A 72089-nucleotide genomic window follows, 5' to 3' on the forward strand; every position below is an offset into this window, starting at 1 on the left:
ATAAGATCATATCCCGAAAGGATAAGATCAAGATCCCTAAAAAGGGGGGATAACAATCGGTGCGGAAGGAAATGATGGGATTTCTTTCCTCCCACCTTTGCCAACGCCCCGATGGACTTGGAGGGCAAGAAACCAGCCCCTCCACCCCTATATATAGTGGGGAGGCGCATGGGAGCTTCACCCTTGCCCCTGGCGCAGCCCTCCCCCTCTCCAAATCCACCTCCTCCTCAGTAGTGCTTGGCGAAGCCTTGCCGGAGAACTGCGAGCTCCACCACCACGACGTCGTGCTGTTGGAGCTCTTCCTCAACTTCTCCTCTCCCCTTACTGGATCAAGAAGGAGGAGACGTCCCCAGGCTGTACGTGTGTTGAACGCGGAGGCGCCGTCCGCTCGGCGCTAGATCGGATCTTCCGCGATTTGAATCACCGCGAGTACGACTCCATCAACCGCGTTCTTGTAACGCTTCCGCTTAGCGATCTTCAAGGGTATGAAGATGCAATCCCTCTCTCTTTGTTGCTAGAATCTCCATAGATTGATCTTGGTGATGCGTAGAAAATTTTGAATTTCTGCTACGTTCCCCAACATTGTACTCCTATATTTGATGGAATGGTAGATATCCTTGTACGATGAGCCTTGCCTGCGTCAGCACATTCTGAACAGCCTCCTTTATCTGCAAAATGGATCACCCGGTAATCCAATGGCACATTAGTTTGATCACAGTCATTGGATCATTGATAGTTTTCTTTTCAAATATTATATCACTCCTACTTCTGCATATAGTCCAGAGAATAGCACAAATCTCAATGATCACAAGTTTCTTGTTCTCTTTAGGGAAGCTTATTTTCCAACTTCCAAAGCATTCATGCAAATTAACGTGAGTAGAGATCGAATCATAATCACACTTCAATAGGCTCCAGGTGAGACTAGCTACTGAGCATTTAAAAAACACTCATCTTGACCACTGAACACACACATCTTACTCCCATTCCAACCCCTCTTAAGTAGGTTGTCCTTGATAAGAATACTATTCCTGACCACCAGCCAGGGAAAACCCCGAATTTTAGAAGATATTTTAGTTTTCCAAGTTTTTTTCGCAAAATCTCACTTCGTTAAAAATCAAATTTTTATATAGGGATTTAACAGTAAACTTATTGTCAGCAATAAGCATCCACTTTATATTATCCTTGCCCCCTAGTATCTTAATTCTTCACATCTATCGTTAAGACTACTCCATAGATCTAAAGTATCACCAAGTAGAGCTCTCCTAAAAGAAAAACCACCCTATCCTTTCTCAAGAACCTCAGCCGTAGAGATTTTATGATCAAAGCAAAGATTGCATAATCTGGCATAAGTGATTTTAAGTGGTCTATATCCAACCCACCATCTTGTATTCTTTCCATCCATAATCACTTTCTTGCAATGTTGATAAAAGGGATCTTTAACATTTAGTAAGCTAGTCCAGAAATGAGAGTCAACGACTCTAGGTTTTATCCTAGAAATACAATATTTTTCACATATTTATTTAGAATCACATCTTGCCAATCCAAACTCGGTTTCTACATTCCAAAACCACTTGGCTAGCAGAACTTTATTCATGCACTCTAAATGTAGAATGCCTAAACCCCCTTGATCTTTAGTTTACAACAAGATTTCCGATTGACTAAATGATATTATTTTTGTTACCTTCATCAGCTAGACAGACTAATCTGGCTACGAAAGAAATCAATTATTTTCTAGGCCCAACTAGGATGGAGTAGAAGGACATCAAATACAAGGGCATATTAGTCCGACAAGCCCAAACTAGATTGATTCTGACAGCAATATTGAGTAGTTTCCCCTGCCAGCGTCCACACCTTCTTTTTCTATTTTATCTTCCACCCCTTCCAGCATCTACTTTTAATTCTGACATTAGAAACAGGGATGTGCAAATATTTCAAAAGTAGAATATACGTAGTACAAGTAAATATCTCTTGGTACATGTTAGATTTATTAATGGCATCTCCAAATAAGAGAAGTTCACTTTTTCTGAAATTTCATAGTTAGCCAGAAATTTATCCACATACATACAGAAAGAACTTTACGTTTGTAACACTATATTCATCACATTGCAAAAAAATGTATCATCGGCATACTAGAGCATATTAACTCCATGATTCAAAATCCATCCTAGAACTCCTTTCACAATTCCATTCTGCCTAGCTTTGTTTATGATAATGGCCGAAGCATCAGCAGCCAGGTCAAACAGAAGGGGACATAAAGCATCCCCTTGTCTCCGCCCTTTAGGATCTCAAGTTCCTATCTTGTCATTAACTTCATTCCCACATGTCCTCCCCTCATGATATACGAAATCCAATCACACCACTTACCAGAGAACCCCTTCAACTCAACCATATGATGGACAAAGGGCAATTTTATTTTATCACATGCCTTCTTGAAATCCACCTTAGACAAAAGAAAGTTATATTTATTTTGGTGGATAGAGTTCAAGGCTTCATGCGGAACCATAACCCTTTCTATTATATATCTTCCTTCAATAAAGGCAGTTTGTGTATTAGAAATAATTTACCCGTCTACACAATATGTTCATCAAAACTTTTGTGATGATTTTAAGCATGTGCATATGTCGTGAAGTTTTTACAAGTTTGTGGTTGTTAGTGGAGTTACCAATATAACGGAGATATAGAAAATTCAAATTTAGTAATAAGTTGTACAATCCTTGACACTTAAGCAACTTGCTTCTTACTTATATTCTAATGACCGATAATTACTGGTCTTAGAGTCGAGTGCAATCTCTTCACACGGGGCTTCTTGGTCCTAGCAATTTGGTCGGCTGGCCCAATAAATCCGGACAGAGAGAGTTCTCATTTATATCCAGGGCTTTAAACAGACTTGCCAATTGATTGGTTATTACACACAAGAATTCTAGCTAGGTAGCTAGCTTCACTTGTGTACTAACTAACGCTCAAAAATATTCATTGTCAAGGTCAAGCCGGATCCGGTAGAGGAGTGGCCACAGCGGCGCGTCGGCGTCTCGTTCTGGCGGCAATAGTGGTTGTTTGGAGGTCTTGAAACTCAATGTAATTTTTATTACGTTTGAGATGCCTTGTACGTCCTGTGAACTTTGATAATAGATCTTGATCATTTTCACACAATAAAAATATAGATGGATATATTTATGTTAAGTCAATGTAATTTTTATTACGTTTGAGATGCCTTGTACGTCCTGTGAACTTTGATAATAGATCTTGATCATTTTCCCAAAAAAAATAGATGGATATATTTATGCTACGTACACCATGTCGAAAGTCAAAATCTGTGCAAAGGTTGTTGTTAATTACAAGTTGACTCATAACTAGCACAATCATCTTGACTGATTCCACGCATAGATATTAGGACTGGACTAATTAAGCGAGTATGTCATGAATGTACATTATTGTCGCAGAGCGAACACCTTGTCGATCGGCTCCGTCATGTACCGTTGTCCAGCTCATCCTCCTCCCTGCTTACCCAAGTGAGATCGTGTAAATCAAAGTAGATGTGTTGCATATTTCTTGGTACATTCTCAACAACTTCCATGAGCACGAGTTTCGATTACCAATCGACACATGATCTAGTACTTGCAGGGTGTGGTGCCCCCACACTCTTGACCGCCGGATGCAAATCGTATGATGGGGGAACTATGCATCTTGGTGGGGTAGCAGGTGACATTCGGCCAGCAAGCTCTTATAATTTTCATTGAAAAATAAAGTTCCCTTTGAAATTTGATAGAAGAAAATGAGGGAGGTAGAAGAACCCTGTATCGAATATCTCCTTGAAATTCATTAAATTCCTGACAATGCCACTGCAAGGGAGCTCTCTAGATAAATCGCCTTATGGTCATCTCATGTCTGAGATTAAATGCCGTCTAGAACTGTATGGGCTTTCACTATGTAAGATTAACCGTGAACAGAATAGGGGTTGCCGAGTGTCTGACTATCCATGGAAGAACGGAGGTTAGGATAGCTTGTTGGCTAAGCCAAAATCCTCCATGTATCGAGCTGCTTGTTTTTTTTAGCATCAGTACAGACACAAGCGCTCATATACACGCGCATATACTCACCCCTATAAGCGCACACACGCACACCCTATCCCTATGAGCATTTCCGAAAGACTGAGCCGGCATATCATCTTGAGATTTACGAAGCAACCGTAGGCGCCTCGTCGTCGACGGGAACGTCTCCTCCCACTGAAATCGCATCGCCGGAAATCCTGAAATAAATCCAGGAATAATGCGAATCGAACTGCTTGTTAGAATGTACATATTCCGTTGTATTTAGTCTGGCACGTCCAGTCCTATTATTGTGGATCTCAACTATCGCCTGGCCTGCGTGCCTACTTCCTTGGGCTCTCTATATGTAATCACGGTTGTACTGTAATCTATCATTAAGGGCAATCATTCTATTGTCTAACTTGGTATCAGTGTCCCCAGGTCTCTCCCATGGCCGAAGACTCCTCCTCCTCCGCGGCCACCATGCTCGCTTCCTCGCCGGCCTCCCTCTCCTCGACAGCCTACTCCGGCTCGTCCTCGGCCACCGCCGCCGGCACATCCACGCCGCCGTTTGTCTTCGGCACAGCCCCGTCCCACCTCACCGGCACATCTCCTAACCCTAATTCTCAGTTTGCTCCTCTCTTCTCCTCCACCAACCCATAGCCGCCGCCACGAGCTCCACCCGCTTGCCACCCCATCCTCAATGTGGATCTCACTAGCCACATCAAATTCCTCTTGAATCCAGCTGAAAACAACTATCACAAGTGGAAATCTTTCTTCCTGATGGTCCTCCTCCGCTACGGCGTCACCTACCTCATCCAGCATCCACCACCACCCAACGCCGACAGCCACTACCATGAGCTTGACACACATGTCGTCCTCGCCATGTATGCCACCCTTACCGATCAGATCATCGACCATGTGATCGGCGCCACCACCACCTATGCCCTCTGGACTCGGATCCAGGAGTACTTCCTTGCAAATCGTGCGGCCCGATACATGATCCTAAATCGGCAGTACCACAACCTCAAGCAGGGTGACCTTTCTGTCGACGAGTACGCGCGCCGTATGAAGCTCATCACCGCTGGTCTCGCGGACATTGATCATGCCGTGACCGAGGTCGACCTCACCTCGCAGTTTCTCCACGGCCTCGACGGGCGCTTCGACACCATCCATGTGGTTCTGGGGGACACAGTTCCCTTGCCACCCTTCGAGACGGTCTTCTCGTGCGTCAAACCCGCCGAGGAGAACCAGGCTCAGCGCGCCTCCGACGCCAGCGCCACTGTGCTCGCCGTCCACGGGAGCGGCGGCACCCCCGACACCGGCAGCTCCTCCGGGCCCCCAAGCTTCCCCAACACCGGCTGCTCTGGCCACCGCTCCGGTGAGCGCATGGAACGGCCCTCGGATCAGGGCCCCAACCAGTAGCACGGCCGTGGCAACGGCCCCTCTCGTCACGGCGATGGTGGTGATCGCGGCCGCGGGCGCGGCCGTGGGCGCGGTCGTGGGCGCGGCGACTCGGGCGGTCGTGGTCATGCCCTGCCGGCCTACAACCCATACATGGGTTTCTTCGCCCCCTATGGGATGGCAATCCCTCCTCCACGCCCCGGCTGGGTTCCTCCCAACTCTGCGGGAGTGCTTGGGCCACGTCCAGGATCCCACGCCCACGCCTATCCGATGCAGTACTCGCCATACCACGCGCCCCCGCCATCCCAACCGCCGTCCTGAGATCACCTCGCCATGCTTCACGCCGCCTACAGCTCCCACGGCTTCCCCAACACTGGCTCCTCCAACGAGTGGTACCTCGACAGCGGCGCCTCCAACCACATGACTGGTAACTCTGGTAACCTCACCTTCTCGAATTCTCCCTCTAAGCATAATTTATCAAGCATTATTGTAGGCAATGGATCTCATCTCCCCATACATGCCACTGGCTCCACACGTCTTTCCCCACATAATTTTCATTTACGTGATGTTCTTTTCTCTCCTCACGTCACTACCAGCCTTATTCCGTTCGTCAATTTACTAAGGATAATTCTTGCTCTATAGAATTTTACCCATTTGGCTTTCTTGTGAAGGACCTTCGCACCCGGAAAATCATCCTGATCTCCGCTAGCTCCGGCGACCTATACCCCTTTCACGGCAGCAACAAGGCTTGGCGCATCGCTTTTTCAACTACTGTCTCCGATGGTGATGTGTGGCACCGCCGGCTCGGCCATCCTAGCCCTCATACCCTTCGTTCTTTAGACAATGATTTTCTTACTTCATGTAATAAATCTCCACATGCTCCATGTAGTGCATGCCAACTTGGGCGCCAACCCCGTTTAGCTTTTCCCTCATCCACTAGTCGCACGTTTGCGCCTTTTGATTTAATCCATTGTGATCTATGGACCTCTCCAGTTGTGAGTTTTTCCGGTTATCAATATTACCTTGTTGTGCTTGATGATTACCCTCATTTTTCATGGACATTTCCTCTACACCACAAATCCGACACATCAACTACCCTACACCGTTTCTTTGCTTATGTGAAAACTCAATATAATGTGATCATCAAAGCGTTACAATGCGACAACGGTGGCGAATTTATCAACTCGGATTTACGCTCTCTCTTCTCTACAAACGGCATAGTCTACCGCTTCTCCTGCCCTCACACTTCCCCCCAAAATGGCAAGGCCGAGCGTTTACTTCGCACCACCAACGATATAGTTCGCACACTACTCATCCAAGCCAAACTCACCCCTCCCTTTTGGGTAGAAGCCCTCCACACCGCCACCTATCTCCTAAATCGCCGTCCCTCGCGTGCCATTAACAACCAAACACCATATTACCGCCTTCATGGCCTCCACCCTACATATGATCACATCCGCGTCTTCGGTTGCCTATGCTTCCCCCAACCTCTCCGCCACTACACCACACAAGCTTGCTCCACGGTCCACATGATGCGTTTTCCTCGGCTATCCCCTAGAACATAAGGGTTACAGGTGCTACGACCCACTTTCCCGACGCGTTATAGTGTCTCGCCACGTTATTTTTGACGAGAACACATTCCCGTACGAGCCTCCCACACCATTGCCTACCGCTACCCCGCTCGTAGAAGATCCGGCCCCGCGATCCAGCTGCAGCGATCCGTCCCAGATCCCACCGCCCCGACAACCTCGGACGGGCCCCACCAAATCTCCCCCCACGCGCGGCCCTGCCACCCACCCCATGCAACCAATCACCGCGCCAGCCCCCCCCCCCCCCCCGCTCCCACCGCGCCATAGTCCTCGGGCGGCCCCACCTCCCACGCGCCCCCGGGTCGCCCTCGTCGCACGCGCCCGCCAGTCAGCCCCGCTCCCCTCGGGATCCCGCACCTGGCGCACCTGCCTCCCCACCTAGCGGCGCACCTGCCTTGGATCCCACGCCCGACCCCTCTTCCACCAAATCCTCCTCGGATTGTGCGCCTGACTCCAACCTGCCGCTCGCCAGCCCCACCAAATCTACCTCTGAATCCGATCCAGCCTATACCATGCCTCCACGTCAGCCCAAGCATGCAATACCGATTGCACCACCGCAAAACTCCCACAACATGCGCACTAGAGCCAAATCAGGATTTTGCCAACCAAAGCGCCTCTTTCTAGCCACCACCTCTACTTCCGCCATATCCCCCATACCACCCACCTATCGTTCTGCCCTCAAAGATAAAAATTGGTTGCAAGCAATGCGTGATGAATTTAATGCTTTGATGATGAATTCGACTTGGTCTTTGGTTCCAAAGCCTGCAGGTGTCAACGTGGTGACTGGCAAATGGATTTTGCGTCACAAGTTCAATCCTGACGGATCCTTGGCATGCTACAAAGCGAGGTGGGTTGTCCGGGGGTTCACCCAAAAGGAAGGTGTGGATTATGGGGAAACCTTCAGCCCTGTGGTCAAGCCCGCCACCATCCGCATTGTGTTGAGCATTGCAACGTCAAGTGCATGGCCCATTCATCAACTTGACGTCAAAAATGCCTTCCTTCATGGCGATCTCAAGGAAACGGTCTATTGTGCTCAACCATCCGGCTTCATCGACTCGTCGCGCCCGGATCATGTGTGTCTCCTTCGCAAGTCTCTCTATGGCTTAAAGCAGGCTCTCCGTACGTGGTTTCATCGCTTCCAGGCATTTCTCTTGACACTGGGCTTTCGTGCTTCCAAGACCGGCTCCTCTCTTTTCATACTCACCCACGGCACGTCTCTTGCATATCTCTTAGTCTATGTGGATGACATCATTCTCACCGCCAGTACGCCACACACTCTCCACCACGTCATCAACTCTCTCAAACGGGAGTTTTCCATGACTGACATGGGTGAGCTTCATCACTTTCTCGGGATTAATGTCAACCCGAATGCATCCGGTCTCTTCCTTAGCCATCAGCAATACACCCTAGAGATACTTGACCGCGCCAACATGCTCCATTGCAAGCCTGTTTCCACCCCCGTTGACACCACCGCCAAGCTCTCATCGAGCTCCGGCGAGCCACTATCCAACCCCACCACTTACCGTAGCATAGCCGGCGGATTACATTATCTTACTCTCACTAGACCGGATATTTCCTATGCCGTCCAACGATATGTCTCTTCATGCATGAGCCTCGTGCGTCACACATCCAACTCGTCAAACGAGTCCTTTGCTACTTGCGTGGCACATCCCACTTTGGTCTTCAGTTATACAAAGCCTCCTCGCTGGATCTTGTTGCCTACACGGATGCTGACTGGGCCGGCTGTCCCGACACACGGCGTTCCACTTCCAGGTTCTGTGTTTACCTTGGGCAGAACATGGTTTCCTGGTCTTCCAAGCGGCAGCCCACAGTGTCTCGTTCTAGCGCCGAAGCTGAATATCGCGGGGTCGCTAACTGCGTTGCCGAATCCTGCTGGATCCATCAACTTCTCTATGAGCTTCGGCGTCCTCCCTCCCGTGCCACCATTGTCTATTGCGACAATGTCAGTGCATCATATCTCTCAACCAATCCAGTACAACATCAGCGCACCAAACATGTTGAGATCGACCTTCACTTTGTTCGGGATCGCGTTGCTCTTGGTGAAGCCCGGGTTCTTCACGTTCCATCGAGCTCGCAGTTTGCGGATATCTTCACCAAGGGACTACCCTCACCGATCTACACGGAGTTTACGTCCAGCTTGAACATCCTACCAAACGGAGTACCAGCTGAGGGGGGGGGGGGTGTTAGAATGTACATATTCTGTTGTATTTAGTCTGGCACGTCCAGTCCTATTATTGTGGATCTCAACTATCGCCCTGGCCTGCGTGCCTACTTCCTTGGGCTCTCTATATGTAATCACGGTTGTACTGTAATCTATCATTAAGGGCAATCATTCTATTGTCTAACTCTGCTAGTGCCAGCTGATTGTAACCGTGTAATATGGATAAAACACACGGTTTCTGCAACGCACGAAAACTGGTGTCTGTCATGAAAATGTCCGTGCGAATGATTTGACATCTTAAGCAATTGGAAAATACTGGCGGTCGGATGGAAAGACGCAACGAATGGCGGATATGCTGGTGGTCTAATGGCATTCATGGCACCCAATGATTATGCTTACCAATTGATATTAGCGTTTATCTAGTCCAACTCTAATGAAGGAAGAGGTTCAGTACGATTGAACTGAAATACTCCAGAAAATAGATTTATCCAAAGCTACATAGCATTCATCTTTATTCCTCGATGCATGCATCGAATCGTGCACAACCTGAGTACAAGACACCACCGACCATGCACGCAACACATCCTAGCGAGCTAGCTATCTCGCCGGTATTTATTCCTGGAGGCAGCTGAGAGCGGCGCAGTCGCTGCTGCACGAGTCCCGGCACTGCATACAATCCGCGCAAGTTATCTTTGGCCCCGACGGTGGTGGCGGCTCTGGAGTTGCTGAAACCCGCACCTGCGGTGGTGGCGGGAGCGCCGGTCCCAGCGATGTACAACGCCCCGAGGAAGGCAGGACCAGCATGGAGAGAACGACAGCCAAAACGGCCGCCTTGAGAACAAGAGCGGCTGCACGTGAAGCCATTGTTGGGGACACAGCAGGGCCGGGCAAGCTTGCTAGCTAGGAGGAAGACCTGTGTGGGGTCAGCAAGAGAAGGATGCAGGGTACAATGTGTGATGACTCGCTCATACACATCGATGCTATTTGTAGGCGCCCAAGGAGATACTCGAGATCGATACATCATGGATGGATTATCTATGTAATTGCAGTACAAGTTGCAACTTGCAAGTCGAGATCTGCGCCATGCATGTTACCAGTTGACTTCGTGTATTACTCATCTTGACCGGGAAATTTTTGTTGAATCTTGAACAGTGGAGGAGAGAGTTAGGGGCAATGACTGACAGAATAAACGAGCCATCAGACCAGTCCTTCAAACTTTTTTCTGTCTCGCGTAAAATATAGGCACCATATAGAGGATATGTTCTTTGATATGTTCTGTCTTATATATGTTCCCCTGCGTAAATGTAAATGTCTTTTTCTGAACTATTTTCCACTTATGTGATACTGGAATCACACAAGGCCAAAGCCAAGCAACAATGTCTTCCATTAAAAATCCGTAAATAAATAGTACTCCCACTGTAAACTAATATAAGAGCATTTAGATTACTAAAATAGTGATCTAAACGCTCTTATATTAGTTCACGGAGGGAGTACTATTTACTTCCACACACTACTCCAATTTCCGAGCTTCCGTGGTGCCTGGAAACTTGGCGAAAGCCTATTCCGACTCGGCAACCAGATCTCGGCTAAGGGTACTTGGCCCGAAATCTTCAGGCAAAGACCACTTTGCCGAGCGGCGTCCATCAGGGACTTGGCAAACCCATGGAAATCACCAAATCACAAATAATTTGCATCTCCTTGCACTTGCACATGTAAGTTCCTGAGGCAATCCAATATATCCTCTACCCAATGGCATTAGTATCCCTGAAAGAAAGAAAAAGGTTGTCCCAGGATTCTATAAATATATGTAGTAGTGAAGATGGTGACACCTCGGAAACAATGTACTTAGTTCAAGTTAGCATGATGGATATTCATGTAGAACTGAGAAGGGATGATTATTTCACTACTTCATAGTTCATACTCCGCACAATTTTTTTAATTCATTTCACTACTTCACACAGAAGTCAATTTTTGCTAATCTAGATTTCATGTACTACAGATCATAGAGTTTGAATTATTGAAATGGTTTCTCATATAGCGGATTACCAAAGAAATTGCAAGCTCTTGCTCTCTTATTAGTATCTTAAATCTCTCCCAAGTTTTTTTTTTTGCGGGGAAATCTCTGCCATGTTACAGAGGACGTGGTGTTACAACTGACAAATACTACGCCATGTTGTGTTAAAAGACCTTAAACTCAAGATGATGCTGTCAAGTGTCAACTTGAAGCATCACTAGTCAAATACTAATCCAACGGCATAGTTCTGATAGGTGTTCTACCTAAAAAAAAGGTACACTTCTATTTACAAGCAAATGCATACATAATCAATGTAACTTGCTTCAAAATTTAGGGTATTAACCGTACCATAACGGTGGTCATTAGATCTTGAGCTTGAGCACCCACTAGTAGAAAACGAACCTTTAGTCCCGATTTCATAGGGCGTTTAGTTCCGTTTCTGCAGTCGGGACAAAACGATCGGGACTAATGTCCATTACTTTTAGTCCCGGTTGGCTTATGAACCGGGACTAAAGGAGCTCCACGTGGCCGCTGTCTGGAGCGCGGTTGGAGGACCTTTAGTCCCGGTTGGTGTATTTTTTCAATGTTTATTTTGAATTTTCTCACCCCTCATCACTAATCCAGCCTAAGCATGCTTAATCTCTAATCACTACTCAAGTGTGGAGCACTCATTCCAAATCGTCTAACTTCCCGGCCGGTCACCCATCCTCTCACTACTCTAGCCTAAGCATGCTTAACTTTCGAGTTCTATTCTCCCTAGTTTCCAGGTCTGCACTTTCCAAGTATGCACTTATTGTTTTCCTGACAATAGTAAGCTGCCAATCCTATTAACCCTTAGGTGTTGATGTCACATGATTTAATTTTTTGAATTCCAAACAATTATTAAAATAAAATAAGTATTACATCGAGATTTTCAGACCGTTGAACGACCACCACCGCTATCAGAACGAGCTGCTGGCATGCCACTGTCGCTGCTCCCCTACCGGAGTCCTTGTCGATAATAGCCTAGAAGACTTTGTGAATGTGCCCCTAAGGACCAGCGCCCTGGAGCCACAGTCGTCGCCATTCGACCCTTGAATAGATCTGACGTACCTGACACCAAATCTTGCCACACGACGAGAAGTTCTAACCTCACTGTTCCAAGGAGACGATAATAATATTTAAAGTCTACTCATGAATACAAATAATAGCCGATACAATATCTAGTTAGGTCAGGAAAACAACACTATTTATCTCAGTTCTGAGAAGTGTTCTCCTTGTCCGTACTTATTTAAATACATTATAACTAAGCACTTTTGGAGGCATCTCAGGCTATCAGATTCTCAACCCTCCGTTCTCGCGATCAAATGGTTCAAGGTCGTCGGATCCCTCCAGCGCGTCGTGGAGCGTGATTAGCGATTCGGAAAGGGCCGCTACTCCCGTAGCATTTTTGGAGGCCCATGGTTCATCCGGGTTCGTGTACCCGTTTGGCCCCATCGAGCATGCCCTTCTCCCCCAGTCCCGACTCGCTCGACTCAACCCTAGCCGCCAGTGTGCCGTGGGGGTCGGGCCGCCCGCCGACGAGACGAAGCACCTGGCCACGCTGCCCCTTCCCAGACGCCCCGGTCGAGACGCCCCGTGCGAGCGCCATTGCGACGAGCACCTGCTCCATCTCCCTCCGTTGCTCCGTTCGAGCGCCGCCGCGATCTCGACATGCTCCAGCGAGGCCGCCCCGACCGAGCTCCTTCGCCACCAGGAAGACCTTCACCTCCGTCTTCCTCTGCCGCCACCAGCTCTTTCTTCTATTCGCCGCCCCGGTCGCCATCGCCAGCAGGACGTGCTCCAGCGACGCGGCCCCGACCTAGCTCATCCACCTGCACGTCCTCCACCCGGGAGGTCTACTTCTTTATGCTGAGAGAGCTAGAGGTAGTACAAGAAAGCTACACACTGATTTGCAAGAGGACTTCAAATTTCAGGTTCCATCCTTTTACGATATTCTTCGTATGTTGTAGTTCTATTGCAAGTGATTGATCGAAGAACTCTTTTTTTCTTGACACTATGGAAAGCCATTAAGTTTCTAAAATTCTTAGTTGGACATAATGAATCTTAGACGACCCAAGTTCTTTTGTGTGATTCCCGATGAGATCGTTGTCTACTGCATAATAATAGAAAAGAAGTTGCAAATCTGATGAAATGGACACTGCATGTTCTGTAACTAGACTATGCCGGTATCATACGCTTTTACTTTCAGACAAGAGAAGCTGCTTACTGTGTTTCATTGTTCTTCTGATGTCCCTTTGAAGAAATACAACATAAATTTCTTTTGCCAGGTTTACTTGACATCATTATAGTGTGCTCTTGTTGAACTGGTCTCATGATGTCTATGATGACGTGCAGGAGGGGGATGACCCACACGGCCATGAACATGTTCTGCCCGTCGGCAAAGCAACTCCAGGTTCTTGCCATCCGTCACCGAGCCCTCCCTTCGTGCCTACGGCTGACAGTTCATTGAGGAGGCCAGCATCCTTTTCGAAGTGTATCCCCCCTCCTCTTGCTTTAACATTTATCAAGGTGAGAAGCATCCCCATGTCTCAGTTTTCTTCTTATTTCAGGTTTTGACAACGGAAGATTATTCACTTTTTACTGTTACTTTCACCAGCAAACCAATGATCACTATATGATATTGATATATCCTCAAAGTTTATCTTAATTTTGAGCAATACACTTTTTGTTTATATGCAGAATCTATGGAGTGTGCTTTTGCATGTATTGACCTTGCTTATGAATTTTTTGTACAACTCATTCCATGTAAAGCTAATGCTTTCGTTACATAAATATCCGATTTAAGAATTATATGCTCGCTTTTTCCTAAAAACATTTTTCCTAATGTATCGTGACAGTGCATGTATGATTGATGGGGAATGGTTATGTATCATGACCTATCTTCCATAATATATTTTATATGAATGTGAGTCATGTTCTTTTTATATTGACATAAATGCTTAGTTATTCATTTTCCAGTATTTTATTTCGTGTCTTGATTCTGCAAAGCTAACATATCATCGCAATGGAGTATGTACCTCTAGAATTTTTGTTTGGATCTGTTTAGATTTGTATACATAGTCTTTCCAGTTCATGTTGAGCCATAGTAGTATAAAGTATTAACATCGAATTTTCCGGGTTATGTAATTTTAGAACCTAAGATGGAGTACAACCAGTGGCTGCATTTAATTTTCCATTTCATTATTATTTTCTACCTATCCTTATTTCTTTTATGAAGTACTCATGTGCTAAGTTGTAAGCTGACTTTTGTGTTAACCGTTTATTTCTTTTTGTCCTTCAAATCTTTTTATTGTGACTAGAGGTACCTCCTAACTCGGGTGGCTGAATCTCCTTGTATACTATAACTTCAAGTATAGCTATGGTACCTTCATAGTTATAGTCTTACAAAATAGATATTGACCATTTTCACTTATTTCAATTATATATGTGTGTACATTCTAGCCACTATTGTTGCTTTTGTGATGGCACTAAGTGTCTGTCAAAATTGGAAATTACCAAATGTATGTGTACCCTGTACCTTAATGGTGGCTATTGCAACATGTTTGCGCTAATTATATTTTGCTATTGGATTTGGCAATGGTTTTGTTTATGTCACCTCCAGAGATATCTTGATGCATCATTGGTCTTCATTTTCACACTTGTTTACATTGATGCAAATTAACTTCTGATTTTTGTGTCTCCAAAAAATAATAAAAAACACATACCATTTTATAGACAAAATAGAAGGGCGCAGCAACGCGCGCCATAATGATCTAGTAATTGTGAAGACAAGCGACGAACTCTGATCTGGGGAAGCCACCGCCAATGGGAAGGGCCACCGCAGGAATGGGCCAAGTCTGCAGGGGCATTGGCTTCTACCATCCTGTAGGCCAGCGACGAGTGGCAGTAGGAGAAGACGAGCCCCAGTTACCTAGGTGAAGATTCCTGTCGGTATTATTTTGTTTCTTTTCTTTTTCTTTTTATGCTTGATTGAGTCATGTAGATGTGCAATAACTAGGACACATCCTAGACATGCATGGCCATTACTTTTCAGTTTTGCTAAAGCACATCTAGATGTGCCGTAATTATTGCACATCTAGATGTGCCATAAAATGGAGGGAGTATACCGGTTAACACGGTCCAGACCAGGGAGGACACTACAACCTAGTGCCAACAGATCTGGAAAACACAGTGATGCAGAAGGCCAAACAAGACCAGGACAAAGATGAACTTTAAGTTGACCAAATCAAAAAAGGATGGAGATTGACGGTGACGAAGAGCTCAAACCCAAACGAAATCGATGCCAGAAACAAAGAGAAGAGGACGAAGGATGCATGCCCAGGCAGATTTGGCCGGGGAAGGCGATCTTGCTGTTGAGGAAGACGAAGACAAGCCGCTACTACCATGGGGATACGAGAGAAGCTCGCCAAAGGGACACATGACCACACTAGACAAGAAGGAACGAGCTACCACTACATCCAGACAAAGATCAACGCTGCAACAATTATAGTGGGCAATTCTCTTCTTAATTAATCCACAAGGTAAATCTTTTGTTTCCATTTTAAAAACATGTGTACATTTGATTTTATTGAATAGTTTTGCTAAAGCACGTCTATATGTGCCATAAGTATTGCACATCTAAATTCTATGTCATTTATCTTACGTGAAGATTCCTGTCAGTATTATTTTGTTTCTTTTCTTTCTTTTTTTATGCTTGATTGAGTCATGTAGATGTGCAATAACTAGGACACATCCTATACATGCATGGCCATTACTTTTCAGTTTTGCTAAAGCACATCTAGATGAGCCGTAATTATTGCATATCTAAGTCCTATATCATTAATTTTACATGAAGATTCATGTTAATATTTTCTTTTTTTTCCTTTTCATCTTCCTTTCTATGCTTACTTGTGTCACATAGATGTGCAATACTAGCATCTAGATGCGCCCTAGACAAATCCTCATTACTTTTAGCTGGAATTAGCATTTAGTATCCGCAGTAGCAGACCTGCAGGTGTATTATATATTTGATCGATGAAAGCCCCCGCCAGGTCTATTATTAGTATTTTATTAGGAAAATGTATTTATTTTTTTGTAAAAGATATTCCATTTCTCTCCTGGCCTCTGCATGCGCCAAGATGACCCTCACTGCATTATATAGAGAGAGTTCTTACATCTATAAAGAAACATCATTGTACACGGAGTGGAACCAACAGTCAAGCAACAATGGCAGAAACTTAATAGCAACTGCATCATGCATGTGAACCGTTCAAGTGGCATAGGATGTTCCACAGCGAGAACATGTGAGGGGATGAGACGCATTGGGAATGTTCGTTGAAGTTATTCTTGGAGAGCATGTACTGCGTGTGATGGAGCGGGTCCATGGTAGTTCATTTCCACCATGGCGTTGTGGAGATGAACCAGCCAGAGTTTTATTACCTCGTACACGCAATAAAAAAGAGAGTTTAATTACCTCAATCACCAGACGCCGGGATCAGCGGTTCCACCAGATCAAATTTGGTAGGAGACGAGCGTGCACCTTTTCATCAGGTGGCAGACGAGCCCGTTGCTCTACTAAGGGATCGTGATGCATTTGACATCAAACTTTGGAATGTTTGGAAGAGTCCGGACATCCACCTGGTTCGCTGTTTGTTGGATCGCATCTCCCCACAGCCTATATATGTGTCTCACTCATCTTCTTCTTTTTTTCTCGGTCCATGGACATATCCACGGACATTTGTTGTCGTCCGTGAACCAGCGATGGAGTTGCCCTTATCTCCCGAAAAACCAAACGAAACGCAAAAAGGTTAGTCCAGCCACATGTCAAACCAAGAAGAGCAAACCGGTATCCTGGACCAGAGGCAGTCGTGTAGTACAGCTCAAGTTTGTTTTTGGTTTTTTTTTTTGAAGCGCCAACGGTCGAATAACGGTTCTATAGTATTTTCATTAATATCAAAAATAATAATTAGAAGCAATATAAGAAAAGAAAAACCATACAATGCCTTTTTGGGGAAACGTAAAAAACCTAATGTGGATACTTGAAAAATTCTGCCAGCATCACATATGTGCAGTAATCCACTCCTCTAGCTTTCTTAGATTCTTGGCTTTAACTCTAAGAGTAGAAGATCTTCTTTGAGTTTGAATTTCCAGCAATTTATACTTGGCACTTCTTTCCTAGAAATCTTGTCATTTCTCTGTGTCCAAATTCTCCAACAGCCCTGAATAATGATGTTCATTGCAATCTTCTGCTGGCAACATAGCATGGATGAACATAATATCGTCAAAGCATGGGATGCCAGGCTTTCAGGATGGGAAAATACTGTCCAAGCAGTCTTGGGCAAAATTCAATCCCAGGATAAGTCTCTCAGAGTATCTTCAGTAGGTTCACTGCAAAGCACACAATCATAGGAGTCCAGATGCATGTTTTTCATTTTGAGAAGGTTTTTGGTGTTTACTCTATCGTGCAGCAGCAACCAAAAAAACAAATATGCCTCAACCTATTGGCAATCTTCATCTTTTTGAAAAGAGGATTATCCTCAGTTCTGGAGGAGATTGCTTTATACATTTTTATGGAAGAGTATTTCTGATTTTTCACAATTCCAATCCAATTGTCTAATCTTACAGCTGACCAATGCGTTCGCACCATGCTTTGCAATTCAAGTGATTAACCATATGCTTGTGATGATAATGCAGTGTGAAGCAATTGGTGCATGTCTTCCTCTTCCATCCAGGATGCATCAGTTTGAAGGTCATTTTTGACAAAAGAATTGAGTTCTTGGAATTTTTCAATTAATGGCATGTTGTCATGCCAGAGCGTCACAGTTTTTCCGTTTCCAATCTTGCATTGGAAATTTTCTTTGAACAAGGGAATGAGTTGCAAATACTTTACCCACCAGCTTGATCCCTCCATCCTTTGTCCAAGTAGATTTAATATGTAATAAGTATCCCAAATCAGATTGACCCAGGGCAAGTCTTCTTTATTGAAAACCTTGTGAAGATTTTTCATCATGAGGGTTTTGTTATGAAGTGATATGTCCACAATTCCAAGTTCACCTTGATCCTTAGGCTTGCAAACCTTGTTCCAAAAGATGAGGGCAAGCCCAGCTTGCTCCTACCCATATTTTCTTCAAAAGAACTATCCCAAGTACTTGTTAATTTGCTCAATGATGCTCACAGGAAGAACTAGGGTGCTCATGAAAGAAACTGGAAGGGAAGAGAAGACAGACTTGGTCAATAGAAATCTTTCATAATATGACAATTGGCTGGAACATCCACATGATCTTCTCTCAATTTGCTGGCATATAGTGGTGAAATCTTCAATTCTCAATCTGTTGGCACTAAGAGGCAGTCCTAGATAACTGAAGCAGAACCAGTGCAGGGTTAAATAGTTGGTCGGTGTCAAGTTATGCATGAAGTATGTAAAATGTACTCCCTCTATCCGGGTTTATTAGGCCTCTCAGCATCACAAGCATGTCCCTTTTTATAAGGCCTCGTTTTGAAAAGGTGCATGCATGCAACCATTTCATTGGTTACACTAAAAGTCATTGTAGTTGGTGCCATGACTGGGAAATTAATACACTTCATGCGTGTTTTTTCATTGGCTACATGCATGTGAGAGAGTGCATTGGGAGTGAAATGAAAGAATTAATGTGCGCAAATTACTATATGTCTTGGTCTAAGAGAAGTTGTCTTTAGGCCTAATAAACCCGGACGGGGGAAGTAATTCGATGACACTAGCTTGGTTTGGTTCTATGCCTCGAACCCCTTCTTCTCTGAACCTATGAACATGTATGGTGCATCTCTCAGGAGGTAGATTCAGTGCCATGGGTTGCACCAGAAACTGAGGAAAAATGGCATAGTGCAAGTAACCCAGATGATTCACTCACATAATCCAAATGAAAATGGTGTTTGTGATGTATTACTCCAAACCTCCTTCACAACAATTCAAATTACAAGTCGAAGCCAGTCTGGACGAAACTAATTCCTGGGTTGGTTCCATCAAATCAAGGAATTTCCACATGAAAACCAATTCCATTCGAGTCCAAAAAATCAGGTCAAGAAATTTCACGTAATTGAGATGAGGAAGGGTGGGATTTTAGAGTAAACGCACCCATGATCAGAAAAGGTACATAGATATTATGTTTCTTCCCCGGGTGTTCCTTGTATGTGCCTTGGTCATCAACCAGCTGAGCCACACTACCGGGGAAGAGCTGCCATGGTGTCGCCTAGCCGACCGACTTCTCACCCAACCCCTTGTCCAATTTGGAATGAATATGCACCATACGGTTGCCCAAATCTTCTCCAATGGCCCACGACACTTGGTTCAGCGTGGTAGACGTTTCGTCGAGCATCTTCCGGATGGCCTTGATCATGTTGTTGTGCGGCTCTTTGAGATGGCAATCGATGGTGTCGATGAGGCCGTCCTTGAGGAGGTTGTAGATTGTGCGTGCTTTGGCGTGAGTGAGGGAGTCCTGGATTAAGGGGTTCTCGGACAGCCGGACTATATACTTTGGCCGGACTGTTGGATTATGAAGATACAAGATTGAAGACTTCGTCCCGTGTCCGGATGGGACTCTCCTTTGCATGGAAGGCAAGCTTGGCGATTCGGATATGAAGATTCCCTTCCCTGTAACCGACTCTGTGTAACCCTAGCCCCCTCCCGTGTCTATATAAACCGGAGGGTTTAGTACATAGGACAACAACAATCATAACCATAAGCTAGCTTCTAGGGTTTTAGCCTCTACGATCTCGTGGTTGATCTACTCTTGTAATACTCATATCATCAAGATCAATCAAGCAGGAAGTAGGGTATTACATCCATCGAGAGGGCCCGAACCTGGGTAAACATTGTGTCCCCTGCCTCCTGTTACCATTAGCCTTAGACGCACAGTTCGGGACCCCCTACCCGAGATCCGCTGGTTTTGACACCGACATTGGTGCTTTCATTGAGAGTTCCACTGTGTCATCACCATAAGGCTTGATGGCTCCTTCAATCATCAACAACGCAGTCTAGGGTGAAATTTTTGTCCCCGGATAGATCTTCGTATTCGGTGGCTTCGCACCGCGGGCCAACTCGCTTGGCCATCTAGAGCAGATCGACAGCTACGCCCCTGACCATCAGGTCAGGTTTGGAAGCTTGAACTACACCGCCGACATCCGAGGGGACTCGATCTTCGATGGATTTGAGCCCATGACAGCCATGCCCTGCCGCCATGATGAACATGACCTAAATCTGTCATCAGACTGTGCGCAGGAGATCGCGCCTGTAACTGCACTGGCCCTAGATCCAGAGCAGAGTACGCCATCCAAGAGCGGGAGGCTCAACCTCGCCACGGAAGCCGCGGACTCAGCGGCGTTCGAGCCGAACACAAACCTAACCTCTAATGAGGACAGTGTCATCGAAACCTCGGACTCGTCTCCGGCTACAGGCTCCGAACCTCGTGAATCCGCACCCATCGAATCCTCGTGAAAAAAATGTACAAGTATTAAAAAATTGTTGATCATGTATATAAAAATGTTGAACAAGTATCTTTAAAATGTTGAAAAAGTATTTGAAAATGTTGAACAAGCATTTGAAAAACAAATGTTGACAAGTATTTAAAAAATTGACCATTTATATAAAAAATGTTGAAGACATATTTGAAATGGAAGGTTGTACAAGTATTAGAAAAAATGTTGATCATGTATATAAAATTGTTGAACAAGTATTTGAAAGATGTTGAACAACTATTTAAAAATGTTCAACATGTATTTGAGAAAAAAGTGTTGAAAAAGTATTTGAAAAAAATGTTGATCATGTATATAAAAATGTTGAACAAGCATTTGATAAATTTTAAACAAGCATTTGAAAAATGTTGAACACGTATTTGAAAAAAATGTTGTACAAGTATTTGAAAAATATGTTGATCATGTACATAAAAATGTTAAACAAGTATTTAGAAAATGTTGAACAAGCAGTTGAAGGAAAAACCAAAAAAGAAACAAAAACCCGGACAAGAAAAAAAAAGAAAAAACTGGAGAAGGAAAACTGAACAAAAAATTGGAGAAGAAAATACAAAAAAGGAAACATGAAAACAAATGGAAAACTGCCTTCACTCGCCTCAACTACAAAACGCGTCTCATACTTGTCACAAGTGAGACTTTGGCAGAGTGACTAGCAGAGCTAGCTCTCCCCAAGGAGAGGAGAGATTGAATCCCGCTTCTCCATTATATTATTTTTCCCTTCTTGTGCGAACATATGCCAGCCCGATTACCCGAACGCTTCATCGAGACATTCCGCAGCGATCGCTTAATGCGCTAAATAGTCGTTGCATAATGGATTGGCTGGCACACCAACTAACAATGCCCAGCATGGCTGATTCATCGAGACATTCCGCAGCGATCGCTTAATGCACTAAATAGTCGTTGCATAATGGATTGGCCTGGCACGCCAACTAACAGTGCCTAGCATGGCTACTTCAATTTAGTTCGATCGGGCAGTTTACTTCAGTTTAGTACCATCCCGTCCTTCAACACAAACGAAACACAGCCTAGTCCTAATTCCTATTTTGCGCCTTAGGCGCCATTTAAAATAAAGATAATACAAAGATGTTCATGTACCAAATATTAATTTTCATATATTTTGAAAATATTTATTATAGTTAAAGACAGCACACTATATACGGCAAAAAAGTCATGCATTTTTTAAAAGTTCATGCATTCCAGAAAAGCTATTCATTTGTGCCAGAATAAATGTCGCCCAAAAACCCCGTGGACAGGGGAAGACCCAGACTGTTGACCCACCATGTCATCACTCCTCCCTCCCCCTCCTCCCTCACAAAGCCGCCTCTATATACCCACCCACATTCTACACCTCCCCGGTACCGCCCCTCACCTCGCCTCCCAGTCCAAGCATGTCGCAGAAAAGCCCAAGAGCTCGAGACGTTTCCAGAGGAGGATGTCCGCTCGATTAAGATGGCCATGGGCTCCATCTCCTTCGCGACGTAGATGTCGCCGTCCACCGTGAGGCCAACTTCCCCCAACGGTCTTATGGTAAGCACTTCTAGTTCGCCAAATTTCCCCTCCTCCTGGCCCGTTCACCTTCGCGAATGGGCTGTTGCGTGCGCTCGATTTGGTTCCTCGTTTTTGCATCCATGTATCTAGATTCCCCGGGGATGGGCAAGTTTTGTGTTGAGGTTGAGTTGGTGGAAATGGTGTGGTAGATTAGACAAAATTAGCTGGGGTGAAACACAAAACATGAGTGTTTGGGAGTGGAGCCAAAAGCTTCAAAAGTTTTCATCTAAGCCCTTACAAAAAAATCCTTCCCAAGTTAGTTCTGTGGAGGGAGGGGGGGGGCACAACCCCCCTAGAAACCTACATAGCTCTGTCGTTGTTGAAATATTTGTTGCATATCCTTAGGCGGGGGTACAGAGCAGCGGTACCTCCGGGCGAGAGGACGCTAAGGGCGAGACGGGAGCAGGCAAGGATGAGGAAGAATGCTAGCGTCAAGGAAAAATTGGTGAAGATGCGCATAAGGAGAGAGGTCCTTCATGCGCAAGGTGGATGTGGGAGCATACGGCGACCACATCAACCTTGTCCAGGAGCATGCAATCTAAAGCCCCACTGGACTGATTGCTCGCACTATGCAAATGTGGTCGCCTCAAACTTACTGTTGTGTGAATCTGTAGGATGTACGTGTGCTAGTGCAAGCGGATAGCGGTGACGTGCACGTGTGAGGTGAGAGGGCCAAGCGCCAACACGTGATGTGGCACTGCATGCAAGTGAGGAGTCGCCAAACCCCGACAGAATTTTGTACTAAAAAGAAAGGAATATCATCAACTCGATACTGATGCGGCTGGCACCTATTTGGCGCCTTAAGCGTCCATTAAAGGGTTTTGTGCAAACAACGTAAACCCCCTTCCCTTCCTAAGATCTAAATGGGTCGGCTTACCGATCCGTTTTTTTTCTTTTTTCTGTTTTTTCTATAAACCGGTGTATCGTACTGTTTTACTTCTAGGTTTTTTCTTTTTCATTTTCTTTTTTTCCTTGTTTCATGCCTGGGAGGTCGACCATGGAAACCATTTTCTTGGTACGACAACTTATGGAGAGATACATGGAGCAAAAGAAGGACCTGCATATGGTGTTCATTGACTTGGAGAAGGCCTATGATAAGATACCGAGGAATGTCATGTGGTGGGCCTAGGAGAAACACAAGGTCCCAACAAAGTACATTACCCTCGTCAAGGATATGTACGAATAATGTTGTGACAAGTGTTCGAACAAGTGATGTCGACACTGATGACTTCCCGATTAAGATAGGACTACATCAAGGGTCGGCTTTGAGCCCTTATCTTTTTGCCTCTGTGATGGATGAGGTCACAAGGGTTATACAAGGAGATATCCCATGATGTATGCTCTTTGCGGATGATGTGGTGCTAGTTGACGATAGTTGGACAGGGGTAAATAGGAAGTTAGAGTTATGGAGACGAACCTTGGAATCGAAAGAGTTTAGGCTTAGTAGAACTAAAACTGAGTGCATGATGTGTGGTTTCAGTACTACTAGGTGTGAGGAGGAGGAGGAGGAGGAGGTTAGCCTTGAGGGGCAGGTGGTACCTCAGAAGGACACCTTTCGATATTTGGGGTCAATGCTACAGGAGGATGGGGGTATTGATGAAGATATGAGCCATCGAATCAAAGCTGGATGGATGAAGTGGCGCCAAGCTTCTGGCATTCTCTGTGGCAAGAGAGTGCCACAAAATCTAAAAGGCAAGTTCTACTTGTTCGACCCGCAATGTTGTATGGCGCTGAGTGTTGGTTGACTAAAAGGCGACATGTTCAACAGTTATGTGTGGCGGAGATGCGTATGTTGAGATGGATGTGTGGCCACGCGAGGAGGGATAGAGTCCGGAATGATGATATACGAGATAGAGTTGGGGTAGCACCAATTGAAAAGAAGCTTGTCCAACATCGTCTGAGATAGTTTGGGCATATTCAGCGTAGTCCTCCAGAAACTCCGATGCATAGCGGGCGGCTAAAACGTGCGGAGAATGTCAAGAGAGGTTGGGATAGACCGAATTTGACATGGGAGGAGTCCGGCTAAAGAGACCTGAAGGATTGGAGTATCACCAGAGAACTAGCTATGGACAGAGGTGAAGGAAATATGCCCTAGAGGCAATAATAAAGTTATTATTTATTTCCTCATATCATGATAAATGTTTATTATTCATGCTAGAATTGTATTAACCGGAAACATAATACATGTGTGAATACATAGACAAACTAGTGTCACTGGTATGCCTCTACTTGACTAGCTCACTGATCAAAGATGGTTGAGTTTCCTAACCACAAATATGAGTTATCATTTGATCAATGGGATCACATCATTAGAAGAATGATGTGATTGACTTGACCCATTTCGTTAGCTTAGCACTTGATCGTTTAGTATGTTGCTATTGCTTTCTTCATGACTTATACATGTTCCTATGACTATGAGATTATGTAACTCCCGCTTACCGAAGGAACACTTTGTGTGCTACCAAATGTCACAATGTAACTGGGTGATTATAAAGGTGCTCTATAGGTGTCTCCGAAGGTACTTGTTGAGTTGACGTATTTCAAGATTAGGATTTGTCACTCCGATTGTCGGAGAGGTATCTCTGGGCCCTCTCGGTAATGCACATCACTATAAGCCTTGCAAGCAATGTGACTAATGAGTTAGTTACGGGATGATGCATTACATAACAAGTAAAAAGACTTGCCAGTAATGAGATTGAACTAGGTATTGAGATACCGACGATCGAATCTCAGGCAAGTAACATACCGATGACAAAGGGAACAACATATGTTGTTATGTGGTTTGACCAATAAAGATCTTCATAGAATATGTGGGAGCCAATATGAGCATCCAGGTTCCGCTATTGGTTATTGACGGAAACGTGTCTCAGTCATGTCTACATAGTTCTCGAACCCGTAGGGTCCGCACGCTTAAAGTTCGGTGACAATCGGTATTATGAGATTTTGTGTTTTGATGTACCGAAGGTAGTTCGGAGTCCAGGATATGATCACGGACATGACGAGGAGTCTCGAAATTGTCGAGACGTAAAGATCAATATATTGGATGACTATGTTCGGACATCGGAATAGTTTCGGAAGGTTTCAGGCATATACCGGAGTACCCGGGGGTTACCGGAACCCCCCGGGGGGTTTATTGGGCCTCATGGGCCCTAGTGGAGAAGACGAGGGGCGGCCAGGGCAGGCCGCGTGCCCCCTCCCCCTCTAGTCCGAATTGGACAAGGAGGGGGGCAGCATTGCCCCCCCCTCTTTCCTTCCTCTCCTCTCTCCCTTCCTTCCCCCCTCCTACTCCAACCAGGAAAGGAGGGAGTCCTACTCCCGGTAGGAGTAGGACTCCTCCCTAGCGCGCCCTCCTCCTTGGTCGGCCGCCTCCCCCCTTTGCTCCTTTATATACGGGGGCAGGGGGGCACCTCTAGACACACAATTTGATCATTGATCTCTTAGCCGTGTGCGGTGCCCCCCTCCACCATATTCCACCTCGATAATATCGTAGCAGTGCTTAGGCGAAGCCCTGCGTCGGTAGCATCATCAACACTGTCGGTGTCAAAACCGGCGGATCTCGGGTAGGGGGTCCCGAACTATGCGTCTAGGCGGATGGTAACAGGAGACAAGGGACACGATGTTTTTACCCAGGTTCGGGCCCTCTCGATGGAGGTAAAACCCTACTCCTGCTAGATTAATATTGATGATATGGGTAGTACAAGAGTTGATCTACCACAAGATCAAAGAGGCTAAACCCTAGAAGCTAGCCTATGGTATGATTGTTCTTCGTCCTACGGACTAAAACTCTCCGGTTTATATAGACACCGGAGAGGGTTAGGATTACATAGAGTCGGTTACAATGGGAGGAGATCTTCATATCATATCGCCAAGCTTGCCTTCCACGCCAAGGAAAGTCCTATCCGGACACGGGACGAAGTCTTTAATCTTGTATCTTCATAGTCCGGGAGTCCGGCCAAAGGTCATAGTCCGGCCATCCGGACACCCCTAATCCAGGACGATAAGAGCTATGTATTGTTTATTAAAAAGGGCTGCTATGAAAGCAGAACGATACAAATAGTGCGATAAGCAAGAGATGGGATTATTTGACATGTCCCCCTCCAGGGGCAAGCTGCGAGACTTTAAGTAAAACAGGTATTTAGCTCGTTATAGAGACCACCTGGACATTTGACGTGGCTTGTTGTCTCCCTGGCTGTTACATCGTGTGTTCGGCGAGTGTATTGCCGGAGAGGCCTTCCGGATAGTTGGGTCCTGAAAGTATATAAAAAAAGGAAACGACAGAATAGGGAGGCCCTAGTGCGGTTGAGCCGCATTCTGGGCGTGCCATGGTTGTGCCCCTCCCCTTATGCCCATGGTATTTCCAAAGCGTAATTATGTACGCATGGTACCGCTATCGCCATCTGGCGAGGGCTGGGGTTGGGGCCGCACTGCTATGCTTGCTCGGAACGTGCCAGCCAGTTTTGTTGTAGGTTACTTCGGGCGCGCTTGACGTTGTCCGGATGTTTAACACCCGGATTGGAGAATTGCCTTGAGAGGCTACTTTGTACTTCTGCCGCCAGGGCCGCCGCATGCTCCTCCGTTTGAAGAGAGCGTTCGGTGTTTCCATTTACCGTAATGACTCCGCGAGGGCCTGACATCTTGAGCTTGAGATATGCGTAGTGCGGCACCGCATTGAATTTTGCAAATGCGGTTCGTCCGAGCAGGGCGTGATAGCCACTGCGGAATGGGACTATGTCGAAGATTAACTCTTCGCTTCGGAAATTATTCGGGGATCCGAAGACCACTTCAAGTGTAACCGAGCCTGTACAACTGGCTTCTACACCTGGTATGACGCCTTTAAAGGTTGTCTTTGTGGGTTTAATCCTTGAGGGATCTATACCCATTTTTCGCACTGTATCCTCATAAAGCAGGTTCAAGCTGCTGCCGCCGTCCATGAGGACTCTAGTGAGGTGAAATCCGTCAATGATTGGGTCTAGGACCAATGCGGCGAATCCGCCTTGACGAATGCTAGTGGGGTGGTCCCTTCGATCAAAAGTGATCGGGCAGGAGGACCATGGGTTGAACTTTGGGGCGACTGGCTCCAACGCATAGACGTCCTTGAGAGCATGCTTCCACTCCCTTTTGGGGATATGGGTTGCGTATATCATGTTCACTGTCCGCACTTGTGGGGGGAAGCCCTTCTGTCCTCTGTTGTTCGGCGGCCGGGGCTCCTCCTCGTCATCGCTATGCAGCCCCTTGTCTCTGGTTTCGGTACTTAACTTGCCTGCCTGCTTGAACACCCAACAATCCCTGTTGGTGTGGTTGGCTGGTTGTTCGGGGGTGCCATGTATCTGGCACGAGCGATCGAGTATCCGGTCTAAACTGGATGGGCCCGGAGGGTTTCTTTTGAATGGCTTCTTCCGCTGACCGGGTTTAGAGCCTCTGAATCCGGCATTAACTACCGTATCCTCAGTATTGTCGCCGTTAATGCGGCGCTTGTGCTTGTTGTGACGTGACCTGCCATTGTTGTCCTTGGTATCCGAATTGCCAGGGCTCTTGGTTATGTTATTGCTACGAGCTAGCCAGCTGTCTTCTCCCGCGCAAAAGCGGGTCATGAGTGTCGTGAGGGCTGCCATAGATTTCGGCTTTTCCTGTCCTAGGTGCCGGGCAAGCCATTCGTCTCGGATGTTGTGCCTGAAGGCTGCAAGGGCCTCTGTGTCCGGACAGTCGACTATTTTATTTTTCTTGGTTAGGAACCGTGTCCAGAATTGTCTGGTCAATTCCTATGGCTACTGGATTATGTGGCTTAGGTCATCGGCGTCTGGTGGTCGCACATAAGTGCCTTGGAAGTTGTCAAGGAATGTGGATTCCAGGTCCTCCCCGCAACTAATTTACTCTGCTGGCAGGCTGTTAAGCCAATGCCGAGCTGGTCCTTTAAGCTTGAGCGGGAGGTATTTGATGGCGTGTAGATCATCACCACGGGCCATGTGGATATGAAGGAGATAATCCTCGATCCATACCGCGGGATCTGTTGTGCCATCGTATGATTCGATGTTTACGGGTTTAAAACCCTCGGGGATTTGGTGATCCATTACTTCGTCTGTGAAGCATAGTGGGTGTGCGGTGCCCCTGTACTGGGCTATATCGCGACGTAGCTCGGATGAGCTTTGTCTGTTGTGTTTAGCCTGGCCGTATTTATCATATCCGGCGTGACGGTTATCGTCACGTGACATGGGGCGCCCGCGCAATCCGTAGATCGATCTTGTTTGCCTTGCCTTATCCCCCAATATGTCTTGCAGGTCTGTTGTGTTTCCCCGTGCTCTGGTATTTTTGGAGCGGCGCCGGGGTGCGGCTTGAGTTGAGGGCCGAAAGGCCTCTCTGTCGCGGCCACGGGGTGGCCGATCGAGCGCATCGTACGCTGGTAATGTAGGTTTAGTTGCTTCCTCCTCTAGTTGGGGTAGTAGCCTGCGCTTTGGGTAGCTCTTGGAGGGGCGTTCGAGTTTATACTCTTCGACCGCCAGGACTTCAGTCCATCTGTCGGCTAGCAAGTCTTGGTCAGCTCTAAGCTGCTGTTGTTTTTTCTTGAGGCTGCTTGCCGTGGCCATAAGCCTGCGTTTGAAACGCTCTTGTTCGACGGGATCCTCTGGCACGACGAATTCGTCGTCGTCGAGGCTTGCCTCGTCTTCGGAGGGAGGCATATAATTGTCGTCCTCGACCTCCCTGTCTGCCGCTCTCTCATGAGGGCTGGCTCCTCCGTCCTCCTACGCTGAATCCTGCTGGAGGGGGTTTTCTTCGGCACTGTCCGGGGTGTTGTTGTCTCCAGTGCCGGACTCGCCGTTTTTGCTTTGGCAGGATTTAGAGCGGCGTCGCTGACGTCGGCGCTTGGGTTGCTTCTTGGAGGGGTCGTCCTCCGTTTTTTCATCGCCATCCCCTGCTTTGGGGGTGTCCACCATGTATATGTCATATGACGAGGTGGCTTTCTAGTGCCCTATAGGTGCTGGTTCTTGGTCGTCTCCTTCATCGGCGTCCATACCGTCGATGTTTTCGGAGTTGAAGTCGAGCATGTCGGTTAGGTCATCGACAGTGGCTACGAAGTGGGTGGTGGGTGGGTTTCGAATTTCTTCGTCGTCCGCATCCCAACCTTGCTGACCATAGTCCGGCCAGGGCTCTCGTGACAAAGAAAGAGACTTTAGTGAATTCAGGATGTCGCCAAAGGGCGAGTGCTGAAAGACGTCCGTGGTGGTGAACTCCATGATCGGAGCCCAATCGGGTTCGATCGGAAGGGGTGCGGAAGATTCAGAGTCCGGAAAGGAGTCCGGCACCTTGGAGTCATAGGCCTCGCAAAGGACTAGGCTGGTATTCGGCTCTATCACCGTAGAGATTGCGGCTCCTGGGGCGGCGTCCAACCGTCCGTCCCCGACTGGCGCAGTCGGCTCCGAGCTAATGGTCGGAGTGGACACCTGAGCGGCGCTCTGGGCGCTGTCCGGCGGCAAAGCTAGATCATGCCCATCATGATAGTGCGGCGTGCTCGGCCGTGGCTCGAGTCCGTCGAAGATCAAGTCCCCGCGGATGTCGGCCGTGTAGTTTAAGCTTCCAAACCTGACCTGATGGCCAGGGGAGTAGCTTTCGATCTGCTCCAGATGGCCAAGCGAATTGGCCCGCAGTGTGAAGCCGCCGAATACGAAGATCTGTCCGGGGAGAAAAGTCTCACCCTGGACCGCGTCATGGTTGATGATCGAAGAAGCCATCAGGCCTAAAGGTGACGACGCAGAGGAACTCTCAATGAAAGCACCAATGTTGGTGTCAAAACCGGTGGATCTCGGGTAGGGGGTCATGAACTGTGCGTCTAGGCGGATGGTAACAGGAGACAAGGGACACGATGTTTTTACCCAGGTTCGGGCCCTCTCAATGGAGGTAAAACCCTACTCCTGCTGGATTAATATTGATGATATGGGTAGTACAAGAGTTGATCTACCACGAGATCAGAGAGGCTAAACCCTAGAAGCTAGCCTATGGTATGATTGTTCTTTGTCCTACGGACTAAAACTCTCCGGTTTATATAGACACCGGAGAGGGCTAGGGTTACATAGAGTCGGTTACAATGGGAGGAGATCTTCATATCATATCGCCAAGCTTGCCTTCCACGCCAAGGAAAGTCCTATCCGGACATGGGACGAAGTCTTCAATCTTGTATCTTCATAGTCCAGGAGTCTGGCCAAAGGTAATAGTCCGGCCATCCGGACACCCCCCTAATCCAGGACTCCCTCAAACACCGTCATCATGCTGTCGTGCTGACGGAACTCTCCCGCAAAGCTCTGCTGGATCGGAGTTCATGGGACGTCATCGAGATGAACGTGAGCTGAACTCGGAGGTGCCGTACGTTCGGTACTTGATCGGTCGGATCATGAAGACGTACGACTACATCAACCGCATTGTGCTAACGCTTCCGCTTTCGGTCTACAAGGGTACGTGGACAACACTCCCCCCTCTCGTTGCTATGCATCACCATGATCTTGCGTGTGCATAGGATTTTTTTTGAAATTACTACATTCCCCAACAGTGGCATCCGAGCCTGGTTTTATGCGTAGATGTTATATGCATGAGTAGAACACAAGTGAGTTGTGGGCGATACAAGTCATACTGCTTACCAGCATGTCATACTTTGGTTCGGCGATATTGTTGGATGAAGCGGACTGGACCGACATTACGCGTATGCTTACGCGAGACTGGCACTACAAAAGAATACACTTCCGTGATGATACGTGTTTGTCATAGTAGGTCGCGTTTTTTGTCATGCATGTACATCCATGACGATTTTATGACAAAATCAAGATAGTCATACCTGTGCTGTCGTAGAAGTGTTCCATGACATTACCAAAATTATCATCACGGAAGTGTCCACTTCCATGATGATAAATCGCGCGTCACAGAAGTGCTTTCGTCAAGGGTGACCGACATGTGGCATCCACCGTAACGGAACACCGTTAAGCTATCGGGTCGGGTTTTGGATCCGATAACCCGTTAACAGCCCCGACCAATGGGGATTTTCCACGTGTAAAATCATCATTGGCTGGAGGAAACATGTGTTGGCTCATCGTTGGGACAGATGTCATCCACTCATTGGACAGAAGGCGCCTATGATACGTCGACATGTGGCACGGCCCAATAGAGGCCCATTCCTATGAAAAGGCCGGCCCGTTTGACTTGGTCAAAAGGTGGCGGGCCGGCCCATGGAAAGCCTGTTAACGGCCTGTTCGCATATAGCCCATTTACAGCCCGCTAACTCAAGGCCCGTTACGCCCTATCCGAATTAGGCCTAGTAGCGTCATCTGGGCCATCCAATATGATTCCAGCTCATTTTCACTTCTGGCCCATGTATGGACCATGACGTCTTTCAGCCCATATGAGGCCCTTTGTAACTCTTGGCCCATTAACGGCCCGTGGTGAAACTGGCCCGTAATGAACAGTGTATCACTTTACACCCATTAACAACCCGTGCTGAAACTGGCCCGTAATGAACAGTGTATCACTTTATACCCATTAACGGCCCGTTATTCTGTTGGGCCGTTTCCAGCCCATGTTATCTTTCGGCCTTCTCAGAGCCCATTTATTCTTGGGCTCATTTCCAGCATTCGTTTACTTACGGCCCGTTACTGTCATTTTCTACTTGTGGGCCAAATTCAGCCTGTGGTTACAGTTGGCCTGTTTGTGGTCCATTAATACGTTGGGCCGTTTTCATAGCGTCATCAAATACGGCCTATTAATGATGGCCCGTTATGGTCGGCCCATGAATGGACGATTCCAACTCTAGCCCGTTTACGGCCATAATGCGGTCTGTTTGGCCCATGTTTGGCCAATCGATCATACGACCCATATAAGGCCCATTGATGATATGGCCCGTAGAAGGCCCATTGTTTCTATGGCCCGTAGAAGACCCATTTTTTCTACGGCCCATAGAAGGCCCATTGTTTCTACGGCCCGTAGAAGGCCCACTGTTTCTACGGCCCGTAGGAGGCCCAATGTCACTACAGTAAATATTAGCCCATGGTTATTTGGCCTAGTTTTACAAAATAGGTTATTGCAGCCACTAGCAAACCGCGGAAAAAGAACTGCAATGACTACAAACAAACAAATAAACAAGACAACAAGGAAATAAATAAGCAAACAACTAACGCTAGGCTATCAGGGCTATTACATATATTACATCCACTGGGCATCAAAGTTCACCACCAGTGCAAATATAGGGAACAAAGCAGCATACCATATACACTGGTTGTCAAAGTTGGCGACCAGCGCAAATAAACGCCGCAGCAAAACAAATCCAGAACTAAAACCATTTCAGAAGATCTCAAGAAACAATATCCTGGGTACCCATAATGCTGGCAAGATGCTTAGCAAGCTTATTAACTTTCTCTTGTTTGGCGCTTAAATCCTCCAGCGCTTGTTGTTGCACTAGGAAATATGCATCTGAATTAAGCAGGGACTTCCTCAGTCCTTCAGCTTCCTGTCGCAGCACATCTGATCGATGTCTTTCAACTTGAAGTTGAGACTCAAGAAGACAAACTGATTCAGGCAGCGAGTCAAAGAGCTTGTTCCAGCAGTAGTGGCCAGTAACTCAAACACTACATCAAGACAGGACTTTTGGGTTCTTTCACTGTCGTCAAGATAGTTTTTATCAGCTTTCTTGGAGACCAACAGGGATGTCTCACTATCTTGAACCTTATCTGCATTACTTCCTTTACCATTGCATAACACGGTACTATTCTCCAATATTTTGTCCGCATTCTAAAAGAGAAACAAGCAGACACATCACATGTTTACTATGTTGTATATGAAACTCATTTTGGTAAATGAGTTCAGTAGTAAAGTGGACATGATAACAACATGAAACAAACATATATCTATGTACCATGGTCACTTTATGGTCTATATCATTCTAGTTTTTGTTGCCAAATCAAGATAGAGACACAGTTCAAATAATATTTGTTCAAGACAAAGTAGAATAGACAGAATATAAGTGTGGGAAACTATAGAGCAATAACAACACTTTTAGTGTGCATGACATGAGAACATAACTGTTTATTCAATTGAAACTAAATTAAACATAGAGCAGGTTACAACAGCAAACCAGTTAAAGAAACAGGTTTGAAACATACCTGTTGCGCCATTGGAGTTTCAATTCCATCCTTCAAATTTGAAAATAGTTGATATGAGTAAATACAGTAATGCAAGAGCAAAGGAGTATGAACCATAGCTACAGAACCTGACCTGAGAACAAATCTTCTTCTCCTTTAAGCGTTGAGTTGGGATTCGAAGTGGTGGTCCTCATGCTTTGGGCACTGCAGTTCCCTTACTAACTTCTCATGTTTGGGTGCTCTGTGGTGGAGATGGTGTGGTGTCAACTGGAAGTGGGTTACTATCTGCCGGGGTTGGGGTTAGAAGGGGTGTAGCTGGTTCTCTGTCCAACTGGGTAGGGGTACAATCTGCGAGAGTCTGGGTTATGTGTGGTGGATCTGGTCCTTGGGCAAGTACAACCGTGGTTCTATCTGCATCAACTGGTAGCACTATCTTTTCTGAAGACCGTGTTGTTACTCCCTTAGATACTGCCATCACCCTCTCCAATTCAAATGGCCGATAAACAAGAAACGTAATTGAAAGTATAGACATTGTATGATAGACATGTGCAATGGATAGTGGGGAATAAAAGAGGGCATGAAATAATTCATATTTATGTTGTCTAACCAAACATGATAGCATGACACAATTTCACATATATGATGGCTAACTAAACAGGATAGCATGACACAATTTCACATTATGATGGCTAACTAAACAGGATAGCATGACACAATTTCACATTATGATGGCTAACTAAAAAAGATGGAAAGACATAGTTCAAAATATGATGACTATGTAAACAGGATGACATGATATAACTATATAATGTGTTTATTAAATAGGTTGGCATGCCATAATTCACATACATTCACGGATAGAATGCCATAATTCAAAATATGATGACTGTAAACACTAAACATGATGAGATGATATAACTATATGATGTCTTTATTAAATGGGTTGCCATGCCATAATTCAGATAGATGATGTGTATGTACTATGTAAACATGATGGCATGATAGAATTCAAATATATGATTTATATAGTAAGCAAGTAAGCAGATGGCAATCCATATATGATGTAAAAACTAAGCAATGCAAGACAACATGCATTACACGGGTAATATAACCCTGCCAAGTTTGAGCATAGACCTCAGGGGGGAAATAGGACTGGTCATTAGTCTCTGAATCCTCCTCTGAGGAGCTCTCTGTAACCAGCAAGATGTCTACTTTAGCAGGTAGCATTGTCTGCTCTGAATACCTTGTTTCACTTCAGATACTTCCATCACCGCTTCAAATGGCTGATGCACAGGAAGAGTAGTTGAATATACAAACGTTGTCGACAAATGGAACACGTAATACAAAAAAATGATAGCATGATATAATTCACATACATAATGATTGGCTAAACAGCATGGCATTGCATAATTCACATATATAATGCCTCTGCAACAAGATAGCATTGTATAATTCACATATATAATGTCTTGCAACAAGATGGCAATGCATAATTCACATATATGGTAATTAGACACTGAACAGGTGGCATTCACACAAAGCATGTCTAAACTAATCAAATGACATAGCAATGCGAGACACCATACACACGATATGAGCAACATAACCCTGCCAAGTTAGAGCATACACCTCGGGGGGGGGGGAATAGGACTGGTCATCTGTCTCTGAATCCTCCTCTGAGGAGCTATCCGTAACCAGCGAGATATGTGCTTCGTCAGATAGCATAGTCTGCTCTGAAGACCTTGTTCTCACTCCAGAATTTGCCATCACCATGTCAAATGGCTGATGCACACGAAGAGTTGTTGAATGTACTAACATTGTTGACAAATGTAATATGTAACAAAAAAAAGGATGGCCTGATATAATTTACATATAAGATGACTGGCTAAGCAGGATGGCATTGCAAAATTCACATATATGATGCCTGGCTAAACAAGATGGTGTTGCATAATTCACATAAACGATGAATAAACTAAACAGATGGAATTCGCACAAAGGATGTCTAAACTAAGCAGATGACATATTTGATGTATAAAGTAAGCAATGCAAGGCACCATATGCATGATATAACCAACATCAGCATGCCAAGTTAGAGCGAAGACCTCAGGGGGTAAATAGGAGTTGTCTTCTCCTTCTGAATCCCCCTCAGAATAGATATCTTCCTCTCGATTACAATCCGAAATGCGTGGAGGGGGCTGCCTTTGCGCCTACCATGGAGCGATGTCTGCATGAAATTTTATTGCCACGCAAGGCTCGTCTCTTTTGCTCTACATGTTCAGTTCCATTGTTTACAATAATTGTCATGCATAGGAATAAAACATAGTGAGATTATGTAAGGAGTGCATGCAGGAATCCAGAGTGATTGTAGCAACCTGTGGATAGACCAAAAACTAATAATAGCAGGCAGATAATGGCTTCAGTTAAAAAATACAGATAATGGCTTCTTTACTATTTGTTTCCCAACCAACATGAAACACATAGTAGACACCGGAGATTAACCAGATAGTAGATAGATACTATTGATTGCGGCCCCGATATGTACCCCACAACCATTTAAAAACTCAAGTTTGACCATTAGTTTGGAGCTAACTCGGAGTCTAATTAGTGAATAGGACGATAAAGTAGCATGTAATATTAAGTGATGCATAACGTTAGCAGACACGAAAGACTGCGACCTCTCTTGCGGACACGTGTAGTCCTCGAGGTCATTTGCTCGGTTGATGATGGTAATGCAGTTTTCATGGCTGCCGACAGCGGGGAAGAAGATCTGAGGCGGCGAAAGACAGTCTGGAGGCCGGATCCCTGCTATGTTGGACCCTTCTGTCGTTGGAGCAACTGAGCTGGGGTGGACAACGGCGCAGCAGGAGCGGGACAAACCACGCAAGGTTTTCTTTGACAACTATCTGTAAGAGAAGTAATTCTGTAAGGGCTCGTTTGAATTGGAGGATTCCAACAATGCAGGGATAGGAAATAGATAGGAATGGGATAGGAATGCACGTGCAAAACACAGAATTTAAAAAAACAGGATTTCTGCCAATCTGGGTATTTGATTCACAAAAATTGGAAGATCACAGGATGCAAAGAAGCATGGTGAGATTAAGTCAAACCACAAGAAAATGTATGGTTATAATGCTATTATGCTACTATCTCTTAGTCTTGTGCTTCATGAATAGGAATTTGAAAAGGAGGACAAGTGAAAATTAAAATTCTTACGTTTTTTCTTTCAAGGAGACACTAAAGGAACAAATCCTACAGTTTTCCTTCGCTTCATTCCTTTGAACCAAATTCATGAATAGTACTAACATAGGAAACTTCCCAATTCCTATGTTTTTCATTCGCTTTTCCTTTCAAGCACTGACGATTCTAGTAGGCAGGCTTGAGCAAGGAAAAGCCTACACTAAAAAAATGTTTTTGTGCTACTTCTATTACTTTGGACCCAGGCCACTGCCTTACTAGCTCAACTCCCAGGGTCATCGACAAATGCACAGCTCAAACGCGCAGAGATAAATAATGATGGCGTTCAAGAGAGTCCATCACCGAAAGCTAAGTTGCCTGGTACCTCACTGCTTTTCATATAGTAGGATAAAATAATCGTATTCCCGTTACTACGTGTGCTCAGTGGATAATATATATAACATGTAAAGTAAAAAAGAGATGCAACAAGTGTACAACCTCTTTGGCGAAGCCATGTCGATCTCAGCGTGATTGGGTTGGCCAGTGAGGATGCTCCGGCTGACTTGGCTGTCGGAGGAGGGGAAGAAGATCTTAGGCGTCTGGAGATGGAGCCCGAGGTACTGCTCCGCTGTGATGGAGGGTTTCGTCCTTGGAGCAGCTCCGGTGAGTTGTACGACGCCGAGGCTGAAGCAGGACAAGAGAGACAACGTTAACCTGAGTGGAATTCTAATAGCATCTCCAATACATGACGTAAAATACATAACCACAAAGTGCTAGATGTAAAATACATCAGCCGCTCATCTCTGAACTTAACTGTCGAAACTGAATTTAACTGTCGAAACTGAACTTAACTGTCGAAACTGAACTTAACTATCAAAACTGAATTTTGTTGTCGAAACTGAATTTTGCTGTCAAAACTGAACGCACTAGCAAGGTGAGGCTACACATCGGTCGACTGACTTTTTCATCTCTGGTCAATCGATTTTGCAGCCATTGGATACTAAATCAAGGGCCTGCAGTTCATCTTCAACCTCCACTTCCCTGAGCTGCCAGCCACCACCGGCCAAACAGCAGCCCCCCGCCGCCAGCGGCCGGCGGTGCGCCGCCCCACCCGCCCTGAAAACACTCCCCACCGCCGGTCTGCCGCCGCCCCGACCATCCCTCTAGCCCCCCCCCCCCCGTGCCGAGCTTTTTCTCCGGTGATCCCCACGCCACCGCCCCGCCACTGCCGGCAACCACCGCCCCCACTCTGAACCCTAAGATAGGTAGTGGTGTACCTCTCCGGCGAGCCCCCTCCCCGCTGCGGCTGGTTCTTCCTTCACCCCCCAAGCCCCCCCCCCCACCCCCTGAAAATCGATTGACCCAAAAGTCGATTCAGTTGACTGAAGTGTAGCTAAATTGGAGCAGCATCGCAAGCAAGAGCAAGAGCGAGAGCAGCAGTGCGAGCAAGAGCAGACCAGGCAGGGGACTGAGAGCAAGAGCAGACCAGCAGCGCGAGCGAGAGCTAAAGCAGCAGCAACTCCTACTGATGTGGACGTCGCCGCCGAGGGAGCAACGTCGTGGATGAAGTGGCCGGCGACGCCGCCGTGAATGGAGCCGCGCCGTGTCGGCTCGGGACCGAGCGTCAGCAGCACCGTGAGATCGAATCAAGAAGAAAATGCGGCGATTAGTGTACAACCTCTTTGGTGGCGCCGATTAGGCCGCAGCTTCATCCGAGGAAATGGTGATGATCATGCTCTTCCGGTGGTGTAGGTGAAGACGGCGGTGTGGGAATGGAGGTGGCGCGAAAGACGAGGGGAACATCGGGGAAGCTCCTTGGAGGTGGAGGATGGGATGGCTGAATCGGTGGGACAATGAGATCGACAACGGATCCTCATCCGGTATGGTGGATGAGGGACGTCGAGGTGTTGCTGTGGACGACATCATCGGGGAAGAGGCTCCGGCTGGGTGGCGGGCGGAGCAGGGTGTGGGGCTTTGTCACGCCCAATATGCGATACTATCCTAAAGAGACTCGAAGGTCGCACCAAGGATAGAACCGCATATTAAAACGCTTTTGCAAGGTGGATATCATTACATCAACATTACATAATAGATGGGGATACATACATAAGGCACAAACGCTCAAAGAATACAACAACATCATACATAAGAGCATCATCCGACTACGGATGAAACACAAACAGAAACTCAAATGACATCCACCCTGCTAGCCCAGGCTGTCGACCTGGAACCTATCCCCTGATCGAAGAAGAAGCAGAAGAAGAACTCCAAAACAAGCAAACATCACTCTCGCATCATGATCATCGCATAACCTGTACCTGCAACTGTTGTTGTAGTAATCTGTGAGCCACGAGGACTCAGCAATCCCATTACCATGGGTATCAAGACTAGCAAAGCTTAAAGGGAAAGGAAGGGGAAAGGTGGTGAGGTTGCAGCAGCAACTAAGCATATATGGTGGCTATAATACGCAAATAAGAGCGAGAAGAGAGCAAGCGGAACGGTCGTGAAACTAGCAATTATCAAGAGGTGATCCTGAACTCCTACTTACGTCAAACATAACCCAAAACCGTGTTCACTTCCCGGACTATGCCGAAAAGAGACCATCATGACTACACACGCGGTTGATGCGTTTTAATTCGGATCTGGTGTCAAGTTATCTACAACCGGACATTAACAAATTCCCATCTGCCCATAAACGCGGGCACGGCTTTTGAAAGTTTATACCCTGCAGGGGTGTCCCAACTTAGCCCATGATAAGCTCTCGCGATCAACGAAGGATATTCCTTCTCCCAGGAAGACCCGATCAGACTCGGAATTCCGGTTACAAGACATTTCGACAATGGTAAAACAAGACCAGCAAAGCCGCCCGATGTGCCGACAAATCCCGATAGGAGTCGCACGTACCTCGTTCTCAGGGCACACCGGATAAGTCAAGCTACGAGTAAAACCAGCCCTCAAGTTGCCCCGAGGTGGCCCCGCAGGTTGCTCGGTTCGGACCAACACTCGAAGGAGCACTGGCCCGGGGGGGCTAAAATAAAGATGACCCTCGGGCTCCGGAAACCCAAGGGAAAAAGGGCTAGGTGAGGCAAATGGTAAAACCAAGGTTGGGACTTGCTGGAGGAGTTTTATTCAAAGTGAACTGTCACGGGGGTCCCATAAATCACCCAACCGCGTAAGGAACGCAAAATCCGGGAACATAACACCGGTATGACGGAAACTAGGGCGGCAAGAGTGGAACAAAACACCAGGCATAAGGCCGAGCCTTCCATCCTTTACCAAGTATATAGATGCATTAGTTAACTAAGAGATATTGTGATATCCGAACATAATCATGTCCGACAAGGAGCAATCTTCAACTTCACCTGCAACTAACAATGCTATAAGAGGGGCTGAGCAAAAGCGGTAACATAGCCAAGCAATGGTTTGCTAGGAAGGGTTAAAAGGTTAGAGGCTGACATGGCAATTTGGGAGGCTTGAAGAACAAGTGATAGGTAGCGCAGCATAGCGATAGAACGAAGCAACTAGCATAGCAATGATAGTAGTGAGATCCAGGGTAGCGATCATCTTGCCTGAAATCCCGCAAGGAAGAAGAACGAGTCCATGAAGAAGATGAAGCCACGAAGACGAACCAAGCGTAGACGAACGAATCCTCACGATCGCAACGAAACGGGAACTATCAAGAAGAAGCACACAACATGGTAAACACACCACACATAGGCAAGACAAGATGCACAACCAAGCATGATGCAAGACAAGACTACATGAAGCTACTCATGGCAAGAGATGATGCAAACAAGAACAACACATCAAAGCAAGTTTAAATGAGGCCGGAAACAACATGTAACAATTCGGTAAGTCCTCATATGCAAATTTCGAAATTGGTCCAGATCTGAATAAACCTGATGTTCAAGTTTTTAAACAGCAAGTTAAGATGCACCAAGATGATCTACACGAGATTCTAGTCAAGTTACATATAAAGTTCATTTAATTCGGAGCTACGGCCTAGAAGTTATGAGCAAAACAAGTTAAACATGGCATTGATGCAAAATGCATACAAACATCAAGCAAACACTCTCAAAACATGGATGCAACATGATAATATAAAACTACATGCAAAATCAAGCAAGTTTCATATAGAGCACACTCAAAACGGAGCAACGATTCAACACACACACACTATACAAGTTATAGCAACAATCTGTCCATAACAGCAACTAGGCATCTAGCAAGCATCAAAACAACATGCTACAGCACCTCAACATAACAAAAAAAGGCATGTGCATTATGTACAGGTAAAGCATAACAAAACATGAACACTGAGCTATCTCCAGAAATCACTAGAACATGCTCAAACACACATGGCAAGATTGCAAATAATAACAGTTTCAGACTTTGCAGAAATAACATCAGGTTGCAATGTTTAGAGCTATCAAAAAACATGCCACAGGAACTTATCATGGCAAACAAAGGCATGGAATGAATCTACTAAACTCATAGAACAGAAGTCCCTTACTGAACATGAGCCAAAAAGGATCAGAAGATATGATGGCACCCATGTAAACATGGCAAGTTATATGACAGATTCATACATGGCAGGAACAACAATAAGTAGGCATGTTGGTGAGCTTGTACCACTCACCACAGAGCAACACATGGCATGACAAGGTGACTAACAGTAGGAATACATGTTTATGAAGCTAAGAATGGCAGGAGCAAGTACATAGGGTGCATGGATCACTAGCAAATCACATGGCAAAACTGAACTTAATGTTGACAGGCTGACAACAACATTATTTAGCAACTTGAGAGCAATATAAAAACAAGCTACAGCAGGCTATAAATGCAACCAGGGGCATGGATGGATAGAGCATGACATGCATAACAAAACATCCTTAGTGAACATCTCCACATTATGCATAGAATGACTTGTAGCAGCAGGTTTACATAGCATCACGAAATAACAGATTCAGCCTAGCAAAACAGTAACAACAAGTACACTACTTAACAAGATTGATGCACTCAGTACACAACTCACAAAAATACATAGATGGCACCCCTGTAAAGATTGAATGATGTAGTTGAAAACACATGTAGAGCTCATGCTCATACGAGGCACACATTAAACATGGCAAAAATGACAAATGAGCATGTTCTGTTAACAGACAGCAGACAACATCATATGGCACTCTTCCCATGATGATTAGGGCATCAAGATGGACTCAAATAAACATGGCACAATGGAATGCAATTAAGAGCATCTCATGATGAACATTTTGATATATCATGCATGCAAAATGGAGCTATATGCGCACATATAGAGCCACTCAAAGATGCACACATATTATGAAAGTTTTCGGGACTTAGTCGTTTTATCAGAAAAAAACAGAGAGCATCTAATAGCAAAACAACGCACGGGCGGCGAATATGTGGGCCCTCACCATGGGCCGAGGCCCAGAAGGGGAAGGAGGCAGGCAGGCTTGGGGCCTGGGGGTGCAGCAGGCCGGGGCTGGGCCGGACGCGGGGTGGATCCGGCCGGGGGCGGCCGGGGCGCCGGGCGCAGGACGCGGGGGCCGGGGCCTGGCGGCGGAGGCGGACGGCGGCAGGGCGCCGGGCAGCGGGGCAAGGTTGTCGGAGACGGCGGTCGGCACTGGAGGCGACGACGCCGGGGTTCGGCGAAGGCGGCGGCGCAGGCCGGCGGCGGAGAGGACGGGCGGGGCGGCGGCGCGCTCGGCCCGGCGGCGGGCGGAACGGGCCGCGGGGGCCGGAGGCGGGCCCGGTGGGCCGGCGGCGCGGGGGAGGAGGTGGAGGGACATGTGGCGGCCTCCTATTGGCTGCGGGAGGCGGCACGGACATGTTCGGTCCGATCCGGACGTGTCCGGCTGCGGGAGGAGGAAGAAGCTAGGGTTAGGGGGTGTTTTCATCCGCGAATTTGGACGGGGGAGGCCTATATATAGATTCTGGAAGCTAGGAGAGTCCAAATGAGGTGCGATTTTCGCCCACACGATCGTGATCGAACGACCGAGAGCATGGAGGGGGTTTAGACGGGTTTTGGGCCAGTTTGGAAGGGTGTTGGGCTGCAAGACAAAAGAGGCTTTTACGGTTACCCGGTTAACCGTAGGAGTATCAAACGACCTCCAAATGGCACGAAACTTGACAGTCGGTCTACCGGTGCTATACCAAGGCCGCTTGGCAAGACTCGGTCCATTCCAAGAACGTTTAACACCCGCTCACAACGAGAGACAAAAGGGGGACGCCGGAGGACATAGAAGTGCCAGATTGCAAAACGGACAACGGGGAAAATGCTCGGATGCATGAGACGAACACGTATGCAATGCACATGATGACATGGCGAAATGCAACACGCAAGCAGATGACATGGTAACGATGAGGAATAATTGGCAGACACCTGGTGCATCGGATCTGGGGCGTTACAGGCTTCGTCACGGGTTTTCGCGGCCTCAGTGTATGAATGGGTGGGCGGATGGGATGGCAGTGGGGAACCATGGCTTAGGGACGCGCTTGTCCGAAATGTGGGGTAAGTTATGAAAGTACCCCCACCGATTTGAGGCGGTTCTTTGGGTCAGGGCTACCACGGGCATTTCGCGTGTCGAGATTTCACAGGAGGTGGGAGTTTTCGCGCGCGTTGTAATATTGGAACAGCAAGGCGCGGGTTGAGATGAAGGGAGTTGTCAGAGCACGACGAGACGAAGATATATCTTAAATATTTCGGGCTAACAAGGTGCGGGTTGAAATTTCCGGACAAGCCTAACGTGCACTGTACCAAATCAATGCCCACTACAAATGTCATTCAAAACTTTGAATTCATGTTATGTTCAATTAAAATATTTCGCTACGTGTATAATGCATGCAACCTACTACTCAAATGAACATTTTAGTGCATTCCAAACGTATATACTACCGCTTCAATATGAACTAAATTTGAATTTGTTTCTCTATTTGAATAAGATCTATAGTAATGATTGTTGTGAAGTCAAAGCATTTGAATTCATTTCTCTGTTTTAATAAGATCTACAATCATCATTATTGTCAAGTTAAACCATCGTTTGTGTATTATTTTCACAGCACACCACATGATTAGGCTCGAGTTACATATGAACTATGTGTATTATATGAACTCAAACTCGATTTTTTGAATCCACTTTATGTTGATTTCAAATCACATTACATTTCTAGCTCTAGCTAGATCTTCATAATCTAAACCATGTCTCATATGTATAATGTGTTTATCACATTATGTATGGTGCCCCGCCCCCTACGCCTACAAGTATTTAGATGTGAGTTGCAAACACCACACATTACCACAAATTCAAATAAAATGTGAGAATGTTCGATATATAGTATTGTTTAGATTGTTCGATATTTAGTTGTAAGCTGCAAACGCCACACATTATCACAAATTCAAAAAAAAAATGTGAGATTGTTTGATGTATAGTATGGTTTAGATTGTTCGACATTTAGCTGTGAGTTGCAAACGCCATGCATTATCACATTATGGTATAACATGTGCACAACACGTGTATCACTGCTATATTCATGCATGCATATGTTTAAAACACTATGATCTCCTATTCAAATATATGAATCCGCTTTCATATCAAATTATGATCTTTGTTAGTCTCTTAAACCCACACAATCCTCTAACCTTTGTAGCTACCACTAACTTTCTCTCGTGCATGCACACGCCCTCCTCGCCCTCCCCCTCCCTCGGCATTCTATCCACCGGACACATTCATTTTTTTTCTTTAGGTCGTTCTCCCAGAGTCTCCACAACTCCTTTCCGACACACACCGATCGATAAACCTCTCCAGCGATGCCTGCCTACAACATACACACGCACCTTCAATCTCCTCCTTTATGTGTCCTTGCCTCGTGTCTCTCATACGGTCACACACACGTGTAAACTCTCGCCCCTCTTTTCATCGATCTCACAACCGCACACTCCTCCCCCTATCTAGCTAGTAGCTGGGCCTCTCGCACCACCTCCTAGCTCCATTCTCTCTGTCTATCCGTCTCGTTGGGCTTATTTGCCTCTAACAAATGGACGTACACCGACCGATCTCTCACTATACATATAGCTAGCTAGGTCCTTATAACTTGTACTTACCCACGCGTCGATCGATGTACCTCATTAGTTATGTCTCTCCCTTCCTCCGACAAACAACAATTGATCTACCGATCTAGTTAGGTTTGCTTACCAAACACATGGTTCCCATTCATCATCCGTGGATGCATCCCGACAGATCTATCACGCACAGGCACACACAGAAACACATCCCCACTCTTATTGATAACATTGCAGTTCCACCCTCAACTTGTCTAGTAGGCCTCTCCCACCATCTTCGAGAAGCAACTCCATCACCCATCCAGCACTCTACCCCTCTCCCTTCCTCTCTCTCTCCTCTCTCTCTCCTCTCTCTCTCTGTCCCATCATATTTCCCGTCCTTCAGTTATGTATGGATGTCGACCGATCTCCCTCAAGACATAGCTGGGTCTCTCCTTCTCAACACATATACGAGTCGTTCTACCTCTATAGTTAGGCCTCTGCCTACCCCTCCCCCCCCCCACACACACTGATACATCGAGCGCTCTAGTCATGTCTCCCTGCCACACACAAACTTGACATGTGCCCTCTGACGTTCTGGTAGGTCAGTCGCCCTATATCTTTGACTTGCACACACACACAATTTTGATGGCTCTCTTCATCGATCTCGCACCCACCCACTTGATCCTCTCTTCGACTCTATTGATATCTATGACCCCTCCCTCTCTTCTCGTGGATTGCCCGACCCTCTATATATGATATGGATAGGCCTCCATTTCACACACATTGCATGCAAATTTTTGTTTGAGATGTCATCGACACATATTCCCACAAATACATTCACGAAATCAACCCCCACCCCACCCCAAAACAAAAAACACTCACAAACACGGTTTTTATCTCTCACACACACCCACGTAGGTGGGGGGCATGCACGAAGAGAAGAGGTGCATGCACGGCGCACGTACTCCCGTCTCTTTCCTAACCACACCCACGCGAGTACACAGTGGAGCTCATTTCTATACGAAAAAGGTAGCCCACGTGGTAATTTGGCACGTGTACTGGTTGTCCACTTGGTGGAGGGAGGATTGTCTACCATGGGTGAACAAACAAATTGCGACTTGACGTGTTATGTTAAAAAAAGAGGCAAACCATGTGGGGCCTACCTTAGAGGCAAGGCTCTATGCACTGGAGTACTTTTGATGTGTCCCGTCAACTCGCAGAACAAGGAGAAGCTTGCTTAGTATGCCGTATCCCCCGCCCATGGGCGTGGTGTCTTGCAGGTGTTGGGGAACATAGTAATTTCAAAAAATTTCCTCCGCACACGCAGGATCATGGTGATGCATAGCAACGAGAGGGGAGTATGTTCGTCCACGTACCCTCGTAGACCGTAAGCAGAAGCGTTATGACAACGCGGTTGATGTAGTCGTACGTCTTCATGATCCGACCGATCCAAGCACCGAACGTACGGCACCTCCGAGTTCAGCACACGTTCAGCTCGATGACGATCCCCGGGCTCCGATCCAGCAAAGCTTCGGGGATGAGTTTCGTCAGCACGACGGCGTGGTGACGATGATGATGTTCTACCGGCGCAGGGCTTCGCCTAAACTCCACGACGATATGACCGAGGTGGAATATGGTGGAGGGGGGCACCGCACACGGCTAAGGAACGATCCGTAGATCAACTTGTGTGTCTATGGGGTGCCCCCTGCACCCGTATATAAAGGAGGGAGGGGGGAGGCCGGCCGGCCCTTGTTGGGCGCGCCAGGAGGAGGAGTCCTCCTCCTAGTAGGAGTAGGACTCCTCCTTTCCTACTCCTACTAGGAGGGAAAGGAAGGGGGAGAGGAGGGGAAGGAAAGAGGGGGGCGCCGCCCCCCCCCCCCCTCCTAGTCCAATTCGGACCAGAGGGAGAGGGGGCGCGCGGCCCCTCCTGGCCGCCCCTCCCTCTTCCCACCAAGGCCCATGTGGCCCATTAACTCTCCGGGGGGGGGGGTTCTGGTAACCCTCCGGCACTCCGGTTTTCTCCTAAACCACCCGGAACACTTCTGGTGTCCAAATATAGTCGTCCATATATCAATCTTTATGTCTCGACCATTTCGAGACTCCTCGTCATGTCCGTGATCACATCCGGGACTCCGAACAAACTTTGGTACATCAAAACTTGTAAACTCATAATTAAACTGTCATCGTAACATTAAGCGTGCGGACCCTACGGGTTCGAGAACTATGTAGACATGACCTAGAACTATTCTCGGTCAATAACCAATAGCGGAACCAGGATGCCCATATTGGTTCCTACATATTCTACGAAGATCTTTATCGGTCAAACCGCATAACAACATGCGTTGTTCCCTTTGTCATCGGTATGTTACTTGCCAGAGATTTGATCGTTGGTATCCAATACCTAGTTCAATCTCGTTACCGGCAAGTCTCTTTACTCATTCTGTAACACATCATCTTATAACTAACTCATTAGTTACAATGCTTGCAAGGCTTAGGTGATGAGTATTACCGAGAGGGCCCAGAGATACCTCTCCGACAACCGGAGTGACAAAACCTAATCTCGAATTATGCCAACCCAACATGTACCTTCGGAAACACCTGTAGAGCACCTTTATAATCACCCAGTTACGTTGTGATGTTTGGTAGCTCACAAAGTGTTCTTCCGGTAAAGGTGAGTTGCACAATCTCATAGTTGCAGGAACTTTGTATAAGTCATGAAGAAAGCAATAGCAACATACTAAACGATCAAGTGCTAGGCTAACGGAATGGGTCATGTCAATCACATCATTCTCCTAATGATGTGATCCCATTAATCAAATGAGAACACATGTCTGTGGTTAGGAAACATAACCATCTTTGATTAATGAGCTAGTCAAGTAGAGGCATACTAGTGACTTTATGTTTGTCTATGTATTCACACGTGTATCATGTTTCTGGTTAATACAATTCTAGCATGAATAATAAACATTTATCATGATATGAGGAAATAAATAATAACTTTATTATTGCCTCTAGGGCATATTTCCTTCAGTCTCCCACTTGCACTAGAGTCAATAATCTAGATTACATAGTAATGATTCTAACACCCATGGAGTCTTGGTGCTGATCATGTTTTGCTCGTGAGAGAGGCTTAGTCAACGGGTCTGCAACATTCAGATCCGTATGTATCTTGCAAATCTCTATGTCTCCCACTTGGACTTGGTCCCGAATGGAATTGAAGCGTCTCTTGATGTGCTTGGTCCTCTTGTGAAATCTGGATTCCTTTGCCAAGGCAATTGCACCAGTATTGTCACAGAAGATCTTCATTGGTCCTGATGCACTAGGTATGACACCTAGATCGGAAATGAACTCCTTCATCCAGACTCCTTCATTTGCTGCTTCCGAAGCAGCTATGTACTCCGCTTCACATGTAGATCCCGCTACGACGCTTTGTTTAGAACTACACCAACTTACAGCTCCACTGTTTAATAAAAACACGTATCCGGTTTGCGATTTAGAATCGTCCGGATCAGTGTCAAAGCTTGCATCGACGTAACCGTTTACGACTAGCTCTTTGTCACCTCCATATACGAGAAACATATCCTTAGTCCTTTTCAGGTATTTCAGGATGTTCTTGACCGCTGTCCAGTGATCCGCTCCTGGATTACTTTGGTACCTTCCTGCCAAGCTTATTGCTAAGCATACGTCAGGTCTGGTACACAACATTGCATACATGATAGAGCCTATGGCTGAAGCATAGGGAACATTTTTCATTTTCTCTCTATCTTCTGCTGTGGTCGGGCATTGAGTTTGACTCAACTTCACACCTTGTAGCACAGGCAAGAATCCTTTCTTTGCCTGATCCATTTTGAACTTTTTCAAAATTTTGTCAAGGTATGTGCTTTGTGAAAGTCCTATTATGCGTCTTGATCTATCTCTATAGATCTTGATGCCCAATATGTAAGCAGCTTCACCGAGGTCTTTCATTGAAAAACTTTTATTCAAGTATCCTTTTATGCTATCCAGAAATTCTATATCATTTCCAATTAATAATATGTCATCTACATATAAAATTAGAAATGCTGCAGAGCTTCCACTCACTTTCTTGTAAATACAGGCTTCTCCAAAAGTCTGTATAAAACCATATGCTTTGATCACACTATCAAAGCGTTTATTCCAACTCCGAGATGCTTGCACCAGTCCATAAATGGAATGCTGGAGCTTGCACACTTTGTCAGCACCTTTTGGATCAACAAAACCTTCCGGCTGCATCATATACAACTCTTCTTCTAGAAATCCATTCAAGAATGCAGTCTTGACATCCATTTGCCAAATTTCATAATCATGAAATGCAGCAATAGCTAACATGATTCGGACGGACTTAAGCATCGCTACGGGTGAGAAAGTCTCATCGTAGTCAACCCCTTGAACTTGTCGAAAACCTTTTGCAACAAGTCGAGCTTTATAGACAGTTATATTACCATCAGCATCAGTCTTCTTCTTAAAGATCCATTTATTCTCAATGGCTTGCCGATCATCGGGCAAGTCAACCAAAGTCCATACTTTGTTTTCATACATGGATCCCATCTCAGATTTCATGGCTTCTAGCCATTTTGCGGAATCCGGGCTCATCATCGCTTCCTCATAGTTCGTAGGTTCATCATGGTCAAGTAACATGACTTCCAGAATAGGATTACCGTACCACTCTGGTGCGGATCTTACTCTGGTAGACCTACGAGGTTCAGTAGAAACTTGATCTGAAGTTTCATGATCATTATCATTAGCTTCCTCACTAATTGGTGTAGTTGTCACATGAACTGGTTCTCGTGATGAACTACTTTCCAATAAGGGAGTAGATACAGTTATCTCATCAAGTTCTACTTTCCTCCCACTCACTTCTTTCGAGAGAAACTCCTTCTCTAGAAAGGATCCATTCTTAGCAACGAATGTCTTGCCTTCGGATCTGTGATAGAAGGTGTACCCTATAGTCTCTTTTGGGTATCCTATGAAGACACATTTCTCCGATTTAAGTTCGAGCTTATCTGGTTGAAGTTTCTTCACATAAGCATCGCAGCCCCAAACTTTAAGAAATGACAACTTTGGTTTCTTGCCAAACCACAGTTCATAAGGCGTCGTTTCAACGGATTTTGATGGTGCCCTATTTAACGTGAATGCGGCCGTCTCTAAAGCATAACCCCAAAATGATAGCGGTAAATCAGTAAGAGACATCATAGATCGCACCATATCAAGTAAAGTACGATTACGACGTTCGGACACACCATTTCGTTGTAGTGTTCCAGGTGGCGTGAGTTGCGAAACTATTCCACATTGTTTCAAGTGTAGGCCAAACTCATAACTCAAATATTCTCCTCCACGATCAGATCGTAGAAACTTTATTTTCTTGTTACGATGATTTTCCACTTCACTCTGAAATTCTTTGAACTTTTCAAATGTTTCAGACTTGTGTTTTATCAAGTAGATATACCCATATCTGCTCAAATCATCTGTGAAGGTGAGAAAATAACGATACCCGCCGCGAGCCTCAACATTCATTGGGCCACAAACATCAGTATGTATGATTTCCAACAAATCAGTTGCTCACTCCATAGTTCCGGAGAACGGCGTTTTAGTCATCTTGCCCATAAGGCACGGTTCGCAAGTACCAAGTGATTCATAATCAAGTGATTCCAAAAGTCCATAGGTATGGAGTTCCTTCATGCGCTTTACACCGATATGACCCAAACGGCAGTGCCACAAATAAGTTGCACTATCATTATTAACTCTGCATCTTTTGGTTTCAACACTATGAATATGTGTATCACTACTATCGAGATTTAATAAAAATAGACCACTCTTCAAGGGTGCATGACCATAAAAGATATTGCTCATATAAATAGAACAACCATTATTCTCTGATTTAAATGAATAACCGTCTCGCATCAAACAAGATCCAGATATAATGTTTCATGCTCAACGTTGGCACCAAATAACAATTATTCAGGTCTAAAACTAATCCCGAAGGTAGATGTAGAGGTAGCGTGCCGACCGCGATCACATCGACTTTGGAACCGTTTCCCACGCGCATCGTCACCTCATCCTTGGCCAGTGCTCGCTTATTCCGTAGTCCCTGTTTTGAGTTGCAAATATTAGCAACAGAACCAGTATCAAATACCCAGGTGCTACTACGAGCTCTAGTTAGGTACACATCAATAACATGTATATCACATATACCTTTGTTCACTTTGCCATCCTTCTTATCCGCCAAATACTTGGGGCAGTTCCGCTTCCAGTGACCAGTCTGCTTGCAGTAGAAGCACTCAGTTTCAGGCTTAGGTCCAGACTTGGGTTTCTTCTCTTGAGCAGCAACTTGCTTGCTGTTCTTCTTGAAGTTCCCCTTCTTCTTTTCTTTGCCCTTTTTCTTGAAACTAGTGGTCTTGTTGACCATCAACACTTGATGCTCCTTCTTGATTTCTACCTCCGCAGCTTTTAGCATTGCGAAGAGCTCGGGAATAGTCTTGTTCATCCCTTGCATATTATAGTTCATCACAAAGCTCTTGTAGCTTGGTGGCAGTGATTGGAGAATTCTGTCAATGACGCTATCATCCGGAAGATTAACTCCCAGTTGAATCAAGTGATTATTATACCCAGACATTTTGAGTATATGTTCACTGACAGAACTATTCTCCTCCATCTTGCAGCTGTAGAACTTATTGGAGACTTCATATCTCTCAATCCGGGCATTTGCTTGAAATATTAACTTCAACTCCTGGAACATCTCATATGATCCATGACGTTCAAAACGTCGTTGAAGACCCGGTTCTAAGCCGTAAAGCATGGCACACTAAACTATAGAGTAGTCATCAGCTTTGCTCTGCCAAACGTTCTTAACGTCGTCAGTTGCATCAGCAGCAGGCCTGGCACCCAGCGGTGCTTCCAGGACGTAACTTTTCTGTGCAGCAATGAGGATAATCCTCAGGTTACGGACCCAGTCCGTGTAATTGCTACCATCATCTTTCAACTTTGCTTTCTCAAGGAACGCATTAAAATTCAACGGAACAACAGCATGAGCCATCTATCTACAAACAAACATAGACAAGCAAAATACTATCAGGTACTAAGTTCACGATAAATTTAAGTTCAATTAATCATATTACTTAAGAACTCCCACTTAGACAGACATCTCTCTAGTCATCTAAGTGATCACGTGATCCAAATCAACTAAACCATAACCGATCATCACGTGAGATGGAGTAGTTTTCAATGGTGAACATCACTATGTTGATCATTTCTACTATATGATTCACGCTCGACCTTTCGGTCTCCGTGTTCCGAGGCCATATCTGCATATGCTAGGCTCGTCAAGTTTAACCTGAGTATTCTGCGTGTGCAAAACTGGCTTGCACCCGTTGTAGATGGACGTAGAGCTTATCACACCCGATCATCACGTGGTGTCTGGGCACGACGAACTTTGGCAACGGTGCATACTCAGGGAGAACACTTCTTGATAATTTTAGTGAGAGATCATCTTAAAATGCTACCGTCAATCAAAGCAAGATAAGATGCATAAAGGATAAACATCACATGCAATCAATATAAGTGATATGATATGGCCATCATCATCTTGTGCTTGTGATCTCCATCTCCGAAGCACCGTCATGATCACCATCGTCACCGGCGCGACACCTTGATCTTCATCGTAGCATGGTTGTCGTCTCGCCAACTATTGCTTCTACGACTATCGCTACCGCTTAGTGATAAAGTAAAGCAATTACAGGGCGTTTGCATTTCATACAATAAAGCGACAACCATATGGCTCCTGCCAGTTGCCGATAACTTCGGTTACAAAACATGATCATCTCATACAATAAAATATAGCATCACGTCTTGACCATATCGCATCACAACATGCCCTGCAAAAACAAGTTAGACGTCCTCTACTTTGTTGTTGCAAATTTTACGTGGCTGCTACGGCCTTTTAGCAAGAACCATTCTTACCTACGCATAAAAACCACAACGATAGTTTGTCAAGTTGGTGCTGTTTTAACCTTCGCAAGGACCGGGCGTAGCCACACTCGATTCAGCTAAAGTGAGAGAGACAGACACCCGCCAGCCACCTTTAAGCACGAATGCTCGCAACGGTGAAACCAGTCTCGCGTAAGCATACGCGTAATGTCGGTCTGGGCCGCTTCATCTCACAATACCGCCGAACCAAAGTATGACATGCTGGTAAGCAGTATGACTTGTATCGCCCACAACTCACTTGTGTTCTACTCGTGCATATAACATCAACGCATAAAACCTGGCTCTGATACCACTGTTGGGGAACGTAGTAATTTCAAAAAAATTCCTACGCACACGCAGGATCATGGTGATGCATAGCAACGAGAGGGGAGTATGTTCGTCCATGTACCCTCGTAGACCGTAAGCGGAAGCGTTATAACAACGCGGTTGATGTAGTTGTACGTCTTCACGATCCGACCGATCCAAGCACCGAACATACGGCACCTCCGAGTTCAGCACACGTTCAGCTCGATGACGATCCCCGGGCTCCGATCCAGCAAAGCTTCGAGGATGAGTTCCGTCAGCACGACGGCGTGGTGACGATGATGATGTTCTACCGGCGCAGGGCTTCGCCTAAACTCCGCGACGATATGACCGAGGTGGAATATGGTGGAGGGGGCACCGCACATGGCTAAGGAACGATCCGTAGATCAACTTGTGTGTCTATGGGGTGCCCCCTGCCCCCGTATATAAAGGAGGGAGGGGGAAGGCCGGCCGGCCCTTGTTGGGCGCGCCAGGAGGAGGAGTCCTCCTCCTAGTAGGAGTAGGACTCCTCCTTTCCTACTCCTACTAGGAGGGGAAGGAAGGGGGAGAGGAGGGGAAGGAAAGAGGGGGGCGCCGCCCCCCCTCCTAGTCCAATTCTGACCAGAGGGAGAGGGGGCGCGCGGCCCCTCCTGGTCGCCCCTCTCTCTTCCCACCAAGGCCCATGTGGCCCATTAACTCTCCGGGGAGGGTTCGGTAACCCTCCGGCACTCCGGTTTTCTCCGAAACCACCCGGAACACTTCCGGTGTCCGAATATAGTCGTCCAATTATCAATCTTTATGTCTCGACCATTTCAAGACTCCTCGTCATGTCCGTGATCACATCCGGGACTCCGAACAAACTTCGGTACATCAAAACTTGTAAACTCATAATTAAACTGTCATAGTAACATTAAGCGTGCGGACCCTATGGGTTCGAGAACTATGTAGACATGACCTAGAACTATTCTCGGTCAATAACCAATAGTGGAACCTGGATGCCCATATTGGTTCCTACATATTCTACGAAGATCTTTATCGGTCAAACCGCATAACAACATACGTTGTTCCCTTTGTCATCGGTATGTTACTTGCCAGAGATTTTATCGTCGGTATCCAATACCTAGTTCAATCTCGTTACCGGCAAGTCTCTTTACTCGTTCTGTAACACATCATCTTATAACTAACTCATTAGTTACAATGCTTGCAAGGCTTAGGTGATGAGTATTACCGAGAGGGCCTAGAGATACCTCTCCGACAATCGGAGTGACAAAAGCTAATCTCGAATTATGCCAACCCAACATGTACCTTCGGAAACACCTGTAGAGCACCTTTATAATCACCCAGTTACGTTGTGACGTTTGGTAGCACACAAAGTGTTCTTCCGGTAAAGGTGAGTTGCACAATCTCATAGTTGCAGGAACTTTGTATAAGTCATGAAGAAAGCAATAGCAACATACTAAACGATCAAGTGCTAGGCTAACGGAATGGGTCATGTCAATCACATAATTCTCCTAATGATGTGATCCCATTAATCAAATGACAACACATGTCTGTGGTTAGGAAACATAACCATCTTTGATTAATGAGCTAGTCAAGTAGAGGCATACTAGTGACTTTATGTTTGTCTATGTATTCACACGTGTATCATGTTTCCGGTTAATACAATTCTAGCATGAATAATAAACATTTATCATGATATGAGGAAATAAATAATAACTTTATTATTGCCTCTAGGGCATATTTCCTTCAGCAGGATGAGGTGAATCTTGCTTAGTATTGTCCGCCTTACGCCCGCTCCCTCGCCCATGCGCGCAGTGGCTCGCAGGACGTGGAGAAAAATTTACTACTCCCTTCATTTACTCCTCGTCCCTACTACCTTCGTTATAGATATTATATCATATTTTTTGGAATATATATGTCCTTTAGTAGATTTCAATATGAACTACTAGTACATACTCCAAACTCTGGTGTATACAGATGTATTTTAGAGTGTAGATTCACTCATTTTGCTCCGTATGTAGCACTCTCCCTCGCCCCTCGACCCTCGCCCACATGGTGGACGTGCAGCAATTTATTCGATCTCATATAGCCAGAACGATATACACTGCACTACCATTATTGCTCGACTTCCTGAAGAGGCAAAGAGCCAATCACAAGGTTAATATTTTGGAGATGCCAAGCGCAAGGTTATAGGAGAATGAGTAGTAGGTGCCGCGTCATTTATAAATACATTTTTTTTCTTCAATGGCACGTACGCAATATGATAGGTTCATATGGAGAGAAAAAGAAACCGCTCCACTGTATACATAGTCAGGACGGGCCAGCCTACACGGTTGCTTGCTGGGGTTGCTCTCTTCACACTCTCTCGCACAAAACGACTGTGGCCACATCTCTAACATCCCGGCGGATCATGTCCGCCGGGGGAAGGGGTGGATGCTTAGTGTAGATGCGGTCGCCGTCGCCGACGATGAAAACCCACTGTCGGCACGTCCCGATCAGGGGTCCCCACCGTTCTCTCTCACAAAGCCGGTGAGGTTGCCTTCATCCCTTGCTCACTGCCATGACGTGGGCAGTTGCCGCCTCCCGCCGCCCTCCTCAAGGTTGAGCTATCTCTCTCGGGTACAACTCCCTTTACAGCCGACTTGCACCACTGCTCCAGCTGTCCACATCACTCCATGTGGATATTTCTATACTTATTTGCCCCACACATACCTCTACTGGCTTCTACGTACAGTATTTGTGATGAGTTTATGTCTCATCAACTAGTCCCAGTAATCTTATTCTAATCACGCTTCTTTAATTTCTTTGCCACAGGGATGCTCATCTCGATTTTGGTAAAATTGCACAAAATGATCCGATGGTCAAAAGTTTGCAAACTTCATTTCTTAGGAAGCTCGAACATTGCCAGCAAATTGAAGCCTGGTTAGGGTTCACGGTTCAAGGGCTAGGGACTGCATGGATCGTTCTTTTCTTTAGCTGCCTCTGTTTCAAAATAAGTGTCAAGTACAACTTTGTACTAAAGTTTGCATAAAGTTGACACTTATTTTGGAACGGAGGGAGTAGATATTTGCTATGATTTGTCAATCATTGAGATGCAATAGCATGCATGTTAGTCTCCTTTGTATTTGATGAAATGTTGCAATGGGCAACCTTGGACACAAGATACATGTAACAGAAGCTGGAAGCTTCATAGCATTGTACAAATTTATCTCGCTGATAAATTACAATACGTACTATACTAGTACTTCCTCTGTTCCTAAATATAACTCTTTGTATAGATTTCACCATGAACCATATGCGAATGTATATAGATGCATTTTAAGTGTAGATTCATTCATTTTGTTCCATATGTAGTTCACCTAGTGGAATCTCTACAAAGACTTATCTACTAGTAATAGCTAGCCCCCACTACTAGGAATTCTCTATCCTCTCCTTGAGACGCATCATCAAAATTAATGTAGACGTTAGATGAACTAAATCAGTCCATAATAGCCGTCTGATCTAGACGTTGAGAGGCTCCGCACTAAGCCACATGCAAGCATGCAGAAATACCATGGCATGCATGTGAGTGGGTTTTAAATCACATCAACATGTCTGCACGCAAGCATGCACCAGTAGCATGCATGTAAGTGAGCTTTTAAGTCCCATTAACATGTCAAAAAGAACAATATAATCCCATTATGCAGTAGGAGTTGGCTGATCTTTTTTTCTTACGTGGGATGATCTAAATGATGATGGGAGTTTTTTTTAGTTTGGCTACCACATTTGTCATGCGGTTATAGAGTTTTTTTAGTTCTATGAAATTGATTATTTTACGCAAAGAGATATACGGCTGTTCCGCGGCAACGCGCGGGGACTCATCTAGTATTTAGGAACGGAGGGAGTACTATGTAAAGTGTTAGGTGTCGCACGGTGTCCAGAAAATATGGTGATAGTGTGAGGTGGGCCATGTAATCACTGAGCCTGCGTGTTTTCACTGCTCTTGCACTCCTCCGCTGTAAGAATGGAGAAAATTGTAATCTAGTAGTACCTCCTTTCGCCGAAAGCGTGGGACATCCAGCAGTCCTACCACTTCAGTAATAAAGACCAATGAGTCGTCAAATCACATAGTAGTAAGTTGGACGGATGAAGCAACCGTCACTCTTACGCCAGTGAGAGGTCGCGTCCGCTCTGCCCGGGCATGAATGCGGCACCGATTCTTTGGTGCGGCGCTGACCATTTCGGACAGGAAGCGCGCGCGGGCGATGGATGGGCTTTGGGTGGGCCAGGCTGGTCAGGAGCGGGCGTGGCAGCTGTCCGCCTGTCCCTACCGGACATGCCCGGAAACAAGAGGATGCAACTACTCTCGCGGCTAAAATCGTACACTACACACCATCTCTCCGTAGGAGTAGGTCGATCTGCCGCTCTCTCAAACACACACATGCTGTTAAACACACACACACACACACACACACACACACACACACACATGCACACACACGCACACGCACGCACCTTGGTCCCGCTGCACCTTCTAACGTGACTTATTACACCTAGACGGAGGGAGTAGTAAGTACGAGATACGGTGGCACACTGACTTAGGTCGAATACAAGTGCCCAAAATTGTGTGCATGTTATAATAAGGATTCGCTTAAAATAGTACGTGAGCGAATAGAGGGATCAGTTGGACAGTGCTCCCGAGCAGTAGCGAGATGTGTGAGGTAAGATACGCCGCTGGCGCTTTTAATTTTTCTTATTAATTTGTTTGTTTCACCCTCTAACTGGTGGGACCCAACGTACTACATGGAGAGAGGGAAGGTGACTAAGGCTGCATTATTTCTACACCACTGTGGATAGTATTACCACCAAAGCCACATGACACGATTATGATTTAAATCCCAATGACTCCCACACACAAAAAAACACGGCATGCTTGTCACACGAATGCAGGAATGTATAAAAGGTTATTTTCTTCTCGTTGAACATAATGGGAGGGTTGTGTAGCTGGTTAGCCCGTTTGCTCATCAAACTTGAGGTCTCGGGTTCCACTCAAAAAAAACTTGAGGTCTCGGGTTCGATAACTACACTTGAGCATAATTTGTGCCAGGAGGATTCTTTGACTGGTCAAAATGGATGGATACGGAGCTATACGATCTCGTAGTGACCATATAATCACCTCATCACGTATAAGCTGCAGCCTCGGTGCTTGTTTTCTAGGGTTTGCACGCTTCACACTCTCTCTCCAGTATATATATATACGTTGGAGCCTCAGTGCTTGTAGTTGCTCTCTTCACACTCTCTCACCCTCTCAAGATCTAAACAAGACTTCGTTGGCCTCTCTCTCCCCTCACTGCTGCTCAAAGAGCCGGCAGGATCCGTCTGCCGGGAAGGGAAGGAGGCTTAACGCTGTCGCCGTCAGCGAGGGAGGGAATCCACTACCGGCGCAGCTGTTCACTTTCACCCAGTGGCAGCGCGGGAGGGCCTCTGACCCCTTCTTCTTCCCCACCGTCCCGTCGCCCACCGAACCATGCCCCAAGAACCTTAAGGTATAATTTACTTATTCCACATGCATTGCTCTAGCTGCATGTATACCATGAATCTAGGACGTGGTTCAAAGAGGAAAGGAGTGGGGGAAAGTAGTGGGAAAAGTGGTTCAAAGAGGAAAGGAAGGGGGAAAGTTGTATAGCATGAATCTAGGACGTGGTTCAAAGAGGAAAGGAATGGGGGAAAGTAGTGGGTAAAGTTGTATCGCATAAATCTAGGACATGGTTCAAAAAGGGAAGGAAGGGGCGAAAGTACTAGTATAGAGTGGCTATCCAGCACCTATGTTGGTTGAAAAGGGAAAACAATGACAAACGGAGTACGCACATCTGTAACGAACTGATCTTTTGTTTTGGGGGACAAGGCTGTAGAGTTTGAGCAGAACTAGATTTGCTATGCTCACATAGGGAAAGGTGTCTAAAGATAAAGAAAACTAGGACCAACACAAATATGCTCCTTGGTTGTTTGTTCTTTGTTGCAACAGACTGTGCATGACCACAGTACATCGGTAGATGCACATGGTGCTGGTTCATCCACTGTCCCGTGCAACTCTTTAGCTGTTGTTAATCTAAGGCCATGTTTGGTTAAAAACTCCCTAGTCCCTACCTGCTTGGTTCCAGGGACTAAACATGGACTAGAGGTTATTAAATGACATGCTAAAAGTCCATGTTACCCCTAGTAATGAACTAACAGAGACAAGGTGCGATGCGTGGCAGGGGCAACTATTGGAAAAAGTCCCAAAAAGACACCCTTCGGGTCTTCTTTCTTTAGTCCCAAAAATGCCCACTTTTAGTCCCTAAAAGTCCCTCATGTTTGGTTTAGATGGGACTGACACGGAGTTTTTTTAGTCCCTACACCAAAATGTCCCTGTAAACAAACACCCTCTAATAATGCCGCTGGAAAATTGATGCAATGCCACAGTTAAAAGCAAATTACATGTTTAACAAATTTTATTGTTAATATAATCTCTATGTTAATATTAATCAATGCCACCGTTTGAGAAATGCTACTGTCTTGCTTTCTTTCCCATTTAGATAAGGTAGATGCTTCTTTTTGTTGGCTTCTGTGTCATCCACCGTTATTGACCACTAGTTGTTTCCTTTGCACCTCTGTGTAAACAGGGTTATCTACTTCACCTCGTTGCCATTGTGACCTTTTGTTGCACTGCACAAAACACTTTTGTTTTAAGAGTGTTTTGTGCAGTTCAACCAAAATGTCACACCGACAACGTTGCTTGATTGCTTGATCTTAGTGGAACTGCACAAGAGGAGATCTTACTTCCTATCTGTGTTGGCAAATTTGGTTCAGATCTTCTTCTTCTGAGTTGTTTGAATTCCGCATCATGAGAGGTCAGTACTAGCCTTCTTTCACATGATTCTGCAGTGTGCTTTCATATGTTGTGCTACTTGTATGGTAATGTTGCTTGATTTTAGTGAACTGCACAAATGGAGACAAGACTTCCAATCTGTATGTGCACCGTAATATCCCATTGAGGTAAGATAAGGATATTTCACAACTATTGGCCTGTATTTTGCCACTTTCATCCGAAAATTAATATCATTGTTTAGTGCTATACTTGTGCTCCCTAATTGACATGCCAAATTTTACATTGAAGGTAAAGCTTGTCTGTTATTGAACCAAGTGATGAAGGGGAAGAACTAGCGGAAGAAAAACAAAAATCAACTCCCAGTGCTGTAATGAAGCACTGGAACTGTGATGACACAAGTAATGATATAGTTTTGCATCTTAATTTATTGCTATGGCTGGAACGAGCAATTGTTTTGCCACTGATTTGCTGACACTCTTAATCTAATACGTAATTATCTCTACTTGTGCAAACAGGGATCTTCTTTGAAGATACCATATATTTTAGTGGAACTGCACAAGAAGATGTTGGAAACATTAAACTAATTGAGGAGTATATAGTAAGCATGGCCACCACAGTAGATAGCAACAGATGGTTCCGGAGAAGTGCTTCATCTGTATGCTCTACACAATAAGCCTCCTGACAAAGGTTGGTACTCGCCCACTGATTTCATCCATATGATTGAGCTTTGTCATCTCTATTGGTGTTGTGCTACTGTTTAGATACTGTCATGAAAAAGTGGTATTGTCCTTGAGAAGTGCTTCATCTGTGATGTTTTAAATATTTCCTTTCCTTTTTTTCGAGCAAACAGGGATGCTAGCATTTAGTTGTCCTCTTGTCTTTGCACAACAGGATCATCTTCCTCTGAAGAAGAATATGGAGTACGTGAAGTGACTAGTTCCGATTATGCCAGGATGAAGAAGCCCTGTCTATCTTCTCATCAGAAGGAGCAGTTGAAGGATGGTTACATTACTCCCCACAAGACCAAACTAACTTCAGCTCAGAAGGACTGACAAATCTCCATTTTTTGCTGTGATGTGCGAGTACAATGTTGTTCTAGGATTCTTTCTGGTGAGTTCCATTTTTCTAAAAGTGTGCTCTACATGGACCATGTAGGTGCCTGTTTAAACTGTCAATTCATAGTACAGTTTGCTTTATACTAATCACTTTTTTGTATTTGTGCAAACAGGGGTGCTCAGCTTGATTTCAATGGGAACTGCACAAAATGTTCATGAATACATCGAATCATTCATTTCCACCACAAGAAAGGAGGTGCCGATAAGTTCAAGGCGTTGCAACATATAAGGGCGAAATCATACAAGCTACGCGTGAATTTGGTTGATTTTGGTGGAACTGCACAAAAAGAACAGCTGGTTTATTTAGCACGAGGTGCCATGTCAATGTCCGAACTGATGGCAAACCCTGCACATTCCACAATCGTAGGCATTTGATATTTTGGAATGGGACAACCTTGTCAAATTTTGCTCATTGATTTTAGCAAGACATGCGTTTGATATTTTTGAATGGGACGCCCTTTGCTGTCAGCAATGTCGATCAATTTTTTCTTTATTCTTTAGTTGTGAAGTAAATATTGCCTCTGACATGTGAGTCGCTGAGATGCATAATCATCGATTGTTTTGAATGTTCTCTACGAATTGCCAGCCCTGTGTGTTTGATTGCAATGTACAGAAACGCTAAAAAGTTGCTCAAACTCTTTGTACTCCTTCTATTCCTTTTTACTTCGCACATTGTGAAAGTGCATACTTTTTTCTGTAAGATTGGTCAAAGTAGAGATACTTTGACTGCAGACAAAACTTGTATGCAGACTAGAAAGGACCGGAGGGAGTACATGTGAAACTGCTGCAAACAAGGTGATCACCCTGGGAATAATGCTAGTACGTATTGTTTTGCATGTTCATCCAATGCCAGTGATACAGGAATTCGAACTAATCGAAATAAATTCATTCATACATGGTCAGATTTCATATAAACATGCAGGATTTCATTACATTTCATACATTCTTCAACTAAAAAGGGGTGCGCTGGAGGTATAATTAATTAACCGAAGCTACCCACCTGTGTCCCGCTGAGCCAAACGGAAGCTTCAGTGACTTAACTGTAGGTACAATTGCGTAACTGACATGTGGCCTGTTGGGCCCACGTGACAGTCAGCCAACTACATCAGCAGTTAAGTAGAAGCAGCATTCTTCTCCAACACAGCTCTCCGACTCCACGTCGCCGCCAAGAAGCTAACTGGCCATCAATGATCAACCCGCTTAGCTTGGCTTCAACCGGAGGGTAGTAGCGGTGGCCTTACTTGGACCCGAGCAGCGGCGACTTACCGTGTTCTACTCTTCCTCGTTTTCTGTGTGGTGCGGCCTCGTTGGCAGCAGGGCGGGGCATCGGTGGAGCCGGTGATGTCCTCTATCTCATTACCGGCGGGCGGCGCCTCGGCGGAGCGGTGGAAATCCTCCCCCTCATTGCCGGCAGGGTGGGGCCTCGGCTGAGCCGGTGATATCCTCTGCCTCGTTGTTGGCGGGGCGGGGCCTCCTCGGAGCCGGTGGTGTCCTCTGCCTCGTTGTTGGTGCCACGGGGCCTCGATGGAGCAGGGCCTCGTCGATGCCAGCGAAGCGGGCACTCGTCAGAGCTAGCATTGTCCTCTGCCTCGTCCACGGTCTTGCCAAACAGCGTCTGGCCCGCTTCATCGCCCTCTTTGTAGGCGGCCGCAGTCTCCACCACCCGCATGTGGTACCGCCAGCGCTCGAGGCGTCCCTCGCGGGCGGAGCAGTACGAGTCGATCAGCGCCTCCTGCTCCGCCCGCTCCGCAGTGATCTGCTCCTTCGCCTGCAGGTGCTCCTGGATGAGATGGTGGTTGTAGGCGGCGTCGGCCTGCGCCTCCCGGAACTGCTCCTCACGCATCTGCCTCACCGTGTCCATATATTTGGCACGGGCCTCGCCGATGTTCATGGTGCAATGCACCAGCGAGGATGGCGCGGAGGAGGCGGTTGGTGCCGGATCGTCAACTACCATGTTCTCCATTGGGACGTCGTCATCCTCCGGCTGCCTGCTGGTCGGCAGCAATGGCTGCCATCTCCTTGTGGTCCGTCGTCCGCCCGTCTCGAAGAGCGCTGGAGCGCGAGGAAGCCATGGTGGGCAACAGTGGTGTGGACAGGAGAAAGGTAACGGATGCGGATGACTGGGCTATGGCTGGCGCAGCAGTTTATATAGCAATGGTGGGTGGCGGAGGGACGGACGTGTGGCGCCGGAGTAGCTGCCTCGGCAACCGCATATCATTAATGTGGGCGGCAAATGGACGGACGGAGGGCACTTGTGTCGTTTAAAGGCGGAGCAATCGCCTGCACCGGGAAGCGGGGCGGGCGGCGCTGACTGTTTCGGGTGGAAAGCGTGCGCGGGCGAGGAGATGACTTTACTTGGAGAGGATGACAATGGGGACCCACCAGGGCCATAGCCTCACGTACGCAAGTGCCTCCTTATTATTATTATATATATATATATATATATAATTTTTTTGCTTCCTCCTGGTTTCTTGACATCACGGTCCCACACCATTGTCAACCTATGTACTCCCTCATTTCCGGTTTATAGGGCTTATCTCAAAATTTTAGTTTTTCCATTTTATAAGGCTCAATTTGGTTGTTTTCCATCACATGTTCAGATTTCAAAGTGCATTAAATCATTGTATGCAAGTATTAAGAGAAAATTGACCAATGCATGTACTTTATGCATGCATGCATTGCAATTAATGCATTGATAAACATAACTTTTTTGAGGAAAACAAGAGCATTAATTAGGTGCTTTTGCAAAACTACAAAAAGTATTCCACCACTCGCCATCTACCTTGATTGGTGAGATTTTTGAATTGAGCACTATAAACCGGAAAGGAGGGAGTAGTCAATAAACGAGAGAATTGCACAAGAAGTGGTCGACAGCTGGGACCAAGCAGCTCGAGCAATATTTGTGTTTTTGATGTGTGAGCACTGCAGAGTTTTTTGATGTTTAGCCCAGATATTAATTTTTCTCCTCTGAACAACAACGAAAACATCGCTGCAGGTATTAACTGGGCGGGCTGTGGCCCGTCTAGCCCAGGCCAGATATCCAGCCCAGATATTAATTTTTTCAAGCTGAAAATGGCTAGCCTAGCTATACTTTTTTTAGGAATACCCAGGCAAGGTCAAGTTGTTATTCTCCGCCCCGCTGGGCTGCAAATCTTTCCTAGGAGGGATGCATTAGGCTTAACAAGAAAATGGGCTTTAAGAAATAATAAATGGGATGTAATTATAAAAATTGGGCAGTAACTATAAAAAATGCACCAAACACGTAATTACTTTATAAAATATTATTTTTGGATATTGAAAATTTTAATTTCATTAATTGTTGCGAGCGCAATGTTTAGTTGGATTTTTACGTAATATAAATTTATATTGAAATTGTATTTAATCTGACTAGAAATTTGGGATAAAAATATTTCGGATCCCATCAAAATGTGGGAAATTTTATTGAATTCTGTTTTGAACGGTTGGTTGAAATGGGTTGTACTTAACTTAAGGTTACTTAACAAACTGTAAATGGGTTGTAGTAAATTCCATTAGAATTCAAAAATGGGCTGCACATTCTTACAAATCTCAAATGGGCTATAAGTTCTCTGCCACACACTTGTGGCCTTACTAAGTTGACGCGTCCCCTAAAAAAGAGAGTTGACGCGTATGCAAGGCTTTGTCAACTTATAGTCAACACACGGTTCTAGCAGCAGTGGCCGTTGGATGTCCATCCAACGGATGCCGTGCTTCTTCTTCAATCTCGGATATTCTAGTTTCACCCGCCCAAAAAATGATTCCTCCCCCTGACATCTGGGGTGCACCATTTCGGAAGCTGACCTGTGGGCCTACTAAGTTGACGTACCAAGGGCTTTGTCAACTTAGTCAATATAAATGATTCTAGCTGCAGTGACCATATGATGTCCATCCAACGGCCGTCGTGCTTCTTCAACCTCTGGTCTTCTTGCTCCAGCCGCCCAAAGCAGCGCCGATCGTGCCGCCTGCTCCTGCCTCCCGTGGCCGGCTGTGTTGCCGCGGAGGCCTCACCGCCCCCTACTACTCCCACCGCTGGCCAGACCATCCCTCCACTCACCCACACCCCCTGTTATTCTGCGGCGACGACAGCCTCACACCGCAGCCGAACCAGTGAACCCTCGTACTCCTCTCCATGTGGGCATCCATTGTCGCGTCTTCCCCGGCTCCACGTTGTCCCCTTCCTAGGCCTCGCCGTCGTCCACCGCCGTGGTGCTCTCGGCGCGGAGTGGTCAACGTGGTCAAGGAACGACTTCCATCAGACGTGGACTGTACGTGGAGAGGCTGACAGCTGGGTCCATGGCCGCAGCAAGGAAGTGCCTCCTTATTACGTGGAAAATAATGATTCCTCCACCTGACAGCTGGGACCCACCGGACGGGCCACTGTATTTCGCGAAAAAAACGTTTCCTCCCTGACTACTGGGACTCACCAACTACATCTTCGCACGCAAGGAAGTGCGTCCGAAAAAACAATTCGCCCCCCTGACTGCTGGGACCCACCAGCTACATCTTCGCATGCAAGGAAGTGCCTGACAGTCGGGACCCACCTGGTCGAAGCATATGTAGCGTTATCATTCTGGTCACGAACATGTACGTACATATTGGTCGATGTAGAGGCGCGCACATGTCATAGTGGAGGCGCGCACGTGTTGTAGTAGAGGCGCGCACGTAGCATGTACACGTATGTACAACAGCCAGGGTGCAAGAAAGAAAATACGGCCACGTACATACATACGGGCGGGATCTCGAACGCCTACTTACGCATACGTACGGCCAGGGCTCATGTACATGGCTCGGTCGAAATGGAGAAACCACGTCGTCGTCGTGTTCATGGGGAGGCAACGGAATGCATCGTGTTCATGGGGAGGCAACGGAATGCGTCGTGTTCATTGGGAGGCAACGGAACGCGTGGGAGCCAACCGGCTTGGACGGAACAGGCGATGGAAACGAGGCCTGGCGTACCGCGGAATGGAGGAAACGGCCTTGTGTTTGACCGTCCACGTTCGAAATGGGATCTTGTTCATCGGGAGGGGTCTGGCGTACCGCAAAACGGAGGAAACGGACCTCCTACGGTCGAAACAGGGGTCCTATTGATCAGGAGGGGTGTGGCGTACCGCAAAACGGACGAAACGGACTTGTGTTGGAGCGCAACGGTCGAAACGGGGGTCCTGTTCATCGGGAGGGGTGTGGCGTACCGCAAAACGGGACTCCATGGGATACTGTTCATCTCCACCGTCGACCTCCTCCAGCCTCCACGGGCTCCTGTTCATCCAGCCTCCACCGCGCGCTACTCCACCGGCTACTGTTCAACCACCCCTCCACCGTCTATTGTTCATCCAGCCCTCCACGGGGTCGTCCTATTCATCCAGCCCTCCATGGGGTCCTATTCATCCAGCCCCAACCGGCTCGATCGATCGGGGTCCTGTTCATCCAGAGGCAATGCCACGGGGTCCTGTTCATCCACCCCCACCGCTCACTGTTCATCCACCCCCCCCCTGCAACGCTCACTATTCATCCAGAGGCAGCATCGATCGGCTTCAGTTAGCAACAGTAGCAAAGGAATCGCTTGATCGGGTTCAGTTAACAGCCATCGATCGATCACTCAGGTTCAGTAACGCGTAGCCTGCAGTATAATCGCTCGGGTCCAGTTAGAGCCCAACGCCTCGCTCGGGTTCAGTTAGAGCCAATGCCTCGCACACACGCGCGTACGTGTACGAGAGAAACACGCATCGCTCGGCCCCCGACCACCCACTGTAACCGGGAACTCCCCGAAATTTTCCTCGCCTCGCTTCTACCATGGTTTTTTCCGTCATCGACGGCTCAAAGAATGTCATGCAGCTGCGTCTCCGGCCTGCCCAGGACGAAAAGCCCATTTTCTATCATGATTTTTTGTCATAGAAGTAGGAGCCCACCACATCTATGATGATACCGGGTTTTGTCACAATTATCGTCATAGAAGTGTCATAAGTATGACACGAAAAAAATTCGTTCGGCCCAAAATGTCACGGATGTGTCTTTTTTTTCTAGTGTGGTTCTACCGACGTGCTTCGCACATAGGTGGCTGGCGAGTGTCAGTTTCTCCAACTTTAGTTGAGCCGAGTGTGGCTATGCCCGGTCCTTGAGAAGGTTAAAACAGCACCAACTTGACGAACTATCGTTGTGGTTTTGATGCGTAGGTAAGAACGGTTCTTGCTCAGCCCATAGCAGCTAATACGTCTCCATCGTATCTATAATTTTTGATTGTTCCATGCCAATATTATTCACTTTCATATACTTTTGGGCAACCTTTTATATTATTTTTGGGACTAACATATTGATCCAGTGCCCAGTGCTAGTTCCTGTCTGTTGCATGTGTTTTGTTTCGCAGAAACCCAATATCAAACGGAGTCCAAACGGGATAAAAACGGACGGAGATTTTTTTTTGGAATATTTATGATTTTTGGGAAGTGAAATCATCGCAAAACGGTGTCCGGGGTGGTCACGAGGTAGGAGGGCGCGCCCTACCCCCCCAGGCGCGCCCCTGACCCTCGTGGTCCACCCATAAGGTGGTTGACATTCTTCTTTTGGTGCAAGAAAGCTAATTTTATGAGAAAGATCTGGGCAAAAGATTCACCCCAATCGGAGTTACGGATCTCCAGATATAAAGGAAACGGTGAAGGGGTAGAACCAGGGAACGCAGAAACAGAGAGATAGATCCAATCTCGGAGGGGCTCTCGCCCCTCCCAAGCCATGGGAGCCAAGGACCAGAGGGGAAACCCTTCTCCCATCTAGGGAGGAGGTCAAGGAAGAAGAAGAAGAAGGGGGGCCCTCTCCTCCTTGCTTCCGGTGGCGCCGGAACGCTGCCGGGGGCCATCATCATCACCGTGATCTTCACCAACACCTCCGCCATCTTCACCAACATCTCCACCAACTCTTCCTCCCTCTATGCAGCGGTGTAACCTCTCTCTTACCCGCCGTAATCTCTACTTAAACATGGTGCTCAACGCTATATATTATTTCCCAATAATGTATGGCTATCCTATGATGTTTGAGTAGATCTATTTTGTCCTAATGGCTATTTGATGATCGTGATTGGTTTGAGTTGTATGTTTTATTATTGGTGCTGTCCTATGGTGCTCTCCGTGTCGCGCAAGCGTGAGGGATTCCCGCTGTAGGGTGTTGCAATACGTTCATGATTCGCTTATAGTGGGTTGGTGAGTGATTGAAACACAAACCCGAGTAAGAGGGATGGTTGCGTATGGGATAAAGGGGACTTGATACTTTAATGCTATGGTTGGGGTTTACCTTAATGAATCTTTAGTAGTTGCAGATGCTTGCTAGAGTTCCAATCATAAGTGCATATGATCCAAGTAGAGAAAGTATGTTAGTTTATGCCTCTCCCTCAAATAAAATTGCAATAGTGATTACCGGTCTAGTTATCGATTGCCTAGGGACAAATAACTTTCTCGTGACAACAAGCTCTTTACTTTTACTAATTTAGTTGTGTATTTATCTAAGCAGCCCCTAGTTTTTATTCTCATGCTCTTTATTACCTTGCTAACCTATCCAAAAACACCTACAAAGTACTTCTAGTTTCATACTTGTTTCCGGTAAAGCGAACGTCAAGCATGCGTAGAGTTGTATCGGTGGTCGATAGAACTTGAGGGAATATTTATTCCACCTTTAGCTCCTCGTTGGGTTTGACACTCTTACTTATCGAAAATTGTTGCGATCCCCTATACTTGTGGGTTATCATAGCGCCGTTGCCGGGGAGTCATAGCGTGGGGTGAATATTCTCGTGTGTGCTTGTTTGCTTTATCAATAAGTAATTTTTATTTGTTGTTCTAAGTTGTTCTCTATCTTTAGTTATGGATATGGAACGCAAAATACCAAAAACATTAGTTGTAGTTGCTACTCATGAGGATGGGGTAACTCCTAAAACCCTCGATTCTCATTATGAGAAAAATATTGTGTACTACTTTGATAATCCTGAGAAAACCCCATTCAACTTTATAATGGGAGACACATTGGATCAACGTGAAAACTTTAGGGATTATCGCTCGACACAAAAAGGGAAACTATTATGGGATCAATTTATTATGTTGCATTGGTATGCCTGGAATCTATGCTTGAGATATGATATTACTTGTTGCTCTAGGATGGAGGCTCCACACCTTCCTTTTCATGCAAATTTAATGCTAATGAAACCTTAGCTTCTTATGCTAATGGTATATATGATTACTATGATGTGGAACAAATAGAAGAATTTGTTGCTTTTAAGGCTGCTTATGAGATTGAATCTTTGTTTGAAAAGTATGAAGCTTTAGATGATGATGCTTATAGGCCTGAAAATCTTGCTATGCTTAGATACTGCTATGAAAATTATAAATACAATTACTATAATAATGCTTTTATAAAGAAAGTCTCCGCTGTCCAAGAAGAGACTAATATTTTGCAGGAAGCTATGGAAGAAGAAATTGATGAAACTGTGAGCTCATTGGATGAAAAATATGAGGAGGAAAGCGAAGAACAAAAGGAGGAAGAGCGGATTGATTACCCGTGCCCACCTTCTAATGAGAGTAACTCTTCAACTCATACATTGTTTAATTCCCCTTCGTGCTTACCGAAGGATGATTGCTATGATGACTGTTATGATCCCTATGATTCTTTTGAAATATCCCTTTTTGATGATGCTTGCTATGCTTATGGCCAAGATGCCAATATGAATTATGCTTATGGAGATGAACTTGCTATAGTTCCTTATGTTAAACATGAAATTGTCACTATTGCACCCACACATGATAGTCCTATTATCTTTTTGAATTCTCCCTACCACACTATATCGGAGAAGGTTGTGCTTATTAAGGATTATATTGATGAGTTGCCTTTTACCGTTGCACATGATGATTTTGATAAATATAATATGCATGTGCTTGCTGCTCCTACTTGCAATTATTATGAGAGAGGAACTATATCTCCACCTCTCTATGTTTCCAATACAATAAAATTGCAAGAAACTGCTTATACTATGCATTGGCCTTTACTAGGTGTGCATGAATTGTTCTTTTATGACATGCCCATGCATAGGAAGAGAGTTAGACTTCGTCATTGCTTGATATATGTTACTTTGTGCTCACTACTAAATTACAAATCATTGTTAATTAAGATTGGCTTTGATATACCTTGGGATCCGGGTGGATCCATTACTTGAGCACTAAATGCCTAGCTTAATGGCTTTAAAGAAAGCGCTGCCAGGGAGACAACCCGGAAGTTTTAGAGAGTCATTTATTTCTGTTGAGTGTTTTCATATAGTTTAAAAAACAAAAAAATAAAGAGGGGAACCTAAAAACTTTTCAAAAAGGAAAGTGAAAGTGAGAAAGACAAGCATTGTTGAAGTGGGAGCTAGCCTTGAACTTTGTTCATGCTCACGGAAACTTTGTGAATCTTGATTTCAGAAACTTTTCAACAAATATAATTATCTCCTTGTACAATTCCATTGTATTATATAAATAATGTGCTAAGGTTTGCCTTTAGGATGCTTACAATGATTGTTGGTTTGTACGGTGCAGGACAGAAACTTTAGCTGTAGTGCACGATTTTACATTTTTAACTGGAACGTCAATTGGTTCTGATTCCTTTTGCACTGTCTTGCTATACAACTTATTTATTTTTCCTAATTTTGGTAGAATTTTTGGGGTATCAGAGTTATGGTGGATGTTCGGATTGCTACAGACTGTTCTGTTTTTGACAGATTCTGTTTTTGATGCATAGTTTGCTTGTCTTGATGAATCTATCAATTTATATCGGTGGATTTAAGCCATGAAAAAGTTATATTACAGTATACACAATGCAAAAACAAAATATGAATTGGTTTGCAACAGTACTTAGAGTGGTGATTTGCTTTATTATACTAACGGATCTTACCGAGTTTTCTGTTGAAGTTTTGTGTAGATGAAGTGTCTAAATGAGGAGGTATCGATATGAGGAAAAGAAAGAGAGGCAAGAGCTCAAGCTTGGGGATGCCCGAGGCACCCCAAGTAAATATTCAAGGAGACTCAAGTGTCTAAGCTTGGGGATTCCCTAGAAGGCATCCCCTCTTTCTTCAACAAGTATCGGTATGTTTTCGTATTCGTTTCGTTTATGCATTATGTGCAAGTCTTGGAGCGTCTTTTGCATTTAGTTTTCATTTTTCTTTTATGCACCATGCTGGTATGAGATAGTCCTTGGTTGATTTATAGAATGCTCAATGCACTTCACTTAAATCTTTTGAGTATGGCTTTATAGAATGCTTCAGGTGCTTCACTTATATCATTTGAAGTTTGGATTGCATGTTTCTCTTCATATAGAAAACCGCCATTTGTAGAATTCTCTTTTGCTTCACTTATATTTGTTAGAGCATGGGCATATCTTTTATAGAAAGAATTAAACTCTCTTGATTCACTTATATCCATTTAGAGAGATGACAGGAGTGGTCATTCACATGGTTAGTCATAAAATCCTACATAAACTTGTAGATCGCTAAATATGATATGTTTGATTCCTTGCAATAGTTTGTGATATACAGGTGGTGATATTAGAGTCATGCTAGTGGGTGGTTGTGGATTGTAGAGACACTTGTGTTGAGGTTTGTGACTCCCATAGCATGCACGTATGGTGAACCGCTTTGTGATGAAGTTGGAGCACAATTTTATTTATTGATTGTCTTCCTTATGAGTGGCGGTCGGGGACGAGCGATGGTCTTTTCCTACCAATCTATCCCCCTAGGAGCATGCGCGTAGTACTTTGTTTTCAATGGCTTGTAGATTTTTGCAATAAGTATATGAGTTCTTTACGACTAATGTTGAGTCCATGGATTATACGCACTCTCACCCTTCCATCATTGCTAGCCTCTTCGGTACCGTGCATTGCCCTTTCTCACCTCGAGAGTTGGTGCAAACTTCTCCGGTGCATCCACACCCCGTGATATGATATGCTCTATCACACATAAACCTCCTTATATCTTCCTCAAAACAGCCACCATACCTACCTATCATGGCATTTCCATAGCCATTTGGAGATATATTGCCATGCAACTTTCATCATCATCATATACATGACTTGAGCATTCATTGTCATATTGCTTTGCATGATCGTAAGATAGCTAGCATGATGTTTTTATGGCTTGTCCGTTTTTTCATGTCATTGCTACGCTAGATCATTGCACATCCTGGTACACC

The sequence above is a fragment of the Triticum aestivum genome, chromosome 1B (assembly GCF_018294505.1).
Source record: "Triticum aestivum cultivar Chinese Spring chromosome 1B, IWGSC CS RefSeq v2.1, whole genome shotgun sequence".
NCBI lineage: Eukaryota > Viridiplantae > Streptophyta > Magnoliopsida > Poales > Poaceae > Triticum > Triticum aestivum.